Source organism: Dryobates pubescens, chromosome 2 (assembly GCF_014839835.1).
Source record: "Dryobates pubescens isolate bDryPub1 chromosome 2, bDryPub1.pri, whole genome shotgun sequence".
Classification (NCBI taxonomy): Eukaryota; Metazoa; Chordata; class Aves; order Piciformes; family Picidae; genus Dryobates; species Dryobates pubescens.
In genome coordinates, this window is record NC_071613.1 from 3437035 (window position 1) to 3509123 (window position 72089).

General features: G+C 45.0%; 1 protein-coding gene across 2 annotated transcripts; it reads left to right on the forward strand.

Annotated features, from left to right (window-relative positions):
* Positions 1–15964: 15964 nt before the first annotated feature.
* ATF3 (activating transcription factor 3) lies at positions 15965–25312 on the forward strand. 2 transcript variants are annotated; one of them, XM_054167984.1, is made up of 4 exons: positions 15965–16097; positions 21368–21611; positions 23670–23777; positions 24676–25312. In XM_054167984.1, exons 2-4 carry the CDS (start codon positions 21372–21374, stop codon positions 24871–24873), a joined length of 546 nt encoding a protein of 181 aa, XP_054023959.1. In that variant the 5' UTR covers positions 15965–16097; positions 21368–21371; the 3' UTR covers positions 24874–25312. The 2 variants fall into 2 exon arrangements, with proteins under 2 accessions (XP_054023959.1, XP_054023960.1); XM_054167985.1 differs by having other exon boundaries at positions 21451–21611.
* Positions 25313–72089: the final 46777 nt, after the last annotated feature.

Consider the following 72089-nt stretch of genomic DNA (forward strand, 5'->3'; position numbering starts at 1 on the left):
GAGTAAACAGCTCAATCAGGACTCAGCTTATTTTCTGAAACAGAGGGGAAAAAAATAGCTGATACTATCTAGTATTCTTTTTGGAGTTTCCAGAGTAATGAGGCCCAGTGTTTCTGTAGCAAAAATATTTCAGCTACCTCGGTGATAACTGAATTAGCAACAGAAAACAGGATTTGGGAGCACATACCCATGCCAACAGCAATGAAAATAATTTTATCCCATTCCTTACCTGCGTGGGGCCCCAGTGTGGCTCTGTCTTCCCTCGGTCTGGGTGGAGCAGCACAGGCTGCTGCCGTATCTCCCGGCAGGACAGCCAGGGGACCACAAGCAGTCTCCTCCACAGCTGCTGAGGGAGCTGGGGGCATGGATATTAATGTCAAACCACCACCCTGGTGAAGGTGAGCAGACCTGTAAGGAACATGAGCTCTATTAGGATGAAGCCCTAGGATGAACAACAAACGCTGCTGTTTGGCATGGTGATGGCTGCCCAGCACATGCTTATGGGCTGAGAAGGGCTGTTGGCATGAAGATAGATGGCAGCTTCAGCATGGGGTGACCTGGCCTTTTTGTGTCTGTGGGCTGGAAAGAGAAGAGCTGGCTGAGAAGGGCTCTTGAGGTTTACCCACAGGGCAGCACAGGAAAATTAAATGCCTCTGTGGAGGGTTGCTCTGTAGGAAATTCACTGAAGTCAACAAATACTGAAGCTGAGTCTTCATTCTGGTACTTGAGGGGAAGCTCCTGCACCAGGAGAGATGCTGCCAGCAAACACTTTGCCAAATTTTCCTCCCTTAGTAGCCCTCCATTTAAGGCTTTCTTTCACAAGACTGTGTTTCAGTTCCCCCATATGACTCAGTACTCTTAAGAATATATTCTACATAGTCATCTACATGTTTATAAATAATACCTATTGTGATATATTGGGGCTGTTCAATCTGAGTCATAGGACTCAATACTTTTGAGAAATATTCTACACTGTAATTTACATATTTATAAAGAATATCTATTGTAATATATTTTGGGGCTGTTCAGTCTGGGGAAGAGAAGGCTCCGAGGTGACCTAATTGTGGCCTTCCAGTATCTGAAGGGGGCTACAAGAAGGCTGGGGAGGGACTTGTCAGGATCTCAGGTAGTGATAGGACTAGGGGGAATGGAATGAAGCTGGAGGTGGGGAGATTCAGGCTGGAGGTGAGGAGGAAGTTCTTCCCCATGAGAGTGGTGAAGCCCTGGACTGGGTTGTCCAGGGAGGTGGTTGAGGCCCCATCTCTGGAGGTGTTTAAGCCCAGGCTGGATGAGGCTGTGGCCAGGCTGATCTCGTGTGAGGTGTCCCTGCCCATGGCAGGGGGGTTGGAACTAGATGATCCTTGTGGTCCCTTCCAACCCTGACTGATACTACTATGATACTATGATATATCATTTAAAACATTTGTTAGATACAGATTCACTTTATAATGTAGTTATATAATGACTTCTCTTAGAAAAAAGAATTTCAGAAGGTATTCATTTTAACACTGAAAATCTAGACATTCGATTTCATGCTGTATTTAAGCCCAGTCTTGCCAATACCTCTGCATGTGCTTAAATTTAAACATATGAGTAGTACTGAACTCCCTGGGACTGCATGCAAAATTAAGCCTGCAGGAAAGCGTTTCAAAGTCAGGAGTGCCAAATTCTTTTGCTTGTTTAGAGTAAAGAATACCCCAAACTAGTAAGCACTCACTCATGTAACAAAATCGCAGTGGTGTTCATGTTCTTGTCATTTGACAGGCAAAGTGTCTGATAAATCAAGTTTATATCAAACTGAACAAAATTAAACCCTCCATTCCTGTGATTTCCTGCCTGAGTGGCTGCTTTCTAGTAGGAAGAAGAAATCCTTACTTTAACATAGAACAATAGAATCATAGAATCAATAAGGTTGGAAAAGGCCTCAGAGATCATCAAGTCCAACCTGTCACCCAACACCTCATGACTAACTAAACCATGGCACCAAGTGCCACATCCAGTACCCTCTTGAACACCTCCAGGGATGGTGACTCCACCACCTCCCTGGGCAGCACATTCCAATACCTAACAACTCTCTCTGTGAAGAACTTTCTCCTCACCTCGAGCCCAAACCTCTCCTGGTGCAGCTTGAGTATCAGCTGAGATGAATATGGTTATTCTAGGATAAGGTGGCAACTTTCAAATCAATTATTTTTTTTCATGTTAATGTGCTCATTTAATTTTTATATCAACATGAGTTTGGTATTTTCAGAAAAAAAATCCAAACCTAAACATTATTTTACTTTGGGATGCAAATATGCCTTTTGTTCACTGGGTGTACTGGACTTTGCTAAATCACTCATGAAAATATTCAGAGTGATAGTTCACATTCGGTGGCTGTGGAGGCATTGAGACTTTCTCCTCTCTGAACATTTTCCCACTGCATTCTAAGAGAGAATTGTCCCTGCTGGTCGTGCATTTGGGTCACCAAAGGAGAAAACAAAGTGGTTTCTCATGCTTTGTAAATAATTGCTGTCCTTACTGTATAATGCAAACTTGTTGGAGAGGCTCAGGAACCAACAGAGTTCCTGTAAAACCTCAGTCACCCAAAATCCAGTCACAGCAATACCTGACTTCTAGGTCCTCTGTCTTAAGATGTCTTGATACTCAGCTGGAAGACTTCAGCCCCTTGAAGTGGCTCCCAAATCAACCACCAAGAAGAGCAAGGAGCAGCTCAGCCTCTTCAGGGTGAGATGAGGGACCTCTTGCTGAGGAGGGGCACCTCTGTGCTCTTCCTCTTCAGAGTTACAAACCTGAGATCTTTGCCTGCAATTTGGTCTCTTATTTCCAGTTTATCAAGGCATCACTTATTTCTTGCAATGCACTGCTTCCTTTAAGCACTCAGTAAGGATATGTAAGACCTAGGTTCAGTTCTACTGACTCTCTAAAGAGGCATCCTGGGGAGAGGAGCACCCTCCTTGCTTCTTGCTGAGGCTATGCAGAAAACAGAGGGGATAGCTGGCTCAGGAGAAGACTGTTTCTGGTTACAAGGTTGCTTGAGGGTTTTACACAAGCATTCTTTTAGAGCAGAAATGGAGCCCTGTTCTCACTTATTTGAAGCAAGTGCCCTACAAGACACCTGGTCTTTTAAAGAAAGGCATGACTACCCTATGCAGGTGCTCACTCCCACTGCATAGCATAGGTGTGATCAGAAAAAGCATACACTGGAGGATCGAGGGAAAGATATAGTATCAAGAACCCACTGGACATAATCCTGTGGAAGGCCCTAGCTGGGCAGCAGATGTACTTGAGCACCTGTGTAGAAATGAAAGTGTGAGGTGCTGACTGCAGCACATAGAGGATATGTGTGCCTGTAGCCCTGAGCAAGGGTTTTCTCTAAAGGAGCTTGGGATTTTCTTACTTTAGGTTACTACAGCTTGTCCACTTTAAAGCTTCCATCCTAATCCATCACAGGAAAGTTTAAAAAGGAGAAGTATCCAGATCCCCTGTGGCTGTGGTTGAGGTTCTGCACACCATCTTTGTCCCAGACACCTCTCAAGAGAAGGTCACAGAAAGGATCTTTCCAGTTTAGAGCCCAACAGATTATAAATATGCCAGTAAAAGGAAGGGATGTGTGCTGGGTGAGCTTTAAGATGTGCTCCAAAAATATGTTGCTGACCTCCCACTTGACATAATTTGTTTCCCTATTAGACTGTAATATAATCAGGGCCTCCTCTAACCCTGCTGCTGTTTGTTGTATCAATGGAAAATACAGCCTCACAGACTGTGGTGGGAATGAGGTATACATGTACAGTCTAGAATAATCCCTGCAATAGTAGAAGGGAGAATAGCCAAGAGAGGGCACTCAGCCCTCCTACCTTGCAAGATATTTGTGTGTCTTATCAAATAAGGATGTTAGGCCAAAAGTCTTTGAAAACTTGGACTCAAAGTTCAACTCTCTTTTTATCCATGCAAATGAAGTACAGCTGAATCAGAGTCCATGAAGTCACACAGGGAAGTGAAAGGAGAATTGGAACCAAAATGAATTGAGACCAAGAGCTGAGGGGAAAGACTACCATATCAACAGGAGTTGTTACTGGAAAATAGGTGATGACTATGCTGGTGCTGACAGTCACCATGATGATTATAGTTGATGACTGTTAGCATATCTCATCTCGTTTTCTGTTTCTGCCCAAATCTCACCCAATAACCCTTCTGTTGAGCTCAAGGAGGTGCCTTGAGCAGGTGTCTTGAGAGACAAGGACAGGTCTTGAACTAGAGTGATAGAAGTGGGCTGACTGTAAACACCCCCCAGATTTTGTGGAGTCCATTTGGGGCAGACACTTTCATAAGTGAGATTCAATGAACAGATTATGTCAGGAACCCAAAGGATGCTGAAGTGTGTACAGTTTAAAGGAAAAGAGTTTAGAGAAGAGCCCCATGCCCATGTTTCTGTCCTACTGATACCCTGTGGTAGAGACACTTGTGATGGAGAAGAAGCTGTCTTAAGTGTGCCAGTGACTCCTGAGGAGCCAGGCCACATCCAGGAATGTTGTTTAAGGCGAAAGTGTGATGTTTAAACATCACACTTAAGATGTTTAAGATGTTTAAAATTCAAATTGGTGATGAAACCTACAAACACTTAGACATCTGCATGGATATTTAAAGGATACAGAGCATCCATGGAAAAATGAACTATATCATATCAATAACATCAATTATATCATACCACATCAATAATGTATTGGTTTTAATAAAGATGATGGTGACCTGTAATAACTGCAAACCAAAGCCCAACAACTCGAGGATGAGCAGAGGGCTGGAGCACCTCTCCTGTGAGGACAGACTGAAGGAGTTGGGGCTGTTCAGTTCTGGAGAAGAGAAGGCTCTGAGGTGACCTTATTGTGGCCTTCCAGTATCTGAAGGGGGCCTACAAGAAGGCTGGGGAGGGACTTGTCAGGCTCTCAGGTAGTGATAGGACTAGGGGGAATGGAATGAAGCTGGAGGTGGGGAGAGTCAAGCTGGATGTGAGAAGGAAGTTCTTCCCCATGAGAGTGGTGAAGCCCTGGACTGGGTTGTCCAGGGAGGTGGTTGGGGCCCCATCCCTGGAGGTGTTTAAGCCCAGGCTGGATGAGGCTCTGGCCAGCCTGATCTAGTGTGAGGTGTCCCTGCCCACGGCAGGGGGGTTGGAACTAGATGATCCTTGTGGTCCCTTCCAACCCTGACCAATACTATGATACTACTATGATAACTCAAGTACATGTTTTAAACCCCCTGCTCTGCAATGAAAACTGTGCACATTGCACTTGCTGTGAAAGCCTTGCATCACTGCAAGCACTCTTGGTATAACACCTGTCTGATTTACAGCCCAAGTTCAAGAAACTTTACAGACCAGTAAGACAATTGTCAAGAAAACTTTGGAGCCCAAACAGCCACTTTTGCACAAAGCAGAAATCACCTGTAAAAACTGACCACACCACATTTAAATGTTGCCTGTTAGATTACAGATTCTCTGCTTCATACAGACAGCTTGAACACAAAATAAATCATCCACAAAAAATCATCAAGCTAAACCATCTTAAGCAAAACCCTTGAGTAATCAGTTTATATCTGTAAGGAGTTCATCACTTGTTTTGGGTAGTCTGTCATGCCTGTACTTTCTGCTTCAGCCATGAAGCCATGAAGCCAAGGCTGGGGAGAGGCCTTGAGCACAGCCCTATGAGGAGAGGCTGAGGGAGCTGGGGTTGTTTAGCCTGGAGAAGAGAAGGATCAGGGCTGACCTCATTGCCCTCTACAACTACCTGAAAGGTGGTTGTAGACAGGAAGGGGTTGGTCTCTTCTCCCAGGCAACCAGCACCAGAACAAGGGGACACAGTCTCAAGCTGTGCCAGGGGAGGTTTAGACTCGAGGTGAGGAGAAAGTTCTTCACTGAGCGAGTCGTTTGTCATTGGAATGTGCTGCCCAGGGAGGTGGTGGAGTCACCATCCCTGGAGGTGTTCAAGAGGAGATTGGATGTGGCACTTGGTGCCATGGTCTAGTTGTGAGGTCTGTCGAGACAGGTTGGACTCGATGATCCTTGGGGTCTCTTCCAACCTTAGTTATACTGTGATACTGTGATTTATCTGACTGGTTAAAGTCAGGTAGTGTATAAATGGTACTAACAGACACAGCCTCACTAAAGCCAGGAAACCTAATTTATGGTTTTCAAACAAGTCCTGAGGACAATTCTGCAAACCCAACTTGGGCAAAAGTCCTTTGGAAGCGCAGGGCATAGCTATAAATTCAAAGTTGAGTGCCAGGCTGGGCTGAGGTTTGCCTGATAGCTACCTGTGCCACAATACACATCTCATTTGGAAGTAGACTTAACTGAAGATTTCACAATTTTTCTAATACAACATGGATCAGCTTGGCTTATTCAGGGGCAAGAAATGCTTCTGCATTAGGAGGGAAACTACTTTCCCCTCCAGCAAATGACAGGCATCTGTGTCTTTAAAATGAGAGAGGAAAGCACTTTTCATTTTTGTTCAGCTTTCATTTAGGGGAAAATTTATGAATTTAAAGAGTCTTGAACTACACTTTCACCTTATGGGAACCTGAACCCTCACAAAGGGTAAATCCCTCCCTTAACGTGGAACAATTCCTGTACGGGACACTGTGAAGTCATAGCAAAGTTTGCTGGATACTCCTAGCAGCCCTTTACAGGAGGTTTGTTGGGGTTTGTAATGTAACTTCACTTTCTCTCTCATGCTGACTGATGGCTGATTGTGCATCACAGTCTTTTTTCTGCATATAAGGGGAGAATATGTCATCAGCTAACCAGCTGTGGTAGTTTTAGGTTTCAACCCCCCCAACTGGGTCATTACAGTTTCAAAGTAGCGTGTATATTCATGTGTGAAGTACCACTAAAAATCCTTCAATATTTGTCTGCAAAAGCAAGCAGAATCTTGAGATGATAACCAGCCATTCTGGAGAAGCAGTCCTCTCTCATTATGGGTACAGCCCCACAAAATTAATTGGGACTGACCTTGCACTGAACTTGACAGCGCTGGTATCTGAGGAAAAACTCCCACATTGGTTGTTAAATGTCTTGATAAGTCCTGACAATAAGAAAGCACCCAATTTAACTGGCCCCATCTGTAGCTGTTAGATTGCTTTCACAGAACAGCTTTCTGTCTCTGGTGTCCTCTTATGCATTATCCAATATTCTGCTTCACCTTGCTAATCCCCTCGGGTCAGCAGAGTTTTCTCTGATTTTCCTGGTCCTTGAAGCTGTAGCATAAGCAAGATCCTACACATGCTTCCTGCTTACACAAATTATGATCTGAATAGTCCCAGGAAGAAGTGCCAAGGAATGTAGGAAAGTTGTAAGGTGTAGATTTGCTAGTTTAGAAAGATGCCTTACTTAAAAAATCATCTGTTTCATCTTCCATACATTAGTTCAATAACTCCATTGTATTTGTAAGTCTGCCTTACACTTGCTCATATAACCTGAGATGGTTCTCTGCAGAACATGAGACAAAACAACCTGTTAATACAAATAGCAATTTGTATAAAACTAATCAGAACCAACCAGAAAATCTTTTCATCCTGCAACTACCCTGAGGAGCTCCCTTGCTTCTCTACCCTTTAGCTTGCAGAATCTCTTTATATACAACAGCTCTTCTGCTTCCCAGTTCTGGTCCCTGCAGTCCCCAGGGCCTTGGGTGCAGTAGTCAGGGCTTTGGATGCAGTCCTATTTCTACTTTTATTGCTATTTCTTCTTTGCTGTACTTGGAGTTTAATTTTTGCTAGTAAAGCAGAGGTGATCTTTTTCTTCTTTGTATTTTCCACTTTCACAAAGTATGTGAGTCAAAACTCCTGATGGGAAAAGCTCAGCACAGATATACAGAGATGAAAATTCTTCCAACTGTTGAACTCCCAGAAAATGCTTTTCTTGCCAGTCATCATTTTGTACACTTGACACACATTATCTCTTCCTTCTGCTTCAGTGAGACTCACTTCTTTGGAAGGCTTCCAAAAATGGCCTCAAATGCACAGGAGTTCATCTGGGCTTGCGAGATGGTGCGTGTGAACGGCCAGATATTAATCCAGGGCACCCCTAGTTCAGTGCAGGAAATGTTTACCCCTAAATAACTTTCTAAAGAAGCAGACTTAAGTTATTTGATAAATTCCAAACATTAGAATTAGAGTGGGAAAGAATACTAAAAAAGACAGTTGACCTTAGAGATAGTTATAAGATGTAGTAACTAGGCACTCCCCTAGCATCTGCTATTAAAGCAGACTTTGGTGTTAAGGGGTGGAGAAAACACTCTGCTTTTGTTCTCTATGTCAGACTTTGGGTTTGTGCTCATTAAAATTCCTGGGCTTTTTCTTATTTTCGTAGCTCAGCATCTACTCAACTTCTTGACTTCTGTTGTTTCAGAAAAGTAACAGTAATTACTGTTCTCCAAAGTTCTGTAATGAGTTAATTGGTTCTCCTGTACATATAAGAAAACTGCCAAAATCAGCTGACAATGCTATACCTTGTCAGGTATTCTCATCCCCAATGTGTTAAATATAATTCCAGAGGAATAAGTTGTAATAGTTATAGAGGCTGCTTTAGATTTTCATTATCAGTAAGCCTTAAATTAAGCCACTCTTTTGGACAAGGCCTCTTCAGCCTTGTATTTTTAATTGCTGTGCTGAAGCTAGTCTTCTGTTTGACAGTTGAAAGACTATCACCCTTTTTAGAGCTCAATATAAAACTCTTACATGTAAGAAAAACACTTCCAGAATCCTTAGTGGAGCTGCTAAATGCTGCTGTGAATAGAGTGAATACACACTTGAATTGAGATGCATCTGGAGAGCATCTAGCAACAAAAGAAACAGATCTGATGGGACATTAGAGTGCTAATTAAAGTGAGACAAAAGATTAAAATACACCATCCTTATCCATGATTTCTGTTTGGAAAGTAAAGTACTGCTTTCTATTTGGCAGGCTGGGAAACAGAAGCAAAGACCACCAGGTTTATCCTCTCATTTCCTGGCCCCCAGTCCAGTGAGCAGCACTGTCATCATCTGTCTTATTAATATTTCTTTCCAGTGTGGAAGGACTATAGCCTACAGAAGAAGGACAGGCATGATGTAAATGAATGTCCCAGTCTCCCACATATACCTTCTAACCAGCAATGCAAAGTTATGCATCACTCTGAGGCATTCGTGGCCTCAGACTTCCCTTTTAAGCTTGGACTAGGGATTGAGCTGGTCTTAAATAAAACTCAACCAACAACAGCACTTGTTCTGGAGGGAAAGACCTGAACTGGGTTCTCACCTCTGTCTGAGAGGGATGAAACTTTTGCCCCCTCTTTCTGAGAAGAAATGATCTAAGCACAGATGATCAGCTGTGCTGTTTGGGGCATCTTACTGTAGGCTTTTCTTAAGAATCATAGAATCATAGACTCATAGAATCACAGAATCAATAAGGTTGGAAAAGACCTCAAAGATCATCAAGTCCAACCTGTCACCCAACACCTCCTGACTAATTAAACCATGGCTTCAAGTGCCATGTCCAGTCCCCTCCTGAACAACAGAGCTTAATCTATTTCTGAACTCTGCTGACTCACATTTGATGTAAACTTTCATATTACAGGGTTTGGTGAACAGCCATGGCAACAACAGAAAGTGCATAAACTTCTGTAATTCATTGTGTCACGATAAAAAATACCAAGTTACAATCATAGTATCACAGTAGTATTATAGTATCAGTCAGGGTTGGAAGGGACTACAAGGATCATCTAGTTCCAACCCCCCTGCCATGAAATAAGGTGCCCTATCCTGAAGTTATGAGCCAGTTAGACAGTAAAGCACATGGTGCCTGACTTTACAGTGTTGTGGTGAGGACATGCCCTTGATAAGGGGCATCCTGCAGCCTGATTTTCTCTTTCTGTAGCCATTTTGCTTCAAAGAGTCACTGGACAGAGGATGGACCCTAGCCCACAGCGGGTGGCATTCCCCACTGGATTGACATCACTTAGGAACCCCAGGCAGGTACAGTGACACCATGCATCTTCCCCCCTTGCTGAGGTGGCCTCAGCAGCAGCCTCCCATACCCATAGAGCAGTCAGGATTTGGGCTCAGGGAATGCTTTTATGACTGCAATTAAGGCAGTCTGATTTTAAAACTGCACGTAGCTCTATCGGTTTCACTTTACTTACACTTTATTCTTATTATCTGAGCAGGTGACTGTACAGTTAAAAGAAGAAACAAAATCAGTAAAGATAATAGGCTGCAAGTTAAGATCATTCATGTGTTCCCTTCATGGCAAGGCAAATGCGAAGTAGGTGAGAGGCCAAACAATAAGCAGAGTGGAAGCTGCAATGACAGCCTCGGTTTTGAATCTTCTGGGGACTGCAAATCTGTGTCATGCATTGGTGGCATTTAAAATGGCATCTGTGAGGAAATCACTGTTAAATAATTAGAAATGTGCATTTGTCATGATTGTGGCAGATTGTATTTTACGCATTTACCATGCAGATGAGATGAGCTGTTTAAAAGTAGCATTAATGATGTCAAGACCCAGAGCTGTTTAAAGTATCATTAGTGATGTCAAGTCCCAGATTATTCTTTTGTACAGGCACAGCTCCAGATGTGATCAGTGGAAGATGTTAATTTTTATGGGGGGGATGTGTTTGCAGGTGTGCATGTGTGTAGCAGCATGGTGATTCCATAATGTAGCCATAATATTTGTAGCTTGTCAGAGTGAGAAGTAGACTCTCTTCCTCTCACCCTTCGTGTTTACCTGGCACACAACCCCTGAGCAGATTAATCCACCTAAAGGAAACCTACACCTTCAGGGAATAATTTCTAGCATTTCTTTCAAGTCATTTCAAGAGGAGAACTTTGTGTGCTGAGAGCCAGTGTGACTAAATGTTGATTTTTGTTATTTAATTTTTTTTTAGTCCCTGAGGTCTAAATTTCTTTCACTGAAGTTGATGGGAATCTTTCCATTGATTTTTAAATAACAGTAGGATCTGGTCTGAATACTTTAATCAGTGATTAAGTGGGTTGGACTTGATGATCTTTGAGGTCTCTTCCAACCTTGGTGATTCTGTGATTCTGTGATCTTTCTTTTTCACATGTAAAGCCATTGATGAAGTAGAATGAGGAGGGGAAGGTGAAGGGGAGAATCTGTGAAGATGGAGCTTTTCTTTCCATTAAATGAACGAGACTATTAAGGCATCATAAAGGACATCCACTTGCCTGAGTGTTACCATTTTGCTTGTACAGCAGAACCACTGAGCTTGCTTTATTCATTCTAGTTGAAGATGTGATTCTTTCATATCTAGGATCAGTTTTCCTTATAAATTACCTGGATGTATCCAAAGAGACCAGAAACTGTAAATACAGGTGACTGTATTTAAAGCCAGCTTCTATGGCAGTGGACAAGGTCTGTCTTACCCAAAAAACACACCCAAAAACCAAACAAAAAAAACCCCAACAACAACACCACCACAACCCACCACAACCTTAAAAGGCTTTGGCAAAAGGGAGCTAAAGCTATACTTGATTGGCCCAAAATAGGGGCTGTCTCTTAGCTAGAGAGAAGGGATGTTTGGATAACTTGCCCCTTCACCCTGCACTGCCAAAGCACAATACTGACAGCCTTGCAGAACATTTACTTTAGTGAAGTCCCATGAAAGCTCATGGTAATTTTGGGCACTGGAATCTGGTCTTGAAATATGTGCCTTGCTGCACCCATTGGTGATTTCGTTATCAGTGCCTCCATTTTATTAGCAGAGAAACAGTATCACAGTATCACTAACTGAGGTTGGAAGAGACCCCAAGGATCATCAAATCCAACCTGTCCCGACAGACCTCACAACTAGACCATGGCACCAAGTGCCACATCCAATCTCCCCTTGAACACCTCCAGACAGTAAACCTAAAGTAAAATGACAGAAAACAAAAGAGAAGATCAGAACGACTCGTTTAAGCTTAGAAAGCTGCTGGGCAAGAGCAGAAGGACTAATGGGAGAAAAATTGATGGAAAAAGGGAACAGGAAGGGAGCTGACGGAATCCAGGGATACAGGGAGGGAAAACAGAGAAGTGAGAAGAGGAGAAACAGGGAACTGAGATAAGAAAAAAAATAAATAAGAGAGAAGCTGTTGTTTTAAGGAAATGGGAAGGTAACTATTACTGAAAGCAAAAGACGGTTGGAAATGAGATGTGCAGAAGGAGATAATAAATGGAGAATAAATGCATTTAGAAGTACAGTGGCAGAGATGGGTAGTAAGGGAAAAAAGTTGGGGAGAGATGAGGAGAGAAAAGCAAGGAGGAAATTAATTTCCTCTTCAATGTTAAACAATAAAAGGAGTTAAAATAGTGCACATACTTCCCTCCACAAGACTCACCCACTTGAGGAGTATTAAATCTAAAACAGTAGCAGTGTTTGCCACAGAGCCTCTGTGAGAGACCGTCCTCTAGCTCTGTGGGTTCTAACTCCCTTCAGTTTTTGGTCCTGTTAGCTCTATAGTGATCCAAACCTTCCAAAGTGGATTTGATCCTCACTACTCTAGGTTTGGTCATTTTTTTTTTAGTTGCTTTTTAGAGAAACTCTTGGAAGTAGCCCTCAGATGCCCAAGGGGTCTTCAGACAGCAGCTGAAAAGCCCTGGGCCAGACAGGAAGGGCTGATGTTACTTCTATTGCATATTAGTCCCAGGGTTCAAGCAGTGGAAATCTAAACCTTGGAAAAAAATAGTCCCACATTTCAACTCTGGTGTTAGTCCAGTCAGCTGGGAAAATTGTCTCAAAACTAGTGCATGTTTTGGGGAATGGGGGAGTGCACATGGATTCAGACCTGAATGTACCACTTAGCAAAAATCATGCTGGAAGTTAATTCCCATCAGAGAAACAGAGAAGACATGTTATGGTGGCAGAGTCAAAAAGCCTGGTTCTGTGTTGATTTTAGCTCATGATAACTCTGTTAGGGTTATAGTAATTTTAAAACTTAATATGATCAAAGCTGCAAAGCCCACAGAGAGGCAGTTTTTGCTCAAGATACAACTGTACATTTTAGTTCTTTACATCTCATTATGTTTTCACCAGACCAACTATGCTTAATAAAACTGCAGGACCATAAGCCAGCCTAGGATCTGGATGCAACTCGGGGGTTTTAATTGTGTTACTCTGCCTGACGTGCTGCAGTAGCATAAATGTGAAGACAGGAGAGAGCAGAAAGCTTTTGCTGTAAGGAGTCTGTTCCACTGTGAAATGATGTCTATAGCTCTGTTTATCGAGGTGAGAGCCATGTTTTAGTGGTGTCAATATTTAGTAGTGTCAATGGATGTGAAGGCAGGATTTTGTCAGCAAAAGGTAAAGGAAAGAATTCTTTCTTCTACACTGGAGACTCCTGGAGAGCTGCAAGGTCCACACCGTGGGGCAGTATTCGGTCTAACAACTCTGAAGAGGAAAAAGGGCTCAATACATGTCAGTCTTTTGGTGATGAGCTGCCTCAACCAGCATAAGGGGAAGTAGAAATAATGAACATAAATGACACCTTGGTGAAATGACTGCTGTTTCAAGGGGGGTGTCCCCTGAAGCTGGTGAAGAAAGAGGGAAATTAAATGGAAAATGACAAATAAATGTTCAGGGGGAGGCAAATGAAAGATATTTCTGAGATGGAGAATGGAAGTGGCAAAGGACGTCAGAGGATCGGATGGCTCTACTGGGTTTTGCTTTAACTTCCTGATAGACTTAATTATTAATTTCTTTTATTGTGGTCTCTTTTGTTGTGGTGGTGGTTTTGGTTTGGTGTTTTTTTTTGGCTGGAGTGTGATCCTACATCCTCACTGCAGATTTGGGTTTAAAGGGAAGCAGGGTAAAACCTCTGTGACAGGGTGGAACTGGGTTTATGTTTCACGGAGGTTTCGTTTTCTGTTTTTTTTCCACAGAAGATTTTCAAGCCACGACATGTTTCAGTGGCCTAATCTTAAATGTGCACAGGAACAGCCTCTCTGTTTGCTTTGCAGGGAGGAGCTGGCTCACTTCAGGAGCAGTTCAAGAATGAGCACAACTGGTTTGCTGTCAGTTTTCAGTACTGGCTGTAGCTCAGGGGCGGTAATAGTACCAGCAGCGGTGAAGCAGCATTGTACAAAACCGAAATTTCTTGGCTTTTGTTTTGCATAATCCAACATGGTTTCAGAGCAAAATAACCATCTGCCTGCTTGGTGAAATGTTGTGGTTGTTGAGTAGATGTCAGTGACCCTTACCAACAGGATAACGACACTTAGATTTCAAAGGTACTTCTACAAACACTGAAGGAAGGAGCTGCTCCCCCCACACACTTCATTATCCTGTGTCATCGCTCTGCTTAGCTGAAAACGCTCTAAACAAATTTCCACTTCTGTTACAGCTTGCTGAATAGGAAGGGGCTGTTGCTAAATCTCTGTCAGAATTACAGCAGGCACCTGTTCGTGGTCACTGAAACTGATGTTGCTAGCTCGTTTCCACAATAACTTCATGCTCACAACTTTCCAGCCAATTATCTTTTGAGAATAAATTTTCCACATTTGGCCTCTGCTTGAGAGGGATTTTTTTTTTCCCTCCTTCTTCTTCTAGGCTTGAGAAAAATGATGCCAGCTGTGCTCGAACAAAGCACGAATTATACAGTTATGCCTCTGGAGCAAAAAAGAACTTCACAGGCTGCACCAAGATGAAACATAAAAGTTTGCTCCTCTAGACCTTTCTGAAGAGCAAAGGTTTTTTTGCCTGGCATTATGCTTGACATTGATTTACCTAGATTAATAAAGATAAGGCAATAAACGTGTTTTGAAAGGGCTGAGGATGATTTATCTGTAGGTGAGTGGGGAAAAAAAAGAAATGCCTGCAGCTTGCACGAGCTGTAAGCAGATTGCTGCCAGGTAGGTCAGAGGAGCTCGCTCCTGCCCTCGGCAAAGTGCACTTCATTGTGTGAGGAGAACAGGGAGTGACTGCACCTTCCACAGGAGGAGAGCCAACGTCACTGCTCCACACCCCTTCCTCACCGGATTCTCCCCTCTCTCCTTGCCCCCCCCCCGCCGCCTTTCCCAAAAGCAGAAAATTAAATCTAAAATAGGAGCGCGGAGTTTGCAAAGTTGAGCGTGCTAGCACTGGAACACTTGAAAAACTATTATTCCTGCCTGTGTGGCCAATGTGCACATCTGTGGGTGTACACCCAGGCAGCTTTATGCACAGAGGGACTTTCAAACTAGTGTTAGAAATCGATGTCGCTGGTAAAAGTCTCCCAGCAATTAATATACTACTTGAGACGTACTACCCTACTATCCAGACAGAGCCACATCAGACATTACGAAGTTAATTATTTGGAGCACTGAATCGAGGTATACGTTTTGTACACTTTTTATTGCTTTAGTTAAAGTACTCATGTAAATGTCCAATGTAAAGTACTCAGTCACGCAACTGTCCTGATCTTGCCATGCCTAGTACAGAGACTTAAAGATTGTTTCAATGACAAGTTAGTATGACTTGTATACGGGATATTATCGTAGTGGATAACTTTGTAAACTTTCTCCGTCTCTCCTGGCTCAGTGTCTTTTCTGACACGTCTTAGCACTTTGGGGGCTGCTAGAAGGCAGCTTCTGCCGTTTAACAAGCCAGGAGGCTATAGAAGCAAATAAAGCAAGCAAAAGCCCCTTCATCACAGGGCTCTCATATAGGGACTCCCTGTTTCCTCTGTCAGGGAGCCGATGGATGTGGTGGGGGACCTATGATGCCGCCCCGCACGACTCGGCACGGCACGGCACGGCACAGTGCTGACCGCGCCGTGCCGAGCCGTGCCGGCGGGGAAACCTTGCATCACCGCTACAGGCTCCGCTTCCCTCCTCCCTCTTTCGGGGAGGCTATTAATAGCATGACATCAGCCCGGGACTCGCCGCCAGAGTAAATACCAGCGCTGCCCGCTCGGCTATATAAGGGGGGTGATGCAACCGAGGCTAGAGGCAGAGGAGCGGCGAGCGGCGAGAGCTGCTCTCCCTGAGGAAGCAAGCGGATAAGAGGGAACGGCCACCGGGACGCTAGCGCTGTGGGGTGGGTGCGGAGCCCCTTCCCTCGGTCCAAGAAAGCAGCGGCGGCGGGAGGAAGGTAGGTGGGAGTGGGAAGGAAGACACAGAGATCCGTGCCGGAGGGGTCAAGGGGCTGAGCTCCGTGGGAGGTTTGTCCCGCCACTGAGAGATGCCCGCCGATGGGTCCGCGGGCCGAGGCGAGGAAAAGTTTCGCTGCCGGAGCGAAGTTCGGGTGCGGCAGTGCCGTCGCCTCCCGGGAGCCCCGGGGAAAAGCGCCGGAGCCCCCGCCGGAGCCCCTCGCCCGCTCGCCCGCCCCCGGCGCTACCATCCGGGCGAGCCCTGTGCCCTGCGTACTGCCGCCAGATGTGAGCGCCGGGAGGGAGCTCACCGAGCCCCGGCTTTCCCCGGGCCGGGCCGGCAGCGCCGCTCGGCACCGCGCGGTGGCGGCCTCGGCGGAGGGAACGCGCCAAGGAGCGGGAGCCGGCGGGGCTGCCGCGGAGCGGACGGGCGGTTTGGGGCGGCCAGGGGTGGCCCCCGAGTGTCCGCGGAGGCAGGAGGGACTGGCCAGGCTGTGAGTCTCCCCGCGCCGCCGCGAATAGCTGCGGCTGGTACGGGCGCATCAAAAGAGCGGGAACTCCCAGGCTGAGCCGGGGACATTCACTTTTCCTTCTGTCCCCGTGTCTTGACCTGAAGATCAGTTGCTGAACTGTTGCCTAATCGAGTCAGGCGTGACACAACAGCAAACTTATTTCAGAGAACTAGTTTCCTGTTGGAAATCAATTCTCTCGTAGTAACAGCATTTGACAAGCTGGAAGGCAGCAGAAAATGGTTCGGGAATGATGCGGGATGTCAGAAAGCTTGAGGTCAAGCAGCGTGCACAGAGGTTGTGAACTGTAATTGCTCTTAGTGCTGTTTAAGATTAACCTCAATGGTTATCGGGGTTTATTGCATCAGCACCAGAACAGGAATTCATATGAAGAAATAAAACCAAGAGGCACAGTCAGCCATCTGCAGTTAAGCAAAAAAAGGGATAAGACTGAGAGTAGTCACTGTTAATGCTGGTAATAAACAACAATACCCTTAAATAATAGAAATGCATAGCTGGGAAGTATGTCTTGAATTAAAACATTGGCAGATGAGATGTAGAAGTTCACTGTAGATGGAAGGAATCATCAGCAAAAGAACAAACAAAAAGTAGGAAGGGAATGAATGAGTGAAGTTGTTTGGATCTACCTGAATTGGTGGGGATAATGTCATTAGAAAAATCTGTTCTCTTTGAAGAATTCCAAAACTAAGGAGAAAGTAATGCAGCATTAACTCATGCTGGGAACAAGCTGTACCTTGGTGGTGCAAGTCTGTGAGATGTTCAGCACCTGCATTGCCAGTAACTTTAGAAGTTCTAACAAAGTAAACCGAGACATTGCCATGATTTAAGGCTTGATATTCTTCTTCCTACTGTTTCCTCAGCCTTTACAAACACAGGCAAAATGAGATAGGGCTCTTGATGGCTTATAGACAGGCACAATTTGTACAAAAATGAGGAAAAGGAAACACAACTTGTTGCATTAGTTGTTTTTTTTTAAATAGCAAAATCTAATTTTCCTCCCTGTAAAGCATTTCTAAAAGCAGATTTGTTCCTCAGAAACGTGAGAACATCTACCTTGCTGTTATGAAAAGGGAACCTTACTGAGCAGCTTTGACATAAGGCTGATTGGTTTTGTTATTGATATGGCAGAGGCTCATGATGATCCCATCAGTAGACTGGAAGCCTACCCTATCAGACACTGTCCAGAAGCTCTGCCCCAAGAAGGAGGCCCAGGAAAGCAAACAAGTGGCAAACAGCTGTGGAAAAGGGGCTTTGACTCACGGCAGAAATCCTTAAACAAGCCTCAGCCACCTGTAGGCCCTCCCTTCCCTAAAGTCTTGAGTAAATAGAGATGCTTTTCAGGCTATCTGGAAGGTCACCGTGCTGTTCAGGCAGGAGAACATCAAGTTTCTGTGGTCAAGGACACTTAACGCCCCTGTGCTTCCCCTCCCCATGGGCACCCTACCACTCCTTTTTTTTGCACTAGTGACAGACAGATGAGAGTTCCTGAAGAAAATACACTAGGGTTTTGGTGGGGCTTGTGGTACATTTAGCACTAGCTTGTAGAAATCCACAATTAACACAATCTCTTAGGCACAAATATTCTTGGTTCCCACTGCTGCCGCTGCTGACTTTAATTAAAAGTTCACCTAAAATGAAAAATAATTTAATAGACCAACAGAGCTCACAAATGAGTAGCCCAATTAATTATTCTGTAGTCTGGAGAACCAGTTCTATTGTTAATTTAAGACTCCTGGGTTGATTGAATTATGCAGCATTAACTTTGTTGAATGAAGCCATTGCTGGTGGCCAAGGAGAATGATTCAGTGGACTTAACTGAAATTTCTGCTAGCAATGAGAGGTTCAGAGTCACGTGGCATTAAGCCTGTTTAAATGAGTTGAATAGCTGAATGCTGCTAAATGCTAAATATTGCTGGGAGAACTTCAGGTGGAAATTACAGGGCTGTTTCTGACTTGTTGGAAAAGAGTAACTGCTAGCTTTCTGAGATTATAGGATTAAACTGTATCAGTGCTTTAAATGTGACTCATGGGCAGGGGCTTTCTGAAGAGAATTACATAAATTTCCCAAGGTCTTTCTGAAAAACAAATTGTTCCAAATAATTTCCTCATCTCTAATAACTCTGGGTGAAATCCTGGCCTCACTGAGGTCAACAGGAAAAGTCCTCTTGATGGGTTCAGGATTTCACCCTAAGACTTCAGGAAATGTTCAACTTTTCTGTGGTGACTGTCTGAGGAAAAAAGTGAGGAAGGCTGCAGCTGGACATGGTATTTCCTACCAACTGTCAAAAACACTGCCCCAGATTTTAATGTTTATGTCACTTAGCAAGGTACCAGAGTCCATTCTCGTTTCTACCAGTGTGGATTTCCAGTGTATTTCTAGGTATCTCTTGTCAAGGCATGTGACCCCAACCATTTCTTGCTGAGTTACAGAAGTAGTGTACAAGGAACTGTGCAATTCTGGGTTGACCATGTGGAAATTTGACTTGCCCATACTGCTGCCCTGAGGCAGCTATTTTCGTACCTGCACTAAGTTAATGACAACTGACTTTGCTGTAATTATTACGGTCCTAATCAAGCTGTAATTACCCATGCAGCTGTTAAAAAAAAACCACCCTCAAAATTTCCACGTCAAAGAAAGCTGGAAAATCAACGTAGAATCATAGAATCACAGTATGGTTTGTGTTGGAAGGGTCCTCCCAAGGTCATCTAGTCCAACCACCGTGCAATCAGCAGGGATATCCTCCCCTAGATCAGGTTGCTCAGATCCTTGTCGAGCCTGACCTTAAATATCTCCAGAGATGGGGCCTCAACTACCTTCCCTGGGCAACTTCTTCCAGTGTTCTACCACCCTCATGGTAAAGATCTTGTTCCTAACATCCAATCTAAATCTACTCTTCTCTAGTTTGAAGCCATTGGCCCTCATCCTACCACTGCAGGCCTTAGTAAATAGTCTCTCTTTAGCCTTCTTGTAGGCCCCCTTCAGGTACTGAAGGATGCTATTTGGTCTCCCCGAAGCCTTCCCTTCTCCAGGCTGAACAACCCCAGCTGCCTCAGCCTGTCCTCATAGGAGAGATGTTCCAGCCCCGTGATGATCTTTGTGGCCCCCCTCTGGAAAAGAGTAAAATCCAATTTAACACAAATTGCTTTTTGACCAAAGGAAGTACTCCAATCTGTTTTCCTAAGGATTTGCACATTTTGCCCCTTGTGCCACTCACAAAAAGGGCTCAGCTTTCATGCAGACTTCTTATCTCACCTCTCCTGGGTAAAAGATGGCTTGTGTCGTGCAGAGCTGTGTGCATCAGCTAGCTAGGTTGCCCATGATGTTTGGGTGGCTAACTGCTGAGTTTTGCCTCTTTCTCCCTCAGCGGGGTCACCATTTGTTGCAAAGAACACAAGGGGCCTCTCTCCCTCCAAAACTGGCTAAAAAATTCATAAGAATGACTAAAAAGAAGAAAGTAGAGAGCACTGTTGGGTAGGTTCATTTTCTTAGCAAAACTACCAGAAATGAGGTTCCTCCATAGGTGTCCATTTGCATAATTCCCCTGAAGTCTCTTCAGTCACACAGGCTTATGCCAGCAGGAGATCTGACCATAAATATTGGAGAATTTCAGATCCTTGGCTGAAGGCACATGAGGACAGTTTCAGCGTTTACAAGAGCAAAGGAATGAAACAAATGGCTTCATGCCTGTGCTTTGAAGCCTCAGAGCCCGTACAGACTTTGACTTTTGTGCCAGCTCTTATCATTAGCCATTTTCCACAAGTTTTTTAACCAGATCTACCACTCTGTAAAATGGAGCATGGTAATTTTGTGACAGATCTTGTCACAGTTATCAAACTTCAGTTTCTAGTAGAACTTGTTGAGCTTTGCCTAAAGGTAGCTGAGATCAAGGTACACTCTGCCCATTTGAAGCTGGAATCTGGGGTGGTGGAGCTCTGGGGATGGAGACACCTTTAAGCTCTTTCTGTGCTTTAAATAATGATATTTCTTTGCTTTCTGATTTTTGTTCCTCATTCTTTTTCTGTTCACTCTACTCTCATTTGACACATTACCAGTTTAAACCTTCACAGTACGCTTTTACACACGCTACTTCCCCCCAACACTACCTTGCAGAAAAACCCAGGAACTGTGTGATGGGTTAATGCTATCAGCATTTTTAATTACTAACTAATTATTAACAATTATTATTAACTATTATTAACTAATTAATTAGTAACTAAATGTAAGTTAACATCACTGGAGGTGTTCAGGAGGAGGCTTGATAGGGTGCTTGGTTGCATGGTTTAGTTGATTAGGTGGGGTTGGATGATAGGTTGGACATGATGATCTTGAGGGTCTCTTCCAACCTGGTTTATTCCATTCCATTCCATTCCATTCCATTCCATTCCATTCCATTCCATTCCATTCCACTCTACTCTACTCTACTCTACTCTACTCTACTCTACTCTATTCTACTCTACTCTACTCTATTCTACTCTACTCTACTCTATTCTATTCTACTCTACTCTATTCCTCTATTCTGTTCTGTTCTATTCTATTCTATACAGTAGAAGCTTTAGCTAGAGACCAAATTCTTAACTGCTTGTCTCTAGTGAGAGATTAGGGTGAGAGATTGGGCAATCAGGACTGAAGTAAGGCAAGAAATACAGTGTTATTCATAGTATGATGTGTACCTCCAGGAGATATTATTTGCCTTCCTGAAGTTGTTGAAAGATTACTATCATTGTCTCTTTTTACCTTTCAGCAAAATGATGGTCCAACACTCAGGCCAGGTTTCTGCATTAGAAGTCAGCGCCTCCGCAATTGTTCCCACTTTGTCCCCTGCAGGGTCACTGGGGTTTGATGATTTTGCAAATTTAACCCCACTGGTGAAAGAAGAGCTGAGGTTTGCCATTCAGAATAAGCGTCAGTCCCACAGGATGTCTTCTGCACTGGACACCGTGACGGTTTCTGAAAGGCCAGTAGAAACATCACTCATGAAAACAGAGGTATGGCTCTTCGAAAGGCAATTAAGTGGGAATTATTAATTCCATATTAATGTTTCACCACAATATCAGCAGCTACAGACAACCCTCTCCACTGTACTTGATCCTGGCAAGCCTACTGCTTGGCTCTCTGTTAAGTGCTTCTGGGAAACCCTCTGGCATTTCTCATTTGGTAATTCTCATTGATTGGAACTGGATGATCCTTGAGGTCCCTTCCAAGCCTAACAATTGACAGTGGTTGACAGGCACCTGAACATGAGCCAGTGGTGTGCCCAGGAGGCCAAGAAGGCCAATGGTATCCTGGCCTGCGTCAGAGATAGTGTGGCCAGCAGGAGCAGGGAAGTCATTGTGCCCTGTGCTCAGCACTGGTTAGGCCACGCCTTGAGTCCTGTGTCCAGTTCTGGGCTCCTCAATTTGGGAAGAACACTGAGACACTTGAATGTGTCCAGAGAAGGGCAACGAGGCTGGGGAGAGGTCTGGGGCACAGCCCTATGAAGAGAGGCTGAGGGAGCTGGGGTTGCCTAGCCTGGAGAAGAGGAGGCTCAGGGGAGACCTTATTGCTCTCTACAATTACCTTTAAAGGAGGTTGTAGCCAGCTGGGGGTTGGTCTCTTCTCCCAGGCACCCAGCACCAGAACAAGAGGACAAAGTCTGAAGCTGCAACAGGGGAAGTTTAGGCTGGAGATGAGGAGAAAGTTCTTCATAGAAAGAGTAATTGACCATTGGAATGTGCTGCCCAGGGAGGTGGTGGAGTCACCATCCCTGGAGGTATTCAAAAAAGGATTGGATGTGGCACTTGGAGCCATGGTTTAGTTGCTAGGAGGTGTTAGGTATTAGGTAATCGGTTGAACTTGATGATCTCTGAGGTCTTTTCCTACCTGGCTGATTCTATAATTCTATGTTTCTATGATTTACATTGAGGTCTATAATTGGGTATCTTATTTTTTGATTGTAGACTAAGCACAGTGGTCAGAGCAAGCGCTAGTCTGGTTTCTCTGCCTGCTTGTGGCTGAAATTGGAACAAGTCACTACTGAAGTTTTATTTCACTGAGGACAGTCCAGTAGGACTCATGTGGGTTAGACTGAGGTACACATGGCAGTGTTATGTCCGCACTAGGTTTTCACTTCACATAGGTAATCTCTATGAAAAACACTTCTCTTATCAAGTAGAAAAATAGCTTAAGTTAAGGAAATAACTACACCTTGGTCTGTGCCTCCACAGGAAACAAACCAAAGCTTGAAGGAGCACGTTAATATCCCCTTTTTGGTGCTGCCTTTAATTTGTTGCTGTCTTGCTGCCTCCCTCATGACACAACATCCATTCTGTTCCCCATGCTTCTTACTGCTTTTTCCTCCTTGAGAAATGGAGGGGACAGGGAGATGTGGGAGTCAGCCTGGGGAGGCACTCGGCAAGTGTCCTTTGAGTACCACTCATTTAAAATGAGCCATCATATGGATTAGAATAGAATAGAATGGAATGGAATGGAATGGAATAGAATAGGAGTAGAATAAACCAGGTTGGAAAAGACCTTTGAGATCATCAAGTCCAACCTATCACCCAACACAATCTAATCAACTAAACCATGGCACCAAGCACCCCATCCATTCTCTTCCTAAACACCTCCAGTGATGGTGACTCCACCACCTCCCTGGGCAGCACATTCCAATGGCCAATCTCTCTTTCTGTGAAGAACTTTCTCCTGACCTCCAGCCTAAACCTCCCCTGGCGCAGCTTGAGACTGTGTCCTCTTGTTCTGGTGCTGGTTGCCTGGGAGAAGAGACCAACCTCTGCCTGTCTACAACCTCCCTTCAGGTAGTTGTAGACAGCAATAAGGTCATCCATCCAAAATCTAGTCAGGTTTCTGCTGACAAGTCTAATGGAGTTATTACCATGTTACTGTATGGCAATCAAGGTCAGAAACACATTCTTTCTTATGTAATTCACAACATGAGCACTGACAGTGCTACCTGTGCTGCTTTTAAAAATGCCAAAGTTATCAAAACAGAGGCCACATGCTTACAGCCATCTTACAGACTGTGTGTATCTGTTTTCATGGGGCAGTTTTCTCCCGAAGAGGATGAAAGGAAAAAGCGAAGAAGGGAAAGGAATAAAATTGCTGCTGCAAAGTGCCGAAACAAAAAGAAGGAAAAAACAGAATGTTTGCAGAAAGTAAGTGACTGGATCAAGCTGTTCTAAATCTGTCATCCTGCCAGGACCCAACAGATAGCATGAGGTGCTGTCATAACAGGAAACACGCAGAAAGATGCCACCCAGAGCTCTGTAAACCCTTCAAAAGATTAGTTATTAAAAAATATTATTGTGCTCTATAGTAGAACCAAATTTGATTAAAACTGGAATTAAGTGAAAGCCTGGTAAAAAATGAACAGAGATTACTCTTTTCAGTGACCAATCTTGCCTGCAGGCATCATATTAATTTGACTGTGTACACTGAACACAAAGAGAAGTAAAAATCTTGTTTGTGGAGACCATGAGCCTACAAACATGGACAAGTGTTTTCTGACTTCTTTATGAAATGAGTGGCATGGTAGCTTATGCTTGAATTCTCTGTCCAAAGCCCCCAGCTGTGCCATGATATACAATTATTTTAGGGCAGCACTAGACCTGTCTTTACTCCTATATCTAGGAGTAGGGGGGAAAAAGAAGCTGTGTCCTTACTTTGTTAGCTTAACACGGTTTTGTGACCATGTGACGTGATGGTCCAGGGAATTAAACATAGATGATTTTGGGTCAATTTTTGACCCAGAAAAGCTCAGAATAATTTTGCAGAAGATAACAGTAACATTTTGGGTACCTGTCATTGCCAGTGAATACAAGCCTGGACTTGTTTTTTAACTTCTCTGAAGGCCAGCTCTCAGTCTGGCTTTTAGACAATTGCCAGCTGGGGGAACGTATCGTTTCATCATGACAGGACACCAAGAGCATGCAATTCCTTCTTTTGCTGTCCATATGCTTTCTCACCAATAAGAGCCTGGCACTGTTGGATAAACACTGCAATTACCTACTTAAAGTATCCAATCTAATAGCTGTGTCTGTCCTTTGTGACTAGGAGTCTGAAAAGCTGGAAACCATCAATGCAGAGTTAAAAGCCCAGATCGAAGAGCTAAAGAATGAGAAGCAGCATTTGATATACATGCTAAATCTTCACAGGCCCACTTGTATAGTTCGGGCACAGAACGGAAGGACACCTGAAGATGAAAGGAATCTTTTTATTCAACAGATCAAAGAAGGCACATTACAAGGTTAGGTGATACGTGGAAATATTTACAGTGTTTTTAACAACTACCAGAATCCATGGAGGATCTGACATAATGTGTAGGATTCTATTAGTCAAGAGCCTTTAGGCAGGGCAGATTGCTTTCTTAAGTGGAAAGAGTCATTTTGGCTTGACAGCGATTCTTCCCCCTGGAAGATCTGGTCTCAGTTAAATTGAAGAGTCTTCTGCCTCAAATATAGGTTTTGCACCTGTCGTACTTGCTGTTCCTAGGAGCTACAGACAATGGCTTCAGAAGTTTTAGCTCTCTGCTAGTATTACAGTATCTGCACTCACAATGTTTGTGCTAGAACACTATGACTTCCAATGCACGTGGTACAGACAGCTGTGCTGGATGGACACTTTTCCTTGTTGCTGGTAGGAAAAGCAGACTGAGAGTATTTTTAAAGCCTCAAAGTTTCCAGGACGAGTTCTGGCAGAATGCACTGATGCCTAGTGTTGCATTCTAACTCAGCATACACACACACACAAACACACAAAAAGCCTTTAGTTTCAACTAAGCTTTGTTGTTGGTGGTTGTTTTTTTTCACAACACTTGTGTGGTGGTTTGGGTTTTTTTTCTGTGACTCATCTCAGAGACTAAATTTGAAGAGCCTCGCAGGTGTAACAAAGAAATGTTTCTTGCAGCCAAGTTTGTGTTTTATGAGCTTGAACCCCTCCTACTACCCTTTGGGGCCTACAGTTTCTCCTTGAATTGCTGAAGAGCAGCCTGTACCACCACGTGGTGAATTAGACCCACTGGAAAGAGGAAACTAACTGTGGAGAGATAACAGTACAGGTTTTGCCTGAGTAAAGATCTGCAGGACTGAATCCCAGGCTCATGAGTCATGAAGAGTTTTGTTGTTTTCTGTTTGTTTGTTTGTCTGTGGTTTTGCCTTTTTTGTTGTTGTTGAGGGTTGGTTGGTTTGTTTGTTTTAAAATCATCCTACAAAGCCTTGATTCATGCTATTAGCTCTCACTCACAGAAGAGGTTTCATTGACTTCAGTGGGTCTGCTTATGCAGACAGCTCTTACAGGCATTAAGAGCTTGAGGTCTTTTTCCATCTTGGTCAGGATTACTTTTTTTTCCCCATGACGATTCAGAAAAGAAAAATTATGAATGCAACTACTTTTATTTAATATTTGAGTAGCAACCACAATCAAACCAAAGTGTTACCTAGAAAGGGGGGGGGGGGGTCAAGAGTTTTGATGTAGTGAATAATTGTTGTTGTTTTTTATTCAATACTAACCTTAGCTGTTGGGGTTTTTTAACCGATAGAAGAGCTGCTGGACAAAACAGTTGATGCTAGGAGTGTTTAAAGTCTGATGTTTCTGTGAAATTCTCAGATGGCTTAATCCTATAAACTATATCCTTACAATTTAATATTTTTTTTTTTTTGGTAAAAGGAAATATTGTCCTTATTTATCACTAATATGGTCATGGGTAGAGGTAATAAATACTGCGAGCAAGATAAAACTGAAAACACAAGTGTTGTGCTGGTTTCTTGCTTTCATCTGATGGTGTTCAATATTATAGATTCCTAAACTTTACCAGCTGTATCTGAGACACCACTATTGAAAACGTTCATCCTTCATCTTTTCCACAGATGAGAGGCACTGAGTATTTTGCATGGTTTGGTGCAGGCATTATACCTTCCAAAATCCTGTACCTCCGCCAGTGGTGCCTAGCTGCTCAATGTCACGCTTTAAACAAAGCAGGCAATGAGAATGGAGCTTGCAGGACATAATGTTTTACACCAGTTATGCAGTGTTGCAATTGTGCTTTTGTTCTAAAGGCTAAACTTAAAAGATACCTCAGCCATAAGCTTCTTACCCTGCAAGTCCCAAATGAATCTATCAGATATCATACCTGATCCTTGTATGATCGTTATATTCTGCAACAGAACTTCTTGGTATGTTTTCCTAAGACCTGGATATATTGTAATGTCCTCTGTCGTGTTTTAAAGATATGTACTTCATGTATCTGAAAAGTGAATGTATTGCAAAGATGGCGTACTAGGTCTGATTCTGTCCTCAGAATCCATTATCTTTCTGTATGTTGGAAGGAGCTTCCACTGACTTCAGTGAGAGTTTTATTCACGTTCTGTAGGCAGGGTTTGGAGCCTCTGCAGCAACTTCTCTGGCGTAGAGGGCAAGTTCCACGGGGATTTGGGCCAGCTGTTTGTCAGACGACAGATACACGTGAAGTGCGTTACAATAAACCTGTTGAACGACGTTCATTGGTATTTGACTCCTGTAACGTGGAGAGACCCAAGGCGTCATCCTGGGATTGTACACCTTGGCTTTGCCTTTTGTGTGTCAAATACCAGCAGGCAAAACTGTTTGCCTCCTATACTGTTATAAAAGTGCTACCACAGAGACCAGAGTATGAAGACAGAATTCATGTGTCTCCCACAGGGAATTTGTATGGTTGCTTTTAACCGTATCACTGGTGACGCCGGCGTCATGCTTTTGTTGCTTGATGTTATTTACTTAGCATGCCAAATGTTAATATGGTACCACTACTATTGTCAGAAGGTAATCCATGTTTATTTCTTCATATGCACAGCCATAGCTGCTTTCTCCTGCTTCTGTATGTGTGTGTGTGTGCATGCGTGCTCCTGCACGCTACCCTAGAAACGATGGTACTTGAGTTCATGTGACTGTGCCAAGGAAACAGTGCTTTAAGCAGCTGGACAGTAACAGTATGTTGCATGAGTCTTCTAAAGCATACTTGATTCAGGAGAACCCTTATAAGCAGTTTGTTTTATATCCTTCAGTTTGTTTTGATACTTTAATAAAAAAGAATTAATATATATTTACTCACGTGTCATTTAATTCATTCTAAGTTTCTAAGTCCAGAAGCAACTGGATTTTGTTTTAACACAACATTGAGATATTAAAAAGCAGACACATTTTCTAGGCCCTCAACAACAAGTGTCTCTTATAAATTGAAATTGGTGCTGTCCCCTGGTTGCCATGGTATAAACAAAACTTTGTTATTACAAGGTCGATGAAGAATTCCAGGGTAATTTCTTATTCGTGGCCTAGAGCTCAGAGGAAAGGACTGGAAATTAACTCTGGAACCTTCCCTAACCTTGAAGCTGACCACCTGATAGTTACTTCAGCTTTCTGATTACTTAATGGGTTTGATGCTTTTGCTGCTGTGAAGCTTTAATATTTTATAGAGTGCTTTCTATGATCACATGGAAAATACTAAAGAGGTATGGCATCACTAGAGGTTTGTCTTTTTGTGTTGGGGTGTGTGCCTGTGTGTGCCTGTGCAGGCAGGAGCATGGGGAAAGGAAAGATGAACAAAATGATCTATCTTGCCTTTCCAAAAGTAAGCATCTACACCCAGACAGGAGTCTCTGTGTTTTGACAGTCAGTGATAGGGGTGAAAACTTTTGGCTTCAGCTCTGCATGCAACCATAACTTGTAATACAGAGGTCAGATAGAAGACCAGAAGCTCCAAGGACCAGGAAATCCACTGCATTACTGCAGAATCTAATTTGAAAAGTGAAAAGAAGATCTAGGCTACTATGAGAGCTTGGCAGTGTTGAATGCTTACTTTCCTTATCTGTGCATCCCTTTACAGATGTGCAGTCTCAACACATAAACTCATCCTTTCATGCATTCTCCTATAGCAGCTGTCAAGTTTTACTTTTTAATACCAGAGTCACTTCTAATTTGGCCTGGCCTGTTGCAGAAAACCTTGTCAACAAAATTAGGGCTATGAATTCATGAAGTGTTCTCTTTAAATGGTATGATTTAGAACCCTGGAACCACCACTGATGTATATGACCCATGTCTAATAGCATAACTGATCTCCCTTGAACAAAATAATACGTCATTTCTTCTCCTTTGGAATACTTTAGATGCTAAATCTGTATGTACAGGTCCATGCAGGCCTTGCAGCATGCTGAGCTTTACACTGCACAACAATAAGGAACATCTTCTGTCACCATCACTGGAGGTGTTCAGGAAGAGATTGGATGGGGTGCTTGGTGCCAAGGTTTTGTTGATAGGATGGTGTTGGGTGATGGGTTGGACTGGATCATCTCGAAGGTCTTTTCCAACCTGGTTAATTCTATTCCATTCCATTCCATTCCATTCCATTCCATTCCATTCCATTCCATTCCATTCCATTCCACTCTACTCTACTCTACTCTATTCCATTCTACTCTATTCTATTCCATTCCATTCTATTCTATATTCTATTCTATTCTACTTTTTTCTGCCTCTTCCCTTGCTGTAAGGGAATAAAAAGAAACACTAAAGGTAGGCAGAGCCAATGATTTATGCTAGGCTGGAAGTGCCTAATGTGGCTGAATGGCAACAAATTTTAGTTTAGAAAACTTTTCTGCTTGGGCCCGTTATCTTTGAAGTTACTGACGAAGAGGATGGTTTTTAAATCACTGATTCTTAGTTTTGCAGAAGAAACCAAATTGTTTATGGGTTATTAAAATAAAACAGTATGATTGTTGGTTAGTTGCAAATGACTTTGAAAACAGACTCTACTTCATCTTGAAGTCCTAAATCCAGAATGAGAAGATTACCTTATACCCTTTCCCCCCGACTCTTCAGCAGACTGCTAGGCTAGGTTCAAGTCTCATTCCTGCTGGCCGTTGCCACGCTTGCCCAGTGCCCCCACCTGGAGACCTTGAGAATCACAGGATTAGAATGAGCAGCAATACTGATGTATTTAAATGCTTAGAAACAGACTTCATTAGCTTGCAATTACAGCAATATAATATTTTCATTTCTATCACTGACATAATTCCTTTTTAAAGCTGTAGTTAAGATTAAGAGTGACAATATATTTCTTTTCAGTCCCATTATTTTCAGTTCATTTCCATTTAGTGGAAAACAAGTCAGAACTGCTGACTTAAGTGATAAAATAGTTATCTACTAATTTTCAGTTCTATTAGACCTTCAAAGCCATCACAGTTGGAATGGAATGGAATGGAATGGAATGGAATGGAATGGAATGGAATGGAATGGAATGGAATGGAATGGAATAGAATAGAATAGAATAGAATAGAATAGAATAGAATAGACCAGGTTGGAAAAGACCTTTGAGATCATCGAGTCCAACCTATCATCCAACACCATCTAATCAACTAAACCATGGCACCAAGTGCCCCATCCAGTCTCTGACTCCACCACCTCCCTGGGCAGCCCATTCCAGTGGCCAATCTCTCTGTGAAGAAAGTTAAAAGGTAATAAACTGCAGTCTATCCTTGATACAGCATCAGTTCTGCCTGTGTGTCTTTACTAGTGCTGACAGTGATGCATGAACCAAAAAAAAACCCCAAAACCAAACCCCTAATGATCTGCAGACCCCAACCTAAGCAGTCCAGAGCTGACACACATTAAAAATAGAATAGAATAGAATAAACCAGGTTGGAAGAGACCTTCAAGATCATCGTGTCCAACCTATCATCCAACACCACCCAATCAACTAAACCATGGAACCAAGCATCCTGTCAAGCCTCGCCCTGAACACCCCCAGCGACGGCGACCCCACTACCTCCTCAGGCAGCCCATTCCAGTGGGCAATCACTCTCTCTGTGTAAAACTTCCTCCTAACCTCCAGCCTAAACCTCCCCTGATGCAGCCTGAGACTGTGCCCTCTTGTTCTGGTACTGGTTGCCTGGGAGAAGAGACCAACCTCTGCCTCACTACAACCCCCCTTCAGGTAGTTGTAGAGAGCAATAAGGTCACCCCTGAGTCTCCTCCTCTCCAGACTAATGTTAGATCTATGAAATTAATGTTAGATCTATGAAATTAATAAATAGAAAAAAGGGAAACAGACAAATCTGGAATTGCTTTTTCTGCTTTTGAGCACTCAGCAACGTTGTATTCGTAGACTCTGCCAAAATAACTGGTACACCACCATGCCCACGTAGGCAGTGGGTATGCCCACACAGGAAATAGTAGTGTAGCACAGCAATATTTTTCTATAAGCTAGCTTAGTACTGGGAACATCCCAGTGATGACAGCAAGAAAGTCAGCACAAGCTAATTGATGCCCGTGAGAGGATGAGCTCTCCGTGCAGCCAGAGGACAGGCTGCTTCTGGCATCTGAGGTAGCTCATTTGAAAGCCAGCTCGGGTATCGTTTGGCTCCTCAGGTTAGCACATGTCACGTAGCTGCCCATTGAGTAGCTGCTTGCATTCCCAACTAAACAGCTCCACCAGTTCAGACCAAAGGTCTTTCTTTCTACAGCAGTGATCAAAAGCAGCTGTCCAAGGAAGAAAAAGAACAAGGGAAGCATGCTTCCTTTGGGTGCTTTCCCACACTCCCAACTATTTTCAGCTTGTGAGTCACACAAGCTTGACATGATTTCTTTAGGTAGTAGCCTTCCATGGATCTTTCTCTCAAGTATTTGCCCAGTTTCCCACCCATAGCACCAGCATTTGCAATTACTTTTGGTGGTAAGTTCCACAGGGTTATCACCACTTAGAGAAGAAAACTATTCCCATTTTTTTTTGTCCAGGTTCCCCATAACTCTGCTTGATGGCCTCTTATCCTTGAATCAGAAGAGTGAACACCTATCTCCATGCCACTTTGCTGTGTGCCTTCTTTTTCAGGATAAAGAGTCCCAGCCTATCCAGTCACTTGGGTGGGTTTTATTTTGATAGCCATTTTACATCTTTATGTATTCCTGTTACCCCCCTTTTCCCCTGGGAAATCTGTGGCTTTTCCAGCAGTTTAAGGTAAAGGGTCCATAAGTGCCCACAGTATACAAGGAGTGGTCAACCCATGGCTTAATACAGTGGGATGTTGATACCCACTGTCTTTTCCCTAATAATTCAAGAGATTATGTTTTCTTTCTTAAGACTACCAAGCATGAAGTCTAGTGCAGTGCAACTGTCTATCATAGCCCCAAAATCTCCCTCCTGAGTAGTAATGGTAAGCTCAAGCCCAGCCTTTCATACATGAAGCCAGAATCAATTCCCCCTATATGCATTACCTTAAGTTTACTTGCATTATGTTTTATCTGCCATTTTAATTTCCACATTGTAAACATAAATTCTTTCTGCAAGTCTCAAGCTGTGCCAGGGCAAGTTTAGGCTGGAGGCGAGGAGAAAGTTCTTCACAGAGAGAGTTAGCCATTGTAATGTGCTGCCCAGGGAGGTGGTGGAGTCACCGTCCCTGGAGGTGTTCAAGAGGGGATTGGACGTGGCACTTGGTGCCATGGTCTAGTTGTCATGAGGTGTAGGGTAACAGGTTGGACTTGATGATCTTTGAGGTCTTTTCCAACCTTGTTCATTCTATGGTCTTCTTAAACTGCCCTTCTGCTTCCTATCCTGAGTAATTTTGTACCATCACCAGCTTACTCACTACACTGCTCACCCTCTTACCACATCATTTATGATAATGGTGAACTGTGCAGGTCCCACTATAGGTTCCTGTGGAACTCTACTGGATGACCTGCCACCACTGAGAAAGTTCATAATGTACCCCTACTGTCTTTTCTACCTTTTAGTTGAGTTTTTATGCAGGCATATGCATTTTCTCTCTGCATAGCTATTCAGTGTCTTAAAAAAAAAAAACAACAACAAAAAAGTTTAGAGAGGGAATTTACTGATGCTTGGCCAAGAAGGCCAATGGCATCCTGGCCTGCATCAGGAACAGTGTGGCCAGCAGGAGCAGGGAAGTCATTGTGCCCTGTGCTCAGCACTGGTTAGGCCACACCTTGAGTCCTGTATCCAGTTCTGGGCCCCTCAGTTTAGGAAAGATGTTGAGTTGCTGGAAGGTGTCCAGAGAAGGGCAACAAAGCTGGGGAGGGGTCTGGAGCACAGCCCTGTGAGGAGAGGCTGAAGGAGCTGGGGTTGCTTAGCTTGGAGAAGAGGAGGCTCAAAGGAGACCTTATTCCTGTCTACAACTCCCTGAAAGGAGGATGTAGCCAGGTGGGGGTTGGTCTCTTCTCCCAGGCAACAGCACCAGAACAAGAGGACACAGTCTCAAGCTGTGCCAGGAGAGGTTTAGGCTGGACGTTAGGAAGAAATTCTTCCCAGAAAGAGAGATTGGCCATTGGAATGTGCTGCCCAGGGAGGTGGTGGAGTCACCATCACTGGAGGTGTTTAGGAAGAGACTGGATGGGGTGCTTGGTGCCATGGTTTAGTTGATTAGATGGTGTTGGGTGATAGGTTTGACTTGATGATCTCGTAGGTATTTTCTAACCTGGTTAATTCTATTCTATTCTGTCTCTATAAACTGCATCCTGATCCATACATCTGTCAATTCTTTCAAAGAACTCCCTACGTGTCTTCAGGCCTGAATGTCATTCTACAAAAGCCATGCTGACTCTCTTCATGTACATTGTATTTATCTAGGTACCTACTGACTCATAGCTCCTTTCTCTTAGTTCCTGTTAAGCTGCCTATCAGATTGCAGGTCTGCAGCTCCCTGGATTCTCCTGGATCCTTTTGTAAAGAGTAATGGCCCATTTGCCACACTTCAGTCCTCAGATAGCATAAGTCAGATAGCTTATGTCAGAGTCAGAGTGAGACAGTTACATCTTATTTTTAGTATTTCAGCACTTTTCTCTTTCCCTTTGCTTTGAGCATTTCAGTGAATACTCAGTTGGTTAGTGCTGATCCTTCTCTGAGACTCCTCCATAGTCACTCCAGTTTCAGAGAGATCCTCTGTTGGTTTACTTCCCTTTGCCCTGTCCTGAAGAGGGTTCTGGCAGGGTAATAACCTCTACTACTTCAGCCTCTCAGCTTTTCAAATGTTGTCTTTGTACCCTGACTCTCAGTTGGCACCAGACTCTCTAATGGGCTAATAATTACTAAGGTATCTGAAGGACTATTTAGTATTTACTTTAATTCTTTCAGCCACTCTTTCCCTTCAGCTTGTCTCTGACAGGCTCCTTTTGTCCTAAATGCCATATTCCAAATGTCCCTTACAGCAGGGTCTTCCTTATCCTCAACCACATTTGAAACTTTTAGAGTGCCAGCTACTCCAGGCTTTTTCTGTGGCTGCCCTGACTTCAGCTAAGACAGAGTTAACTGTCTTCCTAGTATCTGGTATGGTGTTGTGGTTTGGATGTGGTATGAGAATAATGTTGATAACACAATGATGTTTTCAGTTGTTACCAAGTAGCATTTATACTAAGTCAAGGACTTTTCAGCTTCTCATGCCCTTCCAGCAGGAAGGCTGGAGGAGCACAAGGAGCTGTGAGGAGTCACAGCCAGGACACCTGACCCAAACTGGCCAAAGGTGTATTCCATACCACAGGATGTCAGGACCAGAGGCTGCTGCTTGGTAACTAACTGGGCATCAGTCAGCAAGTGGTGAGCAACTGCATTGTGCATCACTTGGTTTGGATATTCTAATTATTTTGTTATTACTTTTGCCATGTTAGTAGTAGTAGCATTATTTTCTTCCTTTTCTCTCCTATTAAACTGTCTGTATCTCAACACATGAGTATTTGGTGGGTTTATTTTCAGCTGTTGGGTTTGTTGTTGTTAATGGTGGTGGTTTTGGTTGGTTGGTTGCTTTGGTGTTGATGATGGTGGTGGGTTTGTTGGTTGGAGGGCCAGGCCCAGAGAGTGGTGGTGAATGGTGCCACAGCCAGCTGGCAGCCAGGCACTAGCGGCGTCCCCCAGGGATCAGTGCAGGGCCCCATCCTCTTTAATATCTTCACTGATGATCTGGATGAGGGGATTGAGTCCATCATCAGTAAATTTGCAGATGACACCAAATTGGCAGCAGATGTTGATCAGTTAGAGGGCAGAAGGGCTCTGCAGAGGGACCTCGGCCGACTGGACAGGATGGCATTCAACAAGTCCAAGTGCCGGGTGCTGCACTTTGGCCACAACAACCCCATGCAGAGCTACAGGCTGGGGTCAGAGTGGCTGGAGAGCTGTCAAACAGAAAGGGACCTGGGGGTGCTGATTGACAGTCACCTAAACATGAGCCAGCAGTGTGCCCAGGTGACCAAGAAGGCCAATGGCATCCTGGCCTGCATCAGGAGCAGGGAAGTCATTGTGCCCTGTACTCTGCATTGGTTAGGCCACACCTTGAGTCCTGTGTCCAGTTCTGGGCCCCTCAGTTTAGCAAGGATATCGAGACACTTGAACGTGTCCAGAGAAGGGCAACGAGGCTGGGGAGAGGCCTTGAGCACAGCCCTGTGAGGAGAGGCTGAGGGAGCTGGGGTTGCTTAGCCTGGAGAAGAGGAGGCTCAGGGGAGACCTCATTGCAGTCTACAACTACCTGAAGGGTGGTTGTAGCCAGGAGGGAGTTGGTCTCTTCTCCCAGGCAACCAGCACCAGAACAAGGGGACACAGTATCAAGCTGTGCCAGGGGAGGTTTAGGCTGGAGGTGAGGAGAAAGTTCTTCCCAGAGAGAGTTGTTAGCCATTGAATGTGCTGCCCAGGGAGGTGGTGGAATCACCGTCCCTGGAGGTGTTCAAGCGGGGATTGGACGTGGCACTTGGTGCCATGGTTTATTCATGAGGTCTGTGGTGACAGATTGGACTCGGTGATCTTTGAGGTCTCTTCCAACCTTGCTGATCCTGTGATACTCTGACACTGTGTTTCGTTTGGGATTTTGTTATTTAGATTCTCTCCCCCTGCGTGGAAGGAGTGGGTGAGTGGCTGTGTGGTGCTTAGTTGCCAGGTGAGGTTAAATCATGGCAGTGTCATTAAGGAGTTGTAACATGTCTACACATCTAATTGCCAGGCTTTAATCCCTGCCATGCCATGTGACTCAAACACACAAGCTGCCTAATGCCTCAATTTCTGTCAATTGCTCCTGAAAGTCAGAAGTAACAACTGTTAGTTGTCTTCCTCAGCATTTTGACATGAAATGAAAAGTACCATACTTTGTTTTTTTTCCTCAGTTATAAAGTACAGTATTAAAAATTATCCAGTGTGGGAACCCAGGGATTAGCTAATGGGATGTTTAGATGGCCTTCATGTCTATGTGGGAGCCTGGACTGCGTGGTACCCCAAACTGTCTGAGAAAGGACGGGAGCAAAGATAACAAAATGCTGTATCTTTGAAGTGGATGGGAAAAGCAACTGGGGAGAAAGCCACCTGTGAAAATAAGATGAAACAGTGGTCTTAGTGGGGGCAGGCTGTGGGAAAGTGGAATTGTACCATGCATGAACTCCTCAATAACCAAGCCACAGGCTTGGCAGATTGCCGCCGTTTGGCCCACCCTGCGGCTGTGGTCATCTCCTCGCAGGCGGGTCCCTCAGTTCGTACTTTCAGCTCGCTGTGGTGGGACTGGCAGACACCTGCTGGGAACTTAACCCAGCATCCTGGCAGTCTCAACACAGTCTCAAGCTGCGCCAGGGGAAGTTTAGGCTGGAGATGAGGAGAAAGTTCTTCACAGGGAGAGTTGTTAGCCATTGGAATGTGCTGCCCAGGTGGAGTCACCGTCCCTGGAGGTGTTCAAGAGGGGATTGGACGTGGCACTTGGTGCCATGGTTTAGTAGTCATGAGGTCTGGGGTGACAGGTTGGACTTGATGATCTTTGAGGTCTTTTCCAACCTCATTGATTCTATGAATCTATGGGTAGGGACCCCAATCTTTTTCACAATTCTCATGGAAATACTTCAATCCAACAATAGCTTTTTTTTTTTTGAGAGAAAGAGAGTTTATCTCAGTTAAAAGTCATAGCAGTGCCACTCTTTTTTCCCAAGAAACAAATATCCCATACTTCTGAAGACTGGATATTTGCAAGACTTGTTCAAAAACTGTGCAGAATCACAGTGACTGGCTGGAAAGCAGCCCTGAGGAGAGAGACTTGGGGGTGCTGGGGGAGGAGAAGCTCAACAGGAGCTCTCAGTGTGCACTTGCAGCCCAGAAAGCCAAGCAGAGCCTGGGCTGCAGCAAGGGAAGTGTGGCCAGCAGGGCAAGGGAGGTGATTCTCCCCCTCTGCTCAGCTCTGCTGAGACCCCACCTGCAGTACTGCCTCCAGGTCTGGAGCCCTATTACAAGAGGGATCTGGAGGTGCTGGAAGGTGTCCAGAGAAGGGCCACAAGGATGATCAGAGGGCTGGAGCAGCTCTCCTATGAGGACAGACTGAAGGAGTTGGGGCTGTTCAGTCTGGAGAAGAGAAGGCTCCGAGGTGACCTCATTGTGGCCTTCCAGTATCTGAAGGGGGCTACAAGAAGGCTGGGGAGGGACTTGTCAGGATCTCAGGTAGTGATAGGACTAGGGGGAATGGAATGAAGCTGGAGGTGGGGAGATTCAGGCTGGATGTGAGGAGGAAGTTCTTCCCCATGAGAGTGGTGAAGCCCTGGACTGGGTTGCCCAGGGAGGTGGTTGGAGCCCCATCCCTGGAGGGATCCAGCCCAGGCTGGATGAGGCTGTGGCCAGCCTGATCTAGTGTGGGGTGTCCCTGCCCATGGTAGGGGGGTTGGAACTAGATGATACTTGTGGTCCCTTCCAACCCTGACTGATACTATGATACTATGATACTGTGATACTAGAAAGCTACTGAGCAGACAGGTAAATTTTATCACCATGTGATTACCACTTACACTCAAGTAAAACTGTTCAAAACATCTGTAACAAATAGCAGTCCAGCCAAACCTAGAAATGTCTTTAGGTTGGGGGTTTGTTTAGTGTTGTTCTGTTGGGTTTGGTGGTTGGTTGGTGGTTGGTTTGTTTGTTTAGGTAGGGAGGCTTTGTGGTTTTGTTTTGGTGGAGGGGGTCATTTGTTTTACACCCTTTGCTTTTAACATCAATAGTGATGCCGTGGGTGTCAACCAAACCTGAGTCAAACACACATTCAAAGGTGAAACACCCTCTGAAGGAAACCAAATACAACTCAACTTGCAGTAGATTACAGGCTATTTTGGAATGTAAGGGGGAAAAGGCACTTGGCAAATTTACCTAACTCCAAAGGATTTCTTTTATATGCATAACTACCCACATGTAGAACTAGAATAGCTTAGTTGGAGTTTTCCTGGGTACCCATAAGACACTTTTCTGTGACAAAGAAGCACATGTGCATTGGATGCCTTTATCTAAAGTGCTACTGCAGTCAAAATTCTCAGTCTATTGACAATTGCTTGTGAAGAGTTGAGATAAATTAGTTGAAAAAACCTGAGTATACACTGAAAGAAATGCAGCTCCAATTCATTGATGGGGTGCTTGGTGCCATGGTTTAGTTGTTTAGGTGGGTTGGATTGGGTGATGGGTTGGACGTGATGATCTTGAAGGTCTCTTCCAACCTGGTCTATTCTATTCTATTCTATTCTATTCTATTCTATTCTATTCTATTCTATTCTATCCTATCCTATCCTATCCTATCCTATCCTATCCTATCCTATCATCTTACTCTACTCTATCCTTTCTTGCCCAGCTTAAATAGGCATAGCCCTTTGATACTGGCATGATGAGACCTTCCTCACTTGCTTTAATGTACTACAACCACCAAAACTGAATCACACAGGGCTTGTAACTTCCACATTTGTAGGTAATCCCTGTGGATTTGTGACATATTCTTGAAGCTTGAGATCTAAAATACACACGATGGAGGAAGACTCTCATTCATCATGACTGTAGAGAAAGCTTTACAGAATCACAGAAACATTCAGACTGGAAAAAACCCTCAGCAGCATCAAGTCCAACCGAGCACCCTACTCTCCAAAGTTTGCCTCTAAACCATGTCCCCAAGCACCACATCTAAATGACCTTTAAACACATCCAGGGTTGGTGACTCAACTGCCTCCCTGGGCAGCACATTCCAGTGTTTGACCACTCATTCTGTGAATTTTTTTTTTCTTAATCACACACACACGGAATCACCAAGGTTGGAAGAGACCTCAAAGATCACCGAGTCCAACCTGTCACCACAGACCTCATGACTAAACCATGGCACCAAGTGCCACGTCCAATCCCCTCTTGAACACCTCCAGGGATGGTGACTCCACCACCTCCCTGGGCAGCACATTCCAATGCCCAGTCTAAAAACCCTGTTGCAGCTTGAGGCTGTTCCCTCTTGTTCTATTGCTAATTACCTGTGAAAATAGACCAGCACCAAGCTTGAGGCTGTTCCCTCTTTTCTATTGCTAATTACCTGTGAACAGAGACCAGCACCAACCACTCCACAATGTCCTTTCAGGCAGTTGTAGAGAACAATGAGTTCTCCCCTCAGCCTCTTTTTCAAACTAAACAGCCCCAGCTCCTCCAGTCATTCTTCATAAGATTTATTCTCTTTAGAAATAGGACTTGTGTATTCTATGGTCAGAAACCAAGAGAAAATAAATTTAATGCACTGGGCTGTTAACATTTCATGTTTAGAAACAAATGCTCTGGTTTGTGTGTACGTGGGGGGTCTTTTCTTACACAGGCTTTTTGAATGCCTGGGTTTGGCCATACTGCATTCCCCTGCTGACAGCAAAACCATCCGTGGGCAGAGAAAAAGGGTGGCTAGGGAAAGTAGATATTAGTGCTAATTCTGAAGGGTTACCAATACTAGGTTCAAACAATAAAATTCTTAACATAAAGAGAAAAAGAAGAGAGAGATGAATTAAAAGACAAGTACATCTGTATTACCCTCCTTTCAAGTACTACCATACCTCACTGCATCTACTGAAAAGCACTGAAGCCTTCTGTTTTACATTTTTCTGTTGTTACTTTTATCTCAGTTTCTTGAAAGTGTTTTCAGCTCTCCTACCCTCTGTGCAATGACCCTTCCCAGCTTTCTACAAGTCATTACTCAAATGAACAGAATGTTACAAAGCTGGTTTCCAGCACACAGCATAATAGGCCTCTTAAAGAGAAGGGAAACTATTCCACAGGAAGCTAAAGCAAATATAAAGTTGCAGAAATATGTATTTGAAAGCAGGAAATGCCATTGTTGAGAGTGCAAGCAGAAGTTCAACTGTGCTATCTTACACATGAATGATGAAATATCTTCTAATTGTGTGACTAAGTATTTCCAAAGAAGATGATAAATCACATTTGTTCTCTACAGTTGCAGTAACTTGCACGGTTCTGCATGCAATGCAGTGCTACAGGCTGGGGTCAGAGTGGCTGGAGAGCAGCCAGGCAGAAAGGGACCTGAGGGTACTGGTTGAGACTAGGCTGAACATGAGCCAGCAGTGTGCCCAGGTGGCCAAGAAGGCCAATGGCATCCTGGCCTGCATCAGGAATAGTGTGGTCAGCAGGAGAAGGGAAGTCATTCTGCCCTGTGCTCAGCACTGGTTAGGCCACACCTTGAGTCCTGTGTCCAGTTCTGGCCCACTCAATTTAAGAAGGACATTGAGACACTTGAACCTGTCCAGAGAAGGGCAACGAGGCTGGGGAGGGGTCTGGAGCACAGCCCTGTGAGGAGAGGCTGAGGGAGCTGGGGTTGCTCAGCCTGGAGAAGAAGAGGCTCAGGGGAGACCTTTTTACTGTCTCCAACTCCCTGAAGGGAGGTTGTCGCCACGTGGGGGTTGGTCTCTTCTCCCAGGCAACCAGAACAAGAGGACACAGTCTCAAGCTACACCAGGGCAGGTTTAGGCTGGAGGTGAGGAGAAAGTTCTTCCCAGCAAGAGAGATTGGCCATTGGAATGTGCTGCCCAGGGAGGTGGTGGAGTCACCATCACTGGAGGTGTTTAAGAAGAGACTGGATGAGGCACTTGGTGCCATGGTTTAGTTGATTAGATGGTGTTGGCTGATAGGTTGGACTCAATGATCTCTAAGGTCTCTTCCAACCTGGTTAATTCTATTCTATTCTATTCTAACATAATTTTTAAAGAAAATATTTACACACAATGCAGAACAGATTTAGGATTCTTACTTGCATGCAATTAAGTTCACAGACAGTCTCATTTAGGAGCTACTTACTGACAAACCTCCCTGTTACAAACTCAAATGAATGAGTATACATGCCCCCAGGGTTCCAAAAGACCTTCAATAATCCTGGAAGTCTGTGCAGCACAAATTGATAATTATAAATAGATGTCCAAATTACAAAAGGTGTCATGAATGCCTTTGGGAAAATGAATGCTTGGGCTGGTTAATGATTTCAGTCGATGTGAGGGCTAATGGTTTGTTTTGGTTTGCATTGTGGGTTGGGGGTTTTTGTTGTTGTGGGTTTTGTTTTCAAACAAACACATACACACATCAATCATTCTAAAGCAGATGTTTTATAAACCTTTAGTATGATTCCTAAAGTCAGAAGGAATAGACTAGACTAGACTAGACTAGAATAGAATAGAATAAACCAGGTTGGAAGAGACCTTTGAGAGCATCGAGTCCAGCCTATCACCCAACACCATCTAATCAACTAAACCATGGCACCAAGTGCCTCATCTGGTCTCTTCCTAAACACTTCCAGAGATGGTGACTCCACCACCTCCCTGGGCAGCACATTCCAATGGCCAATCTCTCTTTCTGGGAAGAACTTCTTCCTAACATCCAGCCTAAACCTCCCCTGGTGCAGCTTGAGACTGTGTCTTCTTGTTCTGGTGCTGGTTGCCTGGGAGAAGAGACCAACCCCCACCTGGCTACAACCTGTCTTCAGCCCCTAATTGCTGAAGCACAGAGAAGCTCATTCTTGACAGTATTAGCTCAGAAACAGCAATGCAATCGCATCCTGTAAACTCATTTCCTTTTAGAAGATGACCTGTCACAAGTTCAAGCAGAATAAACTAAATTCCTTCATAAGCAACCCCTTCACTCTGAATATTCATAGACACTGATTGCACTGTAGGGTCCTACTCTCTTTGCCAAGGGTCCTGGTCCACTCAGTGGACTCATGATGGTTCTTTTGTTGTGATCTCACAGTGCAAAAGCTAAGGCAACCTCTCCAGGTGGGTTTGCTTCAATCAACAGTAAAACTTTATTGCTTGTCAGTAAAAGTGGCCTATGATAGGTAGAAAAGTGAGAGGAGAAAGGAGAAAAGTGGAGTAGAGAAAGAGCAAAGAGGCTTATAGCTACCACCAATGCGAGGGTCCAAAGACATCTCTGTGGTCCCAGGTCCAGCCCTACTGGTCCTTCCAGTCCTTTCTTGATTCTGGTTGGGAAAGCTTTCCAAAGGGTTGCTAGGGAAACCTCTTTTATACTCAATCACACACCTGTCCATGGCCAATCTCTGCCTCTCTCCACCTCTCTGCCTCTCTCCTCCCCTCATGAGCAAGGCTTCCATGCATGCCCAGGGAGGGCTGTCTGAGGCGTGGAGGCAGGCAGCTTTCGACCAGGAGATGTGTTTTCATATTATAGTGACACTATAATGAGTAAAGTTCACCTTGCACAATTTCCTCAGCAACACCAAGGCCTCAATCCCCTTTTTGAAATCTGTTATGATTTTTGTTCCAAGAGAATGAGCTGGGACAGTGGGACAATCCATCATCGTGGCACTCGCTATGCAACGGAGGGTTTGGCCCTCTTGGTACCAAGCAGTTGCCTTCCATGGGCTTGCACCTGTGTATCCATGGAAACTGCATTCCATTGGTCAGGCTCAGAGACTTAATCAGTAACTTATTACTGAAGCAGGCCACTGCAAACTGTTAAGATGTTAGCAAGGATATTGCTTCAAGTTTCAGCGGTCCCCATTCCTGATGACAATGCTGGGACACGTAATGCTCTTCAGACCAGTTCTTACAAGTCATTAGTTCTGCTTCTCACAAACACATAATTAGTATCCTGAGAGGTTATCCAGGTATGTCTGGTATTTCAGAATGCTCCTTCAGTATTCAAATATGAGCACACTATGATATTACCCCTGTGCATGTGAATGAAAGAAGGATATGGATGTTGCAAGAACCAGACAAGACATCCTACCAAAATACTCTGCTGGCACTGAAAAAGAACCTCGTGGTTTTAAAGAGATTTCAACATGCAGAGCCTGGCCTCTGCCATGTGCCACCTGTATAGTCATGGTGAAAAAAATCATTTGAGTGTGGCTTCCTCAAGCAAGCATTCTGAGAACAGATACAGTTCACAGAATCACAGTATCACAGTATCACCAAGGCTGGAAGAGACCTCAAAGATCATCGAGTCCAACCTGTCACCACAGACCTCATGACTAAACCATGGCACCAAGTGCCACATCCAATCCCCTCTTGAACACCTACAGGGATGGTGACTCCACCACCTCCCTGGGCAGCACATTCCAATGGCTAACAACTCTCTCAGTGAACAACTTTCTCCTCACCTCCAGCCTAAACCTCCCCTGGCACAGCTTGAGACTGTGTCCCCTTGTTCTGGTGCTGGTTGCCTGGGAGAAGAGACCAACCCCTTCCTGGCTACAACCTCCCTTCAGGGAGTTGCAGAGAGCAAGAAGGTCTCCCCTGAGCCTCCTCTCCTCCAGGCTCAGCAACCCCAGCTCCCTCAGCCTCTCCTCACAGGGCTGTGCTCCAGACCCCTCCACAGCCTCGTTGCCCTTCTCTGGCTACCTTCAAAAGTCTCAATGTCCTTCTTAAATTGAGGAGCCCAGAACTGGACACAGGACTCAAGGTGTGGCCTAACCAGTGCAGAGTACAGGGCACAATGACTTCCCTGCTCCTGCTGGCCACACTATTCTTGATGCATGCCAGGATGCCATTGGCCTTCTTGGTCACCTGGGCACACTGCTGGCTCATGTTCATCCAGCTGTCAATTAGCACCCCCAGGTCCCTTTCTGCCTGGCTGCTATCCAGCCACTCTGACCCCAGCCTGTAGCTCTGCATGGGGTTGTTGTGGCCAAAGTGCAGCACCCAGCACATGGACTTGTTGAATGTCATCCTGTTGGACTCTGCCCATCTGTCCAGTCGGTCGAGGTCCCTCTGCAGAGCCCTTCCACCCTCTAACTGACCAACATCTGCTCCCAACTTGGTGTCATCTGCAAACTTGCTGATGACTGACTCAATCCCCTCATCCAGATCATCAATGAAGATATTAAAGAGGATGGGGCCCAGCACTGATCCCTAGGGGACACCACTAGTGAGTTCCCACAGCATAGATCTGTACCCCTCCCTGGAAGTGTTCAAGGCCAGGTTAGATGGGGCTTTGAGCAACTTGGGTTAGTAGACAGTGTCCCTGCTCATAGTAGAGAGGTTAGAACTAGATATTCTTTAAGGTCACTTCCAACCTAGGCCATTTTATGATTCTATGAATGTGTGTATGCTCAGAATGAATGTCACATTAGAACCTGATGGTCAGCCAGGCAAATTCCCACTCAGACCATACTGCTGTAGCTATGGGTCTGTGCAGATGATGAATCCTGATGTTTGTGCATGTTAGGGTTAGAGAGCACTGGAATTATGGTGACCTTAATGGTGCTTAAATCCTTCAGGGGATTTAAGCACCATTAATGTACTTTAGTTCTTGAACTAAAATTCAAGCACTACAGAGTACTTCTAAGTGTGGATAAGCATATGCATTAGTAAGGGAACAGAAGGTAATGCCCAGTTTCCTTTAAAATTAGTTCCACATAAAACACTCAGTTAATGTTTTTAGGTCACCCTAGCAACATGACCAACATTACCCTAGTAGCATCATATATGGAAAGACAGATCACTCCAAACTCATGAAAAGGTAATTCTGCTTCTCTGACTCATGGCAATAAATCCACACTCGTGCAGTGAAATGGACAGTCCCCAACCCTCCTGAGCTCCCAGGGGTGTCAGGTTGGTTGTCTATTCAGGATGTGTAAATTAAAGGAATAAAAAGGGTGGGGGTGGAACTCCACCACAGCACAGTAAATGTCATGCTTACATTTACAATCCTCCAAAGTTCAGCATGTTCTGAGCAATTAGCACTAAATTACTGCCAGAGCTGTGATATACTGTAATAAATAACACTTTAAAAAGATGCAGATGTGAACTATGTGTCTGTGCCTCTGAGAGTCATGTTAAGCATTTAAAAACAACCTCAGTAGATTACTGGTGTGTTTAGATTTTACACAATCGAGGACTGGCAGAGCACTCCGTGGTTCCTGTTCTGCACTGTACCATACGTGTGATCTGGATTAAATTTCAGGAGGAGGTCTCTTTTTGACCCTTTCAGGCTTTTACTTAGAAAGAGTGCAGCAAGCTGAATTCAGAAGCAGGGTAGGCACATCCTGCTCCAACAATTTTCATGGGCCAAATTTAACTGTGGTGCGATAGTGGCACAAGCTGACATCCTAGTATGTAAGAGGAGCAAATTATTGACATCAGTGGTTATTCTTCAGAGCATGTAAGATGAGAATCGTCTTACAGTTTATATAAACTGTTCACAGACAGGTGCTGGGTGGAGTGACCTGCACAACTTTAACATATACTGGCTTGTAAAATGAATATAGCATTATCTGCCTTAATGGCAGAAAGCAACAATACAGATGGCAGTGGCAGCCTCAGTAGCAAGAATGCGATGGTAGGTCATAGGTTTTTCTCTCCAAGCTCTCAACCATATGTATCTACCCTCCTCAGCAGGTAGTCTATGAATATAAACTGAAAAATAAATGCTCTGTCATCCCAACAAAGTCACAACAACTTTTGTGAAGGCCAAGAGGGAAATGAAGTATTTCTCTTGCATTCTGTCTTTCTGCATGAGTAGGACTTGGAAATGTTAAAGGCTAAGAGAAGTTAGGAAACTACAGCGTTCCCTCTCTGGATCTTCTTAAGTCCTAGCCTGATCCTAGCCTCCTCTCCTACTCTGGGCCTTCACTTCCCTACTCCAAACACAAACCACCAGTACATCCATCAATAATTCTCTTTCCTGCAGCTCCCAAGACTCCCAGCTCAATCCAGCGTGTAACCAGTTCCTTTAAACTCAGGCACACTTCCCAGTGCTGCTGCACTGAGTGTGCTCTTCATGACTTCTGCAGAGAGGTCAAGTGCATCACCAGGGGAGGTTCAGGCTGGAGGTGAGGAGAAAGTTCTTCACAGAGAGAGTTGTTAGCCATTGGAATGTGCTGCCCAGGGAGGTGGTGGAGTCACCACCCCTGGAGGTGTTCAAGAGGGGATTGGATGTGGCACTTGGTGCCATGGTTTAGTAGTCACGAGGTGTTGGGTGACAGGTTGGACTTGATGATCTTTGAGGTATTTTCCAACCTTATTGATTCTATTCTATTCTATTCTATTCTATTCTATTCTATTCTATTCTATTCTATTCTATTCTATTCTATTCTATTCTACTCTACTCTACTCTACTCTACTCTGTTCTATTCTACTCTACTCTGTTCTATTCTACTCTACTCTGTTCTATTCCGTTCTATTCTGCTCTATTCCATTCTAACCTAATGCCCAGCCTGTGGTGACATGAATAACTGACAGGAGAGTTTAAGAGTAAACAGTTCTCCCCAAACATATATGTTATCTTTCCACACTTTCTCCTCCTAAGCATCTCCATTACACTTGTTTTGCATGCTGCTGAATTAGCTCAAGTAACTGCATTTCATCACACACTCCTCTCTTAGGAACAATCTCCATACAATGAGAAACACCATAATTTAAGTTATTGTTGAACTTTTCCCCATATGCATTGTAATAAAGACTGCTTAGAAACCACAGATGAATTTGTGGCTTTCTTATGCCACCAAACAGCAGACAAATACAGAGTAATAGACCATTCTTTGAAGTGCTAAATTCCTGCCCAGAAAAAGACAGGCAGGGTACCAAAGAATTGTTTCAGTTCCCAGTGTATGAGTGGGGACTTGGGAGGTTTGATCTCAAAGAGTTGTTCTTATTTTAAATAGATGAGAGACCCAGCCCATGAAACTTGCTGGGAGATCTATAGCATTCCAGGCATCCTCATGAAGTGGAACTTTTCATTAGAAGAGTGAAAACTGTTTTATTTTTAAATAGGAAAAATAAAATCCCTTAATAATGAACAAAAAGAAGGCATGAGCAAAAGGCTCTGTTTCCAACTTTTGGCCCTAAAAAACTATTGCCATTGTTTTACAATAACAGTTTTAATTGTCAGTAAATTCTAACCACTACAGAACTGTTCCCACCAGACACAAGCAAACAGATCTCTGTAATGTAAGGCTCTGCAAGAAGCAAGCAGCATGCCGAGTTCAAAGTCAGCTTCTTAAGCCTTGGAAGAGATAGAAAGCTTCCTATCATTGCTTGAAAGTAAACAGTAGGTTCATAAAATCTGGATTTGTTTTCCATAAAAAGCTGAGAGGTAGACAATACTTCATAAAGAGAAGTAAGAAGATTCTCTTGGCTCTGCTGTTGTGAATCTCCATTTGCTTAATAGAGCAAAATGCAGAACATTATTTTACCAGAGTGAAAAGTAAGGCAAATGGTGGCAAACATCCCCTGCAAGGACGTGACAGCAATATTTACTGGATGGAATGATAAGCTTGGCCCTGAGGTTTATATTCTACAGTTCTGATCTGGTAAAGAATTGCTCCATAAAACTATGAGACTATTTAAGGCAAAGGAACAGAGATAAAGAGCTACATAATGTGCAGACAACATCAATTAGAAAAATAGTAAAAGAAAAATAATTTCAGGATCCCCCAGACATTAACATTCTTATGTTAAACTCTGAAAGGTGGTTTCCCTGAAATCCCTTCATTTCTGATAAATCATGATAAAATCTGTGTCCAGTTCTGGGCCCCTCAGTTTAAGAAGGACATTGAGACTCTTGAATGTGCCCAGAGAAGGGCAACAAGGCTGGGGAGAGGCCTTGAGCACAGCCCTGTGAGGAGAGGCTGAGGGAGCTGGGGTTGTTTAGCCTGGAGAAGAAGAGGCTCAGGGGAGACCTTCTTGCTGTCTACAATTACCTGAAGGGATGTTGTAGCCAGGAGGGGGATGATCTCTTCTCTCAGTCAACCAGCACCAGAACAAGAGGACACAGGCTCAAGTTGTGCCAGGGGAAGTTTAAGCTGGAGGTGAGGAGAAAGTTCTTCACAGAGAGAGTTGTTAGGCATTGGAATGTGCTGCCCACAGAGGTGGTGAAGTCACCATCCCTGGAGGTGTTCAAGAGGGGATTGGACGTGGCACTTGGTGCCATGGTTTAGTAGTCATGAGGTGCTGGGTGACAGGCTGGACTTGACGATCTTTGGGGTCTTTTCCAACCTTATTGATTCTATGATTCTATGATTCTATGATTCTATGATTCTATTCTATAGATTAGCAGCCGGTGGAAGAAAACAGTTTCCTGCATCTTTCTTGTCTTCTATAAGGAAAGTAATCACCATCCACGGGAATGAAGATAATGAAAAGGAATATGAGGGATCATGCACAACTAGAGGGGAAGAACATAACCTGGAACTGATTCTTTTCGTAGGCAGTATGAATGGTGAAGTTTTCTGCCCCAGTAACACAGACTTCAGCACCCATGGAACGATGGCTGATTCCAGTAGGTATGATAAAAGGCAAAATTCAGTGCTTGCAGTCTAGCCTTTTTACTGGCCCTCTAATGAGTGTCTTGGCTCTTGCATGTAATTTGGTCACTGAAACCTAGAAATGCCTAGCTCACGCAGAGAGCTTTTAATTCACATATGTGCATAGCACTTCCACTACTGCAACATGAACTGTGAGCGTGCTCCGAGTAGCGTAACACCGAATCAGAAAGCTGTGGGGTATTTTCATTTCTAGTATGGATAGCAAGAAATAAGATAGGACCCAAACGTGGGGTTTCTATTCATCGTCTCCTTCTATGAAATGTGGTATTTCCAGTACTTGTTTCTCAATCAAACTGTCCCCAGATCAGCTCCTGTGAACAGCTCAAAGACAGTAAGCAGATACTTGCTGGCTGGAGAGTAGGCAACACCAAGCAGAAGTGAAACAAGCTTTCAAATGTGCTTTACGCCGTTCTTTTCCCCCCGACTAAAGCTACGACAGTGCATTAACACTGACTATCCACACATAACTAACCTCTTCATTTCCTCTCCCATCCTCCAAACAAGCATAATTCTTTGAAACACTGCGTGGTTTGCTTCTTAGATTTACTCTGCACTGTGTTGGCAAATGACAGGTACCGGTGCCAAAAGGATGCAGTTAGTCTGCACAGCTTGTTCGAGACCTTTCTGTATTCCTTGCATTAAACCATGAGTCTCTCTGGCAAACATCTTGATGTGATTCCCGTACATCAGTTAATTCGAAACAGCGTTGCATGTGTTAAAGGGTACAGAGTTGGCTCTTTAATGGTAAGCCAACATTAAGCAGATACTCAGGCTGGTCACACTAAGGCTGCTGGAATTTCTGGTGCAATGATGATTATTCTCTTAGCACAGTGCTGGTTTTGGCCTCTTTCCGCAGGCTTGGCAGCATTGTCAGAGGCAGATCATTAAAGCTCAACACGTTTCCAAAAGCCATAAACTCAATTGGGTAGGCTGGAAAGAGGTTTCTATTTTTATCTGACAATAAAAACTTATTTACTTTGGGGCAAATCCTGCACCAGATTGCCTTAGGACAGCTCCAGGATGTGCCGAGCCCCCTGACCCTCAGCGGGACCCTCCGCTGACAGGTCCGGGCAGAGAGGCGCGCAGGGCCGGGGCTGTCTGTGCTCTCCGCCGGGGCTTCAGCGGAAAGAGGCGCTTGGGCCAGTGTTGGGTTCATCCTCGTCATCCCGGAACTCTAGAGTTTAACCGACAGGCTTTCACTTTCTGCTGCCCACCGGCACCGGGCGGGCCAGTCGCCACCAGGGGACACTGTGGCCGCGGCTCCCGCGGCTCCTTCCGAGGGCTCTCTCCGGCTGCGGCCCCGGGGGGAGCGGGCAGGCGGGGGGTGCTCCTGAGGCCGCCGAGAAGCCTAGCCCGGTTCTGCCGTGAGGCAGGGAGGGGGCTGTCCCTCGCCTCCGGGCCACGATCTGTGTGGGCGAGCGCGCAGCTGCCGCCCGCCATGAGGCGGCTTTACGAGCGTGAGGAACCGCTCCGTGCGGCTGCGGGACAGCGTCCCCCTCAGCAGCCTTCGGCCAGCCCACACAGCCTTTCCCACGGAGGACGGCGGGGGTCAGGGCACCTCTCTGGGAGGGATCGACCGGCCGCAGCTGAGGGGAAGAGTACTGCCCCAGACGGGGACCCGGCGGGCCGAGAAGCGGAGCACCGTGTTCGAGGGGCGGTACTGCCGGCTGGCTCCCTTCTCCGCCCTCGGGGCAGCCTCTGGCTCTGCCTTTCCGCGGCCGGGCTTGGGGCTGGCACCCAAAGCCTGCCCGGACGGGTCTCGTGTGAGTGGGTGGGTGTCGGCGTGGACGCAGCGAGCGTACACGACTTGCACGTCTCAGCGTGTCACTTCCAGGCATGTGGAACCCGCGCAGCCTTACGAGACGTGTGGGGACTTCCCCTCACTGCAGCGAGCCCAGATCCTGTAAATGAAAATTCTGACCCTGCTGGTTGTCTGGATGGAGAGTCCCTGAAGGCAATCTATAGACGGTAGTTAATGACTAACAAAATGCAGTTGTTGGGATTTTCTGACGGCTTCCAAGTATAGCCCATTGAGCTACCTTTATGAGAGTAGAACATAAAAATGACAGTGGTGACAAGCTGAGAAAACCTCAATGTCCATTGAGCTCCACAGATAAGATACCAAAGCCATTTGTGTGATAACTGAGCATTTCAAACCATGGCTGCACACCTATCCACTGTATGCAAACACTGGACAAAAGCAGTGGACCACAGAGTTACAGACAGCTATAGAAACATAGAATCATTTTGGTTGGAAGGGACCACTAAGATGAGCGACTCCAACCATCGACCTAACACCACTATGGCCATTAAACCATGTCTGGAAGTGCCATGGTTGGTTTTTTTAACACAGGGATGGTGATTCCACCACCTCCCTGGGCAGCCTGTTCCACTGTTTCCTGCTCTTTAAGTAAAGAAATGCCTCCAGTTTAAACCTCCCCTGGTGCAACTTGAGGCCATTTGCTCCCATCCTATTGCTAGTTACCTGGGAGAAGAGACCGACCCCCACTTCACTACATCCTCCTTTCAGGTAGTTGTAGAGAGCAATAAGGTCTCTCCTCTGCCTCTTCTTCTCCAGACTAACAAATCCCAGCTCTCTCAGCTGTTTCTCATAAGATTTGGTCTCCAGACCCTTCACCAGCTTTGTTGCCCTTCTCTGGACATGCTTCAGCCACTCAATGTCCTTCTTGTAGTGAGAGGCACAAAACTGAGCACAGTATTCAAGGTGCAGGCTCACCAGCACTGAGTGCAGGGACACAATTACTTCCCTACTCTTGTCAGAGAACCCTGAGACACCACATTTAACATATGTTGTCAAAACGAGCAGTTGTGGTGGTTTAAAAACTAGGCAGCCCAGAACAGTGTGTATAACAAATCAGGTAAGCTCTCTGTAGCTTCATCAGTACGAAGGAGGCAGCTCAAGCAATTGTTTGGTCACCGACTGTAGACAGGAATAATACACTGCTGACTCTGCTATAGAACTGGTAACTTCTGACAAGAAAGCGGTAACAAACATCTCCAAAGTCATCTTGGCCTGTATCAGGAATAGTGTGACCAGCAGGAGCAGGGAGGTCATTTTCCCCCCCTGTACACCGCACTGGTTAGGCCACACCTTGAGTCCTGTGTCCACTTCTGGGCCTCTCAGTTTAGGAAAGATGTTGAGTTGCTGGAAGGTGTCCAGAGAAGGGCAACAAAGCTGGGGAGGGGTTTGGAGCACAGCCCTGTGAGGAGAGGCTGAGGGAGCTGAGGTTGCTTAGCCTGGAGAAGAGGAGGCTCAGGGGAGACCTTATTGCTCTCTACAACTCCCTGGAGGGAGGTTGTAGACAGGTGGGGGTTGGTCTCTTCTCCCAGGCAACCAGCACCAGAACAAGAGGACACAGTCTCAAGCTGCACCAGGGGAGGTTTAGGCTGGATGTTAGGAAGAAATTCTTCACAGAGAGAGTGATTGGCCATTGGAATGTGCTGCCCAGGGAGGTAGTTGAGTCACCATCACTGGAGGTGTTTAGGAGACTTGATGGGGTGTTTGGTGCCATGGTTTATTTGATTAGATGGTGTTGGGTGATAGGTTGAACGTGATGATCTCGAAGGTCTCTTCCAACCTGGTTCTGTTCTATTCTATTCTATTCTATTCTATTCTATTCTATTCTATTCTATTCTATTCTATTCTACTGGCCCCACAAGCAGCGTCTTTGAAATGATGAGCAAAGTTGTGTGTAATGTCTTTTGTAATGCAGGCATAAAAACTTGCTAAGACAAGAGTTAAGCATTTCTAAAACAACAACAACAACAAAGCCCCACATCATTCTCTCTAAACTGGGAGCAGAACATATCTTATATCAGGTGCAATTTCACTTTTAAACAGTTTAAATCTTTTAAAGTCTTTTACAGCTGCTTGTCCAATCTATAGCCTTCGGTCAATGCATGGAGTGCCCCTAGAGAAGTACATCAGCCCTGGACTGTACTGATCATGACTACTCAGCAAGAATAATGTGCTGACCACCAGAGTCTTGTCCCCCAAGGTAGTGAGTTTGGTGTAAAGTCAGGAAGGATTCCCTGGGCATTGCTCTTCATACGATTGTTCTAAACCCTGAATCAGTGCTATGAAGAAAAGTCTTAAATGAAATTGATACTACCCATGACTACCCCCCATGACTGTGGAAAAAAAATCCTGGAAAGATCAGGAAGAACTGAAATCTGGGGTGTGTAGGGGGAAAATACACACAATTCAGTGAGAATGCTTAGTATTCTGAATGGCCTTTTATGGGGGCTAAACCTACCTGAGAAAGCGGTTAATGTTTTGCAGCTCCCAAGGGAGTCCTGTGGAGCACATTCCTGTGTGTCACAGACTCACATCTTACCTGGGAGTCCTGCCTCGTTCTTTGGGAATCACTGCTCTGTACAGCAGATGCTGTGTAAGGCATAATTTTTCCACTAGTGTACATTATGCAACTCCTGTAATAAAAACGGTATGAGGAAACTGCAAGAAGCACTAAGTTCCAAATTACCTCATTCCACTTTATGAGTGATGGCAAACCCTTCTCCAGAGTGAATTAATGAATTAGATGAACTGCATGACCTGCCTGATTCATGGGACTCAATGGCTTGTGCATATTTTGCTCTCTACTACAAAGGCTAGTTTAGGATTTTGAAATGCTAAAAGCAATCATGAAGAGTGATCTCTTACTGAGTATCCAACCAGTACTGCAAGACAAAGTGAAAATGATTTAGCAGTTAGTGCCTTCCCTTGAAGGCATGAATTTCTTTAACAGTAAATAAATAAGCTACCAGCAGTCCTGGCTAAGCACAGAGGTCTCAGCTAACAAGAGACTGGCAAATGTGATGCCCATCTACAAGAACGGCTGGGAGGAGAACCTAGGGAACTACAGATTTGTCAGCCTGACTGCAGTGCCAGAGAAGCCCGTGAATCAGATCATCTTGAGTGCCATTACACAGCATGTTCAGGGCAACCAGGCCCAGTCAGCATGGGTTCATGAAGGGGAGGTCCTGTTCAATGAACCTGATCTCTTCCTACAACAAGGTGACCCGCTTAGTGGGTGCGGAAAAGGCTGTGGATGTTGTTTAACTAGGCTTTAGTAAAGCATTTGGCATTGTTCTCCACAGCATTTTCCTGGAGGAACGGGCTCCTCATGGCTTGGATGGGTAGATGCTTTACTGGATAAAGAAAATGGCTGGATTGCCAGGCCCAAAGAGTGTTGGTGAATAGGTTTACATTCAGCTAGTGGCTGATCACTAGTGGTGTTCCCCAGAGCTCAGTACTGAGGCCAGTTCTCTTTAATATCTTTATTAGTGATCTGGATGAGGAGATTTGAGTGCACCATCATTAAATTTGCAGATGACAGTAAACTGGGAGGGAGTGTTGATCTTCTTGAGGGTAGGGAGACTCTACAGAGGGACCTGGCAGGCTGGATCAATGAGCCAAGATCAGTTGTATGAGGTTTAAGAAGGCCAAGTGCCAGATCCCATGCAATGCTACAGGCTTGGGGAAGAATGACTGGGAAGTTGCTCAGCAGAGAAGGACCTGGGGCTGTTGATTGACAGCTGACTGAATATGCTGAGGTGGCCACAAAAGTCAATGGCATCCTGGTCTGTATCAGGAATAGTGTGACAGCATGGCCAGGGAAGTGATTCTTTCCCTGTACTCAGCACTGGTGAGACCACACCTTGAGTATTGTGTTCGGTTTTGGGACCCTCACTACAAGATACAGTTACTGGAGCTTGTCCAGAGAAGGACAATTAAAGTGGTGAGAGGCCTTGAGAACAGGTCTTATGAGGAGCAGCTGAGGGAACTGGGCTTGTTTAGTCTGGTGAAAAGGAGTCTGAGGGGAGACCTCTCTGCAGCTACCTGAAAGGGGGTTGTAGTGGGGTAGGGATTGATTTCTTCTCCCTAGTGATAGGATAAGAGGAGACAGCCTTGAGTTGCTTTGGGGGACATTTAGACTGGGCACTACAAGAAACTTCTTTGCTGAAGGGGTTATCAAACTCTGGAATAATCTCCCCAGGCAGGTGTTCCTGGAGGTGTTTAAAAGACGTCGTCCTAAGGGATGTGATTTAGCACCAGAATTGGTAGAGTTAGATAATGATTGGATTTCATGCTCTTAAAGGTCTTTTCCAACAATCAATTCTATAATTCTATTCTAAAGACAGGTGTGGCATCCAAAGGTTCACACAGTAGCTAAGATCACACAACCATAAAGAATGCTCTGTGTCTCGGTCCGGAGAGGGAAAGAGACTCAGTTCTTTTGAATATTCCCATGTTGTGAAATGAGAGGCACAAATGAGGCCAAAATATCAACAGCTAGGCTATTGATTACATAAATAAAGTGGATGGATCAGAAGGGGAGACAGAGAGAATAGAGGGAGAGAAGAGAGAGAGAGAGAAGAGGAAAGGAATTATATTACCACACCCCTCACCCTCCCAAGACAATTTGAGTCTGTGGAGGAAAGGTGCTGCAGGAGATGTTGGATCTGTAGAGAAAGGATGCTGAGGCTTTGGCTGGAGAAGAGATGTGGTCCTCTGGGCAGCCTCTTCAGCTCCATGAGTTGCAGCAGGCGGAACTTAGGACACGGAGAGAGGGTTCAGTCTGCTTCTTCCAGGCTCCATGGCCTCTTTTCTTCGTAGCAGCATTGTCCTGGGCTTTTCCTTCTCTTGTGCTTTCCTTCTCAGCAGCATTGTCCTGTGTTTTCCTTCATCTGTGTTTTTGGTTCTCTGTTTTTCTCCTACTGAGCCAGTAGTTGCTCAAGTCTTTTATACAGTTTTTTAGTCCTTAGGTATGTGTCCAAGTATTGTCCCTCAGGAAATCCGGGGCCAGGTGGTGGATCCATTGTCTCACCATCCTCCCTTTCCAGGGTACTTGATGGGTGGAGATTATCTTGTCTTATGAATATTCCCAAAGGTGGCCTCGGTCCATTGTTGTCAGGCCAGCTGTGGTCCAGTGATCGATGTTATCTTTGCACCTTCCAAGAGTCCTTCCAGTGGCTCTGCCCAACACATATCAGCTATTGTCTGGGCAAGCATCAAGTGATTTTATCATTGTTGAGTCACACCAGGAGAGCTTTTTAGTCTCTCACAACATGGAATAAAAAAAGTCATCATTCTCACCGTAGGAAAACTGCAAAGTCAGTCATGAATTCTTCCAATGATTTCTCTACCTTGTTTAGTCCCAAAGGAAAGTGGAGAAGGAAAGGAATCTTTTCATATTACATCTCAATCAGTGAAGCTCTAGAGAAATGATGACCATTAAGAACATAGTTCTGAATAACCATCTTATCCTCTGTATCTGCATGGAAGTGGTCAGTTCAGGGAAGGAGTGACAGCATCGCAACCATATATTAATGTCCAAGAGGTCAGCTATTACTAAAGCACGTTAACAAGCCAGCTGAGATAGGCATGCAGCTATCAAATGACAGATAATCTGTCCTGTTTATGTAGATAAATGTTGGATGCCAAATGAGGGTGAGTGGGTTCATGACACAAAGTGTTCAGTAGCAAGCATGACCTACCAGTTGAAGGCATTCCCCTGACTTGACTTCTGTCTGTCTTGGCAAGCTCCCCTCTTTCAGCTATGCCATTGCTGGTGTTTGTCAAGCCATTCTGTGAAGAGGATCAGCTAAATAACACTCAGAGAAAGGCTCCCTTTTTTTCACACAAGATTACTTTTCAGCCAGCTGCAGTTCACTGGCTGGGCTTGTTATTCATTGTGCTGGCACCATAGCACGGGCAGCATTATGGAAGAAGCAGCAACTGGGGGTGAGCAAGTAAGACCTACATTAGATGCTGTTGCCACTCAAAACTCTATATAGAATAGAATAGAATAGAATAGAATAGACCAGGTTGGAAGAGACCTTCGAGATCATCATGTCCAACCTATCATCCAACACTACCATGCAACCAACTAAACCATGCAACCAAGCATCCTGTCAAGCCTCGCCCTGAACACCCCCAGCGACGGCGACCCCACCACCTCCTCAGGCAGCCCATTCCAGTGGGCAATCACTCTCTCTGTGTAAAACTTCCTCCTAACCTCCAGCCTAAACCTCCCCTGACACAGCCTGAGACTGTGCCTTCTTGTTCTGGTACTGGTTGCCTGGGAGAAGAGACCAACCTCTGCCTCACTACAGCCCCCCTTCAGGTCACCCCTGAGTCTCCTCCTCTCCAGGCTATGCACCCACTCTCTCAAAATATGGCATGAAATTCGAGCCCAGATGGATTTCAGAGACAACTGAAAGTCTCATTTTCATCTGGATATCTGAAGTCTCTGCCCTTTCCCTTCCTTTCCCCTCACTCTGAGCAGGAGGTGATCACCTTGACTGAAATCCTGGCAGAAAGGCAGTTTCTGGTGCCAAACTCCACTGACTTGAAGGGGATAAGTTTCATTCCAACACTTCTCACAAGTTTAAACTCTAAACTTCTCACTCTGACTTCATCAGTAATAAAGTACAAATAAGCAACACTGCAATGTACCTTAAAGCATTGGTGGCCTTTCAAAGGAACCAAGGCATTTGAGTGAGAACTGAAGTAGGTTAAGCAGGGGTATGTCCCCTTCTGTCAGTTCTGGTAATCAGTGGCAGAGGAGCAGAGCAACATCCACACAGTAAAAACTGTGACTGCTAAATTTACTATAGCCAGTAAATCAGTGTTCTTACTCAGCTGGAAGGTACCCAACAAGAACATCCCTACTGAAATCAGCTTGTAAATTACTTAAATGCCATCCACTCCCATTTTGAAGTTCCTTTGTGTTGCCAAGGTGGCAGAAAGGGGGATGCAGGGAAAGAAACTGGTGTGATGTTTCACTGCATTATTTAAGTTGTTGGACCTGTGATTCTGAAATCACGAAGGCAAATGATCCAAGTGCTTGGCAACATGTGCTGCTGTTTCAAATGTCACCATATGATTTTGAGAAAATCTTGACTGCAATGTGCAGCTTCAGAGCCTGAGTGTGGATCCATGCACATAGAATCATAGAATCAATAAGGTTGGAAAAGACCTCAAAGGTCATCAAGTCCAACCTATCACCCAACACCTCCTGACTACTAAATCGTGGGACCAAGTGCCACATCCAATCCCCTCTTGAACACCTCCAAGGATGGGGACTCCACCACCTCCCTGGGCAGCACATTCCAATGGCCAACAACTCTCTCTCTAAAGAACTTTCTCCTCATCTCCAGCCTAAACCTCCCCTGGTGCAGCTTGAGACTGTGTCTTCTTGTTCTGGTGCTGGGTGCCTAGGAGAAGAGACCAACCCCTTCCTGGCTACAACCTCCTTTCAGGGAGGTGTAGACAGCAATGAGGTCACCCCTGAGCCTCCTCTTCTCCAGGCTAAGCAACCCCAGCTCCCTCAGCCTCTCCTCATAGGGCTGTGCTCCAAACCCCTCCCCAGCTTTGTTACCCTTCTCTGGATGCCTTCCAGCAGCTGAACATCTTTCCTAAACTGAGAAGCCCAGAACTGGACACAGGACTCAAGGTGTGGCCTAACCAGTGCTGAGTACAGGGGCAGAATGACCTCCCTGCTCCTGCTGGCCACACTGTTCCTGATGCAGGCCAGGGTCTTGTGCTCTCACTGGGAGTATCAGCACACAATTAAATGAAGGTATTTAATTTTACTAACCACAGCTCTGAGACAGTAATGCAAGTCTTGGTTTGCAGTCAAAGAAGATTTGCTTTCGTGCCCAATACAGATGAATTAAATTCACCTCATACAATTCCCTGAGAAGACTGAAGATTAAAATGGAATCTGCTCCATTAAACATCAGAGAAAAACCTTAGAGAACTAATCCTTGGTTGCTAATTGAATGGCATCAGAAAGCAGCTATCAGCCATACCCTGCCAATTTCCTAGACACTGGAGAGTTTTGGTAAGGGTTGCATTAGATGACCTGTTATCAACTGAACATTAATCTCTCAGCATTTTATTACTCAATCTTGAACAAGGCCTTCTGAAGGGCACGTATTATTTGCAATGGGAGGCAGTAATTACAAAGTGAGGTGTGGTGTAGGAAAGATGACAACTGATTTTAAACAGTGTCTGGGGACTGTTTAATATTACACACAGAATCACCAAGGTTGGAAGAGACCTCAAAGATCACCAAGTCCAACCCATCACCACAGACCTCATGAATAAACCATGGCACCAAGTGCCACATCCAATCCCCTCTTGAACACCTCCAGGGATGGTGACTCCACCACCTCCCTGGGCAGCACATTCCAGTGGCAAATTACTCTTTGTGGGAAGAACTTTCTCCTCACCTCCAGGCTAAACTTCCCCTGGTGCAGCTTGAGACTGTGTCCTCTTGTTCTGGTGCTGGTTGCCTGGGAGAAGAGACCAACCTCCTCCTGGCTACAACCTCCCTTCAGATAGTTATAGACAGCAAGAAGGTCTCCCCTGAGCCTCCTCTTCTCCAGGCTAAGCAACCCCAGCTCCCTCAGCCTCTCCTCATAGGGCTGTGCTCAAGGCCTCTCCCCAGCCTCGTTGCCCTTCTCTGGACACATTCAATAGTCTCGATGTCCTTCTTCCAGGCTATGCTCCTCAAATGAAGTGGTAAATTCTGCCAATACAAACCCCTGTGAGGATGTGCCAGGGTTCTTGGATGTGCTGCAGAGCTTGACACATCTGTTTTTTAAACATGTAGCAACCACTGTGCCTGAGATGCTTGCTCCACAGTCTCTCTTTCGGGGGCCATGTGGCTGATTGACACTCAGGGGTGAAGGGGCCCCAAGGGAGAGCAGAATTAAGATGAGAAAATATGCACTCTGCATGTGTGCAAGGCTGACACAATTCTGTGGTTGCTAAGAAAATAGTTCAGTAAGGTTAAACCAAAATCAGAATGAATGGTTGCAGTTGAAATATCCCAGCCTGAGCCAAGTGTGAACACCTTCTGAAGAGACAGCGAGAAAAACTAAGTGAAGTGTATGGGGGATAAGCAGTAGAGGGCAGGGCATGCCTATGGCTGATTAAAAGGATAAGTGGCTTTGGAAAGCATCACTAAATTATTGGGAAGCCTCAGCCCATGAATCACAGAACCAACTGTTTCAGGCCACATGATACAGTGTGATGTTCCCATAGCCATCAGTACTGCATTAGAAAGCATCAGCATGGAAAAGTGCATGGAAAGACCAGCAAAGTACTGCAGCATGTCCCTACAATGGCTACTCACAGTATCACAGTATCACAGTATAACTAAGGTTGGAAGAGACCCCAAGGATCATCAAGTCCAACCTGTCCCAACAGACCTCACAACTAGACCATGGCACCAAGTGCCACGTCCAATCTCCCCTTGAACACCTCCAGGGATGGTGACTCCACCAGACTCTACTCAGTGCAAGAAATCCTGTGCCTTGAAGAACTTGTAGTCTTGGTAGGTAAAATGGGCAAATGGTGCTGGAAAGAGAAACATTTTACCTGGTAAATGACCCACTGTGATATACCTTGCAAAGCAAGATAGAATCGTAGAATCAACAAGGTTGGAAAAGACCTCAAAGATCATCAACTCCAACCTGTCACCCAACACCTCCTGACTACTAGACCATGGCACCAAATCCCATGTCCAATCCCCTCTTGAACACCTCCAGGGATGGTGACTCCACCACCTCCCTGGGCAGCACATTCCAAAGTCTAATGACTCTCTCTGGGAAGAACTTTCTCCTCACCTCCAGCCTAAACCTCCCCTGGTGCAGCTTGAGACTGTGTCCTCTTTTTCTGGTGCTGGTTGCCTGGGAGAAGAGACCAATCCCCACCTAGCTACAACCTGCCTTCAGGTAGTGGTAGACAGCAAGAAGGTCTCCCCTGAGCCTCCCCTTCTCCAGGCTAAGCAACCCCAGCTCCCTCAGCCTCTCCTCACAAGGGCTGTGCTCCAGACCCCTCCCCAGCCTCGTTGCCCTTCTCTGGACACGTTCAAAAGTCTCAATGTCCTTCTTAAACTGAGGGGCCCTGAATGAAGAGCAGTTGTTCATTTAACAGTGTTTTGAAAATTTGTTGCATAATGAATAAAAAAAAGGGGGGGGAGGGGGAAGGAAAAAAATCATTAAGAAAATTGGAATGTTTCTAAGCAAAATAGAGACTGTGTGTATTGACTTGGGATAAATCCTTGCTCTCTCAGTCACTGCTATTTTTAATAGGCACTCAGTAACTGAATTACTGCTCTTGAAATGCTACTCTTTAGGTACAAATCCAGTAGGCACATTGTGTAACAGGAATGTGATTAAGAAAATGACCAATTTAACATCTCTCAGTTATCCTTGGCAATAGTGTATCATTCCAGTTTTTCAAGGGCAAATCCAGGAGTCTCTCCATATCTGTTGTCATGCATTGGAATAAAAGTGAAACTGAAAATACATCATCCTTTTTTTTTTTGTCCTTTTGAATGTCTGTAACAAGTATTTTAGAAGCAAAATAGTTCCATTTCCCCCAGTCGTCACAAAAGCTTTATCTTGAGCTCAAAGTAATTTTCTGCAACTGTGTGTTGTTTCCTGAAGCTGTGCTTGGAATGACAGGATCACAGATCACAGGATCACAGGATATTAGGGGTTGGAAGGGACCTCCTAAGATCATTGAGTCCAAACCCCCTTGCCAGAGCAGGACCATAGACTCTAGCACAGGTTGCACAGGAACACATCCAGATGGGTCTTGAAAGTCTCCACAGAAGGAGACTCCACAACCTCCCTGGACAGCCTGTTCAAGGGCTCTGTGACCCTCACAGTGAAGTTCTTCCTCATGTTGAGGTGGAACCTCCTGTGTTGTAGCTTATATCCATTACTCCTTGTCCTGTCACAGGGTGCAACAGAGAAGAGCCTGTCCCCTCCCCCTTGACACCCAGCCCTCAGATATTGATAGACATTTATCAAAACCCCTCTCATTCTTCTCTTCTCCATATTAAACACCCCCTGGTGTCTCAGCTTCTCCTTGCAGGGCTTGTGCTCCGGCCCCTTAATCATCCTGGTAGCTTTCCATTGGACTCCCTCCAGCAGATCCCTGTCCCTCTGGAACTGGGGAGCCCAGAACTGGACACAATATTCCAGGTGAGGTCTCACCAGGGCAGAGTAGAGGGGGAAGAGAACCTCCCTCGATCTGCTGGACTCGCTCCTCCTAATGCACCTCAGGATCCCATTGGCCTTCTTGGCCACCAGGGCACATTGCTGTCCCATGGATAACTTGTTATCCACCAGGACTCCCAGGTCCTTCTCCAAAGGGCTGCTCTTCAGCAGATCACCTCCCCACCTGTACTGCTGCAGTTTATTATTCCTTCCCAGCTGCAGGACTCTGCACTTACCCTTGCTGAACCTCACAAGGTTCCTCTTGCCCAGCTCTCAGTCTGTCCAGGTCTCACTGAATGGCCACACAGCTTTCAGGCATATCAGCCAATCCTCCCAGTTTGGTATCATTAGCAAACTTAGTGTCTCTTCCCTCATCAATGTCATTGATGGAGATGTTGAACAGCACCAGACCCAGCACTGGTCCCTGGGTCACAGCTCTCCAGCTGGACCTGGCACCATTGATAACCACTCTTTGTACTCTATCTCGTAACCATTTCCTAATCCAGCTCACTGTCTGCTCTTCCATCCCACACTTCCTGAGTTTGCTCACTAGGATGTCATGGGTGACAGTGTCAAAGGCCATGCTAAGGTCAAGGTAGACTACATCCACTTCTGTCCCTGCATCTACCCATTCTGTTACATCATAGAAGGTTATCAGATTAGTCAAGCATGATTTCCCCTTGGTAAATCTGTGCTGACTACTCCTGATCATCTTCTCTTTCAAGTGTCTAGAGATGACCTCCAGAATGAGCAGCTCCATCATTTTTCCAGAGATGGAGATGGGGCTCACTGCTCTGTTGCTTCCTGGAATCTCTTTCTTGACCTTTTTGAAGCCTGGAATGGCACTGGCTTCCTTCCAGTCCTCAGGCACCTCTCCTGTCTGCCAGGATTTTGCAGAAATGATGGAGAGTGGTAGAGTGACAACATCAGGCAGCTCTCTCAGCACTCTTGGGTGCATCTCATCAGGCCCCATGGATTTGTGAATATTCAGTTTATGTAACTGATCCCTAACCCAGTCTTCACTGATTAGTGGAGAGTCTTCCCTCCTCCAGGCTTCTTCCCCTTCATCCAGGGTCTGGAATTCATAGGGGAGTTCAGTCTTAGGAGTAAAGACTGAAGCAAAGAAGGTATTTAGCAACTCTGCCTTCTCTACATCCTCAGCTACCAGGGCTGACTCCTCATTCAGCACTGGGCCCACACTTCCCTATTCTTCCTTTTCCTACCAATATATTTGAAGAAGCTCTTCTTGTTCTCTTTTACTTTCTTTGCCAGTTTTAGTTCCAACAGGGCTTTGACCTTCCTTGTTGCCTTCCTACATGCCCTGACATCTACTCTATAGTTCTCCCAAATGACAAGTCCCTTCTTCCATGTATTGTATCTTTCTTCCATGAGATTTCCTTCAGAAGCTCCTTGCTCATCCATGAAGGTCTCCTGGCACATCTACCCCATTTTTTACTCAAGGGAACACACCTGTCTTGGGCTTGGAGGAAGTGGCATTTAAAATCTGCCCAACTTTCTTGGGCTCCTTTACCCTCCAGAGTCTTAGCCCATGGGATTCCTGCAGGTAGATCTCTGAGGAGTCAGTATGAGGAATTGTAAAGGAAAGGAAGGGAAAAGCAGAAACACTGGAAAACCAATTACTGAGAACTATATAGGTGGGGTTTCATATGAATTAAGTATAATATTTTACAACTGTAAAATATCAGTCACATTTATATAAAAAGCTAATAGTCTAAAGGTTTGTGGGGCAAATGTTTTGATCACAGAGTTTCTTCACATGGTTTCTTACCATGATGGTAAAAATACAGATGTGTTCACATGTGATCATCATTCATAAATGATCATAAACCCCCTGAGTACTCATGCAACTTTATATTACAGGTCTCAATCCCCCACATCCATGTTTGTACTCTTCTGCTTGAATTGGATCCACAATTAGATCCTGTCCCTGCTGCAAGCTGCTCTGCATGGGCTGACCTCGCTGACTGTTCAAGACTCCCTGAGTTATCTGAAACTCTAGACAGAAGAAGTGTGGAACTACCAGCAGGAAAAAGGTTCACACCAAGGCAGGCACCCTCAGCATTTTATTCACCTGGAATAAAAGGCCTTCTGGTCTATAAACAATACCTAAGTTGTTGCTATTAATTTCACAGTATCACAGTATCACAGTATAACTAAGGTTGGAAGAGACCCCAAGGATCATCAAGTCCAACCTGTCACCACAGACCTCATGACTGAACCATGGCACCAAGTGCCACATCCAATCCCCTCTTGAACACCTCCAGGGACAGTGACTCCACCACCTCCCTGGGCAGCACATTCCAATGACGAACGACTCGCTCAGTGAAGAACTTTCTTCTCACCTCGAGTCTAAACCTCCCCTGGCACAGCTTGAGACTGTGTCCCCTTGTTCTGGTGCTGGTTGCCTGGGAGAAGAGACCAACCCCTTCCTGGCTACAACCACCTTTCAGGTAGTTGTAGAGGGCAATGAGGTCACCCCTGAGCCTCCTCTTTTCCAGGCTAAACAACCCCAGCTCCCTCAGCCTCTCCTCACAGGGCTGTGCTCAAGGCCTCTCCCCAGCCTTGTTGCCCTTCTCTGGACACCTTCAAGTGTCTCGATGTCCTTCTTAAACTGAAGGGCCCAGAACTGGACACAGGACTCAAGGTGTGGCCTAACCAATGCAGAGTACAGGGGCACAATGACTTCCCTGCTCCTGCTGGCCACACTATTCCTGATGCAGGCCAGGATGCCATTGGCCTTCTTGGCCACCTGGGCACACTGCTGGCTTATGTTCAGGCAGCTGTCAGTCAGCACCCCCAGGTCCCTCTCTGTTTGGCAGCTCTGCAGCCACTCTGGCCCCAGCCTGTAGCTCTGCATGGGGTTGCTGTGGCCAAAGTGCAGCCCCTGGCACTTGGATTTGTTGAATGCCATCCTGTTGGCCTCTGCCCATCTGTGCAGTCAGTCGAGGTCCCTCTGCAGAGCCTTTCTACCCTCTAACTGACCAACATCTGTTCCCAACTTGGTGTCATCTGCAAACTTGCTGATGACTGACTCAACCCCCTCATCCATATCATCAATGAAGATGTTAAAGAGGATGGGGCCCAGCACTGATCCCTGGGGGATCCTCATCTATATGATCAACAAGGCTCTTTCAAATTTGATAACTCTTGGCCATTAATCAACTCCTTAAACACAGCTGATGAATTGCCTACTCCTAGAAAGGCAGGAGTGAGGGTGCATAAACTCTCACTGCACTGATAGAATAGGTCCTGAGTCCAGACTGGAACTTTGCAAACAAATGGGATGACCAGAATGTACTGATATGTCCTCTGCATTTTCTTGTTGTCATTATCTTGCCTTCATTTTGTGTTTGAGCTACTTAAGTTATAACCTCAGCACTTGTACTCAGCACTGGTTAGGCCACACCTTGACTACTGTATCCAGTTCTGGGCTCCTCAGTTTAAGAAGGATATTAAGACACTTGAATGTGTCCAGAGAAGGGCAATGAGGCTGGGGAGAGGCCTTGAGCACAAACCCTATGAGGAGAGGCTGAGGGAGCTGGGGTTGCTTAGTCTGGAGAAAAGGAGGCTCAGGAGAGACCTTCTTGCTGTCTACAGCTTCCTGAGAGGAGGTTTTAGCCAGGGGGGTGTGTTGGTCTCTACTCCCAGGCAACCAGCACCAGAACAAGAGGACACAGTCTCAAGCTGCACCAGAGGAAGTTTAGGCTGGAGGTGAGGAGACAGTTCTTCCCAGAAAGAGTAATTGGCTGTTGGAATGTGCTGCCCAGGGAGGTGGTGGAGTCACCATGCCTGGAGGTGTTCAAAAAAGGGTTGGATGTGGCACTTGGAGCCATGGTTTAGTTGTCAGGAGGTGCTAGGTATTAGGTGATAGGTTGGACTTGATGATCTCTGAGGTCTTTCCCAACTTGCCTGATTCTATTCTATTCGAAGGGAAATTTCTAGCCTATGTGCTACTGTAATTTACAGGAAGAAAGAAGAAAAAAAAATATATTCATCTCTAGAGATTATTTACCCTTGCAACCCAGCAGTGCACTTGGAAATTACTGTACCCTAAAACAGCTCTGATAAGCAAAGATGAAACTCAAGTAGCTAAAAGGGAACTAGCAGATTTCTTGCTTAGTATCAAATCCTGTTTTAAAACCTTCTGGTCTTAAAGACGTCCTGCTGATATCTTTGATCAATCAATTGGATGGCAGAGAAACAGAAGTTGCCTGCAATCCTCTGTAAAATGATATTTGCAAAGCTGGAGTAACTCAGCTTTTAAAGTAAACAGCTAAACACTTTGGGAAATTCCCCAAAAATCCTGTTAGATTTTGTTTCTGTTTCTCTGCAGAGAGTTCTCTGATTTTTCTGGGCATGCATCACGGTTCAGTGGCAGGAGTTTAGGAAAAAAAATGAAAGAAAGGAACAAAAAATGAACCCCCAATTTCTTTTCTGCTCTTTTGTTACCTGAATGTTATCAGAGATTTCAGTTTTGCAAGAAACTCTGCCTGTGACAAAACCTTATACCTCTGGTAGCCCTCCTGTCAAAATGAGCTTGATTCAGGAACCTCAGGGGGTTGCTCTGCTTTGTTTTGTATGTGCTAAGATCTTCTGGCTTTTAAAGATGAATTGCAAGTCTTCTGCAAAGAGAATGAGGATGTGGGACAGGAGGAAGGATTTGGATCACCAGCATACTGAAGAGGTCTCACATCAAATAATTGAGCTTCATCCTAAAGCAAAGCAGGTTGCATGCATGCACACCTGCCTACAAAACTGCTCACATACACCATTCCTAGTGGAAGGCTATTGCTGAACGTCTTTCTCTGGACAGACAGAACCTTCTTCATGTATGTACACCAAAAATATGTACAAATTATTCCTATTTATTCTTCTACTAATTTACATCCAAGAAGGCCAATGGCATCCTGGCCTGTATCAGGAACAGTGTGGCCAGCAGGAGTAGGGAGGTCATTCTGCCCCTGTACTCAGCCACCTTGAGTCCTGTGTCCAGTTCTGGGCCCCTCAGTTTAGGAAAGATGTTGAGTTGCTGGAAGGTGTCCAGAGAAGGGCAGCAAAGCTGGGGAGGGGTCTGGAGCACAGCCCTGTGAGGAGAGGCTGAGGGAGCTGGGGTTGCTTAGCCAGGAGAAAAGGAGGCTCAGAGGAGACCTTATTGCTCTCTACAGCTACCTGAAGGGAGGCTGTAGACAGCTGGGGGTTGGTCTCTTCTCCCGGGTGGCCAGCACCAGAACAAGAGGACACAGTCTCAAGCTGTGCCAGGGGAGGTTTAGGCTGGAGGTTAGGAAGAAATTCTTCCCAGAAAGAGAGACTGGCCATTGGAATGTGCTGCCCAGGGAGGTGGTGGAGTCACCATCACTGGAGGTGTTCAGGAGGAGACTGGATGGGGTGCTTGGTGCCATGGTTTAGTTGATTAGATGGTGTTGGATGATAGGTTGAACGTGATGATCTCAAAGGTCTTTTCCAACCTGGTCTGGTCTATTCTATTCTATTCTATTCTATTCTATTCTATTCTATTCTATTCTATTCTATTCTATTCTATTCTATTCCATTCCATTCCATTCCATTCCATTCCATTCCATTCCATTCCATTCCGTTCCATTCTATAATAGCCTTTTGCCTTACATAGTCTTTACTCTACTGCAATTGCATAGACTGTGATCCTACAACTTCTCAGACTATATTCATCTCAAAAAGTAGATTCCTTATTCCCTTAATCACAGAATCACAGAATCTAGCTGGTTGGAAGAGACCTGAAAGATCATCCAGTCCCACCCTTCCTAGCAGGGTCTTCCTAGTAGTCCTTCCATGTAGCTGTACTAGTTTTGGTTCACCTTTCTTTATCATGGTTGAGCAGAAATGTATGCAGAGTTCCACATGAGGTTTTGCCAGGGTATAATATTTTATGATATAATATAATGGATATTCATAATATATAGTATGTATATATGTGTACATTTAGAATATGTATAATATATAAAATATCTATAATATGTATAATAGGTACTCAATATTTATGATATAATAAAATTGATATTAATAATATTATATTAACCTTTAAGAACAGAAATACACAACTAAAGAAATAGCTCCAGTGCTATGCATCTCAGTACCTATTGAACTTCCTTTATGCCCCACTGCCTTGATGTCTCAGCACCAGTTACTGACTAATACACCTTGCCTGGTTCATTTCATTGTCATTTCCAGTTGATGAGTCTCCAATTTGTGATGCAAATTCTTGTTAACAGTTCTTCAAGTTTGTGACTGCATACTTTGCATCATGGCAGGCTGCTAGGCAGTCTCATCTTTTGAGGTCTCTTCCAACCTAGGCTGTTCTGTGATTCTATAATTAATTCTCATAGCATTTCTGATCTGTTCTGCTAGGTCATGCAGCTTCTTTTGCACACTATTTCACTCTTCTTCTGTATTAATGACTCCTTTGTATCCGAAGTCCTTCCCAAAGATACTAAAGAGGAACGGTCTGCTATCAGTCCTTAAGAACCTCCACTTAAGAACCATTCTTTAGCCTGATAGCTCCCGTTTCAAAACAAATTGTTGCTGTAGTCCTTCAGCTAGTTCTTTGGTCATTTTCCCTTTCTTTCCGTTTCCTTTCTGTGCTATTTCACCTCATGCTCAGCTGGAGTAATTGCATCTTGTATAGCATCACAGCAAATATCTTAATAGAGCCTTGTTGCTTATTCTTTATCCTCAATCACTTTACCTAAGACAGATAACAAATTAGTATTCTCAAAATTTCCTTTACAGTGGGAAGACAAACCTTAACAGTTGGTGTATCCCAGGAGAGCTTACTTATGACCCTTGCTTAGACTCTCAGCAGTTTTGACGTGTTACTAATTCAGAATAATGAAAAAACTACAACAAGTTCATCATGAGACAGTTAAAGGAGAAAGTTCTTCCAGGTAATGGGAGACTTCAATTCAGAACTGAGTTCTGAAGGGAACTGAGTTCTGAGTTCTGAACAGATGGGCAGAGTCCAAGGGCATGGCATTTAATAAGTCCAAGTGCCAGGTGCTGCACTTTGGCCACGGCAACCCCATGCAGAGCTACAGGCTGGGGTCAGAGTGGCTGAGAGCTGCCAAACAGAGAGGGGCCTGGGGGTGCTGATCGACAGCTGCCTAAACATGAGCCAGCAGTGTGCCCAGGTGGCCAAGAGGGCCAATGGCATCCTGGCCTGTATTAGGAATAGTGTGGCCAGCAGGAGCAGGGAGGTCATTGTGCCCCTGGACTCTGCATTGGTTAGGCCACACCTTGAGTCCTGTGTCCAGTTCTGGGCTCCTAGTTTAGGAAGGACATTGAGACACTTGAAGGTGTCCAGAGAAGGGCAACAAGGCTGGGGAGAGGCCTTGAGCACAGCCCTGTTAGGAGAGGCTGAGGGAGCTGGGGTTGTTTAGCCTGGAGAAGAGAAGGATCAGGGGTGACCTCATTGCCCTCTACAACTACCTGAAAGGTGGTTGTAGACAGGAAGGGGTTGGTCTCTTCTCCCAGGCAAGCAGCACCAGAACAAGAGGACACAGTCTCAAGCTGTGCCAGGGGAGGTTTAGACTCGAGGTGAGGAAAAAGTTCTTCACTGAGCGAGTCGTTCGTCATTGGAATGTGCTGCCCAGGGAGGTGGTGGAGTCACCGTCCCTGGAGGTGTTCAAGGGGAGACTGGACGTGGCACTTGGTGCCATGGTCTAGTTGTGAAGTCCGTTGGGACAGGTTGGACTTGATGATCCTTGGGGTTCTCTTCCAACCTTAGTTATACTGTGATACTGTGATACTGTGAATGGTCTGTGGTAGACTTAATGGGACAGTACCTAGATAGGTGCATCAAGCTATACTTGCAGTCTATAATACTTAGTAAATACATGCAATAAAAACTCTTCTATTGCAGACTTAAAGCAAACACACCCACGAGAGATATCATTTTCAATTCAGCCACATGAAGAAGATGCTTCAGGATGAGGCAAACTGTGAATGTGAGGCACAGTAGTCATTCAGTACTAACTTCTCAAATGAATGTTTTCATTCTGTACCAAGAGAGCCCTTTGTGGTTTAGCTTATCCACTTCTAAAGAGAACTATAATCATTCCCTTACAGCAGACCAAACAAGAAGCTACTAGAGAGCAGATGATTTGCAAAAGCTATTCCAGCTGTTTCAAAAGTTGACTAGTCAAACCATTGCACTTGATCACAGAATCACAGAACCACCAAGGTTGGAAGAGACCTCAAAGATCATCAAGTCCAACCTGTCACCACAGACCTCATGACTAGACCATGGCACCAAGTGCCACATCCAATCCCCTCTTGAACACCTCCAGGGATGGTGACTCCACCACCTCCCTGGGCAGCACATTCCAAAGGCTAACAACTCTCTCAGTGAAGAACTTTCTCCTCACCTCCAGCCTAAACTTCCCCTGGCACAGCTTGAGACTGTGTCCTCTTGTTCTGGTGCTGGTTGCCTGGGAGAAGAGGCCAACCCCCACCTGTCTGCAACCCCCTTTGAGGTAGCTGTATAGAGCAAGAAGGTCTCCTTTGAGCCTCTTCTCCAGGCTAAGCAACCCCAGCTCCCTCAGTCTCTCCTCATAGGATTTGTGCTCAAGGCCTCCCCCCAGCCTCATTGCCCTTCTCTGGACATGTTCAAGTATCTTAATGTCCTTCTTAAATTGAGGGGCCCAAAACTGGACACAGGACTCAAGGTGTGGCCTAACCAGTGTTGAGTACAGGGTACAATGACTTCCTTGCTCCTTCTGGCCTCACTATTCCTGATGCAGGCCAGGATGCCGTTGGCCTTCTTGGCTACCTGGGCACACTGCTGGCTCATGTTCATCTGGCTCTCAAGCAGTGTCCTCTGAGGAAGCTGTAGGATTGCTTCTACTTCTGGTGAAAGCAATGGAAACCCTATGTTTCTGTAAAGAATTCATCCCAATCCTTTCACTGTGTGATCAGTGTGTGCCCACACCACATGCTGTGTGTACATGTGGAAATGCCTCTCTGAGGGTCATTTGACAGTACCCCATGATTTACAAAGAGAAAACTCCTACCTCCCTTTGAAAAGAACACTAGTCTTTGTAGCAGTAAATAACCCCACCACTTCTCCTGCTTATCAGCCATGCTTCCTTCCTGTGACAGGAATTATATCACTGATCTGATGGGAAGAAGAGAAAAGGGATATTTCTTTTTTTTAATGGTTCTTTTATCTGTGACTTTCACTGAGGCATAAATTCTAGACTGCTTCACAGGTGGAAACCCCAAATGCCATGCAGCAAAGTATTCAACTATGGACAGGAAACAGCATGGGTTTTACAGGCTACAGTAAAGGTTGTATCATGTTTAATTACATTTTAAAAGACTTCATGGGCACCTTCCTTAATATTCAACTGACAAAACTAGCCACAGATAAAAGCATTTAATCATGTACCAGATGTATCAGTGAAGTCCAATTTCTGCCATTTCCTGCAGACTAGCCTTGCTCCTCTAATAATGACATTAGAATGGAATGGAATGGAATGGAATGGAATGGAATGGAATAGAATAGAATAGAATAGAATAGAATAGAATAGAATAGAATAGAATAGAATTAACCAGGTTGGAAGAGACCTTCAGGATCATGATGTCCAACCCATTGTCCAACACCATCTAATCAACTAAACCATGGCACCAAGTGCCCCATCCAGTCTCTTCCTAAACACCTCCAGGGATGGTGACTCCACAACCTCCCTGGGCAGCACATTCCAATGGCCAATCTCTCTCTCTCTGAAGAATTTCTTCCTAACATCCAGTCTAAACCTCCCCTGCTGCAGCTTGAGACTGTGTCTGTCCTCTTGTTCTGATGTTGTCACCAAACTATGTAGGAGCAGAAGGAAACAGGAAGGGAGGTGTTCAAGAGGGGACTGGACGTGGCACGTGGTGCCATGGTTTAGTAGTCATGAGGTGTTGGGTGACAGGTTGGACTTGATGATCCTTGAGGTCTTTTCCAACCTTATTGATTCTATGATTCTATTCTATGTGGCATTTGACATGCAATCATGAGAGAACACAGAGGCAGATGGGATCAGCAGGTGTTACAGATGGAGCAGCAGACCACAGTAAAAGCTACCAGGGAAAAGAAGGGAAAGTCTGTAGAATAGGCTGCTTTAAGTCTGTATGGGTTTTTTTAAAGGTGTATTTTCCCACAAGATTCTGCATAAGTAATTGGGGTGCTTGGTGCCGTGGGTTAGTTGTTTGGGCGGTGTTGGATTGGTTGATGGGTTGGACGCGATGATCTTGAAGGTCTCTTCCAACCTGGTTTATTCTATGTATTTCTATGTATTTTCTACATGAAGGTGCTTATAAATGTCCACAGATATCAGCAGGAAGGATGTCATAGAATCATAGAATCAATAAGGTTGGAAGAGACCTCAAAGGTCATCAAGCCAACCTATCACCACATGACCACTAAACCATGGCACCAAGTGCCACATCCAATCCCCTCTTGAACACCTCCAGGGATGGTGACTCCACCACCTCCCTGGGCAGCACATCCCAATGGCCAACAACTCTCTCTGTGAAGAACTTTCTCCTCACCTCCAGCCTAAACTTCCCCTGGCACAGCTTGAGACTGTGTCCTCTTGTTCTGGTGCTGGTTGCTTGAGAGAAGAGATTGAGATCAACCCCCTCCTGGCTACAACCACCCTTCAGGTATCAATTTAACCAGTCCATTTAATTATGACTCAACAACAACAACTGAAAGCAATGAACAAACAAACAGGTGAACTGGACCCAGTCTGCTCTGGGACTCATCCGTGGGTACGTTTGCGCTGTGCATTTTGCTTTTTCATTAGAGTCACAGAAAATACAAAAAGGAAACCTGTGCTAACT

Excerpts from the sequence above, each read along its gene's own strand:
- ATF3 (XM_054167984.1), top strand. The coding sequence starts at position 21,372 with ATGATGGTCCAACACTCAGGCCAGGTTTCTGCATTAGAAGTCAGCGCC. Across the intron at positions 21,612-23,669 it reads CATCACTCATGAAAACAGAG|TTTTCTCCCGAAGAGGATGA; the intron begins GTATGGCTCTTC and ends TTCATGGGGCAG. Across the intron at positions 23,778-24,675 it reads AAACAGAATGTTTGCAGAAA|GAGTCTGAAAAGCTGGAAAC; the intron begins GTAAGTGACTGG and ends CTTTGTGACTAG.